The sequence below is a fragment of the Sceloporus occidentalis genome, unplaced genomic scaffold, assembly GCF_023333645.1.
Source record: "Sceloporus occidentalis isolate IW3139 unplaced genomic scaffold, rSceOcc1.0.p SCAF_162, whole genome shotgun sequence".
NCBI lineage: Eukaryota > Metazoa > Chordata > Lepidosauria > Squamata > Phrynosomatidae > Sceloporus > Sceloporus occidentalis.
Genome location: NW_028317142.1, coordinates 1,108,885 through 1,169,832, shown reverse-complemented (window position 1 = coordinate 1,169,832; position 60,948 = coordinate 1,108,885). Strand labels below are relative to the sequence as shown.

At 41.0% G+C, this 60,948-nt stretch overlaps 3 protein-coding genes and 1 pseudogene across 3 annotated transcripts in view; 2 read left to right on the top strand and 2 right to left on the bottom strand.

The window, feature by feature from the left end:
- Window positions 1-2,829: 2,829 nt before the first annotated feature.
- LOC149279551 (Ig-like V-type domain-containing protein FAM187A) lies at window positions 2,830-4,093 on the top strand (annotated as a pseudogene).
- Window positions 4,094-8,210: 4,117 nt separating this feature from the next.
- On the top strand, window positions 8,211-35,834 carry LOC149279550 (serine/threonine-protein phosphatase 4 regulatory subunit 1-like). The gene is made up of 20 exons (XM_089501057.1): window positions 8,211-8,217; window positions 10,073-10,117; window positions 12,714-12,849; window positions 13,490-13,596; window positions 13,911-14,053; window positions 14,397-14,543; window positions 15,015-15,122; window positions 21,353-21,418; window positions 21,722-21,880; window positions 22,933-23,069; window positions 23,810-24,315; window positions 26,455-26,630; window positions 27,289-27,384; window positions 27,471-27,656; window positions 28,554-28,715; window positions 28,945-29,045; window positions 30,174-30,294; window positions 30,419-30,553; window positions 34,525-34,666; window positions 35,671-35,834. The coding sequence occupies exons 1-20, from the start codon at window positions 8,211-8,213 to the stop codon at window positions 35,832-35,834; spliced, it is 2,844 nt and encodes a 947-aa protein (XP_089357183.1).
- A 9,139-nt stretch (window positions 35,835-44,973) lies between these two features.
- On the bottom strand, window positions 44,974-52,642 carry LOC149279549 (ralA-binding protein 1-A). Its single transcript, XM_089501045.1, has 9 exons — window positions 52,399-52,642; window positions 49,842-50,285; window positions 49,143-49,492; window positions 48,313-48,474; window positions 47,809-47,940; window positions 47,098-47,208; window positions 46,707-46,828; window positions 45,893-46,016; window positions 44,974-45,237 (listed from the first exon to the last, which is right to left on the bottom strand). The coding sequence occupies exons 1-9, from the start codon at window positions 52,640-52,642 to the stop codon at window positions 44,974-44,976; spliced, it is 1,953 nt and encodes a 650-aa protein (XP_089357171.1).
- A 7,461-nt stretch (window positions 52,643-60,103) lies between these two features.
- The window catches only part of LOC149279548 (twisted gastrulation protein homolog 1-B), a 12,199-nt gene continuing 11,354 nt past the window's right edge, over window positions 60,104-60,948 (bottom strand). Inside the window, exon 4 of the mRNA XM_089501066.1 lies at window positions 60,104-60,285. Within this exon, the coding sequence (XP_089357192.1) occupies window positions 60,104-60,285 (182 nt within the window). The remainder of the gene's footprint in view (window positions 60,286-60,948) is intronic.

Genomic DNA, 60,948 nt, shown 5'->3' with positions numbered 1-60,948 from the left:
TGGGCCTAGATCCTTTTCATCATGCCCCTTACTGGTATCATTGTTCCCAATGGCCGTCTCACCTGACCCATTACTTACAGGGAGGGGTACAGACTCTGCCGGAGTTTGTTCCCCAGCTGCAGAAACGTTCCCCCTTCTCCACAGCTCCCAGAACAAGGGGAAATCGCGGCCTAATATAACCGCATGCATAAGTCTTTTTACAACTCCGACTTCGTAGGTCACAGTTCCAGATGGGGTCACCAACTTAATGGGGGCCACAGGGTAAGCTACAATATCCCCGTGGATGCATAGCACTCTTATGTGCTTGTTCGGCACGTAGTCCATAGTCACAAGGCCGGCCCGAACCAACGTCACCAGGCTACCCGAGTCCAAAAGTGCCTTCACGGAGCAGTCACGTATCTTCACCATACAAAAATGCGGCTCAGTCTCTGATTCTGGAATGGCTGCACAAACAGGTTCTGCAAACAGGGACTGACGCCGACTAGCGTCACACACCATGGGCTCTGAGTTAAGAGGGCAATAGGCGGCTATGTGTCCCCACTCATGGCACCTCCAGCACTGGGGGGTCCCTGGCTTCCTTAGTAGGGAGCCCTTTCTAGGATTGTGGGGTCCCAGGGGTTCAGGATCAGTCTTTTGCCCTTGCCCAAACTCTAGAGCCCTGCTCTCTCTCACATTTTTCCATACACCTCCAGCTGGAACTCTCTTACCCACAGCTGTCGCGGGTCTGACAGTCTTGGAAGGTGTTGGTGCCGCAGGGACCTCACGGAGGAAGTCCTCGGTTGCTATGAACCTTTCCACCATGTTGACCAGCTGCTCGGCAGTTCTGGGGTCTCCATGCCCAACCCACCGTTGTAGCTCCGCCGGGAGGGCGCGGAGGTAGTGGTCCACTACCACCTTTTCCACAATCTGGGCTGGTGTGGTGGATTCTGGTTCCAGCCACTTACGTACAAGATGAATAAGGTCATACATCTGGGACCTGGCAGGCTTGTCCACGGTGTATTTCCAACAGTGGACTCTCTTGGCCCGAACAGCGGGCGTAACACCCAGGCGAGCAAGGATCTCCATTTTTAGTTTTGTAAAGTCCCGGACATCCTGCTCCCCGAGGTCATAGTAGGCCTTTTGCGGTTCACCAGTCAGGAAGGGTGCAATCACTTCTGCCCACTCTGCAACTGGCAGTCTCTCTCTCTCCGCCACTCTCTCAAATACGGTGAGGTAGGCCTCAACGTCGTCGTCGGGTGTCATTTTTTGTAAGCCCCGCTGAACGGCCCTCCTCACGTTAACAGTCTCAAGGGGGCTTGCCTCCACTTGTTGGGGCTGAGCCACAACAGTCTCTCTGAGCGCATCAATCTGCTCCATTAACAGGCGATTCGTTTCCTGTTGTTGGGCCATAGTCTGCTGTTGCGCATGTTGCTGGGCGTGAAAAGCCTCTGCATGAAACTTCCGTTGCTGTTCCAAGGCCTGCTCATGTCTCAGGTTGGCCTGTATCAGCTGCTTTATCACTTCCTCCATTGTGCCGGATGGGCCTTACAGTGCTGCAGCCTTCACTCAGGACATATGCTTCCGGCCCTTTACATGTCCACAAAATTCAGATGCTGTGTTTTGTCCCGCCGTTGTTCCTAGCACAACTGTGCCTGCATTCTCCACCAATTGTAGGGGACAGCTCACGCATGGGGCGGCAATGACAGTTTCACACAGGTTTCCAACGTAAATGCGTGTTTATTTAGATGTTGTAATCACAGAGCACCTTGTAAACAAAACAAACTATAAGCCTGTCCGGCTCTAACTAAACAGCAGGATACCTCTCTAGCAGCCTAAGGTCTGACGCAAAGCAAAGTAACCAGTTTTGTATGGTGTAAAGCTTCATACCTGGTGGGCTGCAGCGCTGGCTGTAGCTGCTCCTTCATTCAGTGTCTCCCTCCCTCTGAAAACCTAACAGCCCTTTCTTTTAAGGCCTCCTCCCCAGTAACGAGCTTAGGAAGCCTCACCTGAGAGCACCTGGGTTTGCTACCAGGCCTGGCTGAGGTAACCAGGTGAGACATATATCCTATCAACCACTCTCCCATACACTTTACCACAATATATATATATATACTATAGGTATATATACTATGTATATAGATATATGTAAATGCTCTTACAACACTTAAACAGAACAGCCACACATGGAAAACCATTGTGACATCATCATATACTTATGCAAACAATATATATATATATATATATATATGTACTGTACATATATATATTGTATATATATATATATATATATATATATATATATATATGCTATATATCTATATATATGTATATATATATATATTGTGTGTATATATATATATATATATATATATATATATATATATATATATATATACACTGTACATATATATTGTGTGTATATATATATATGCTATATATCTATATATGTATATATATTGTGTATATATATATATATATATATATATACTGTATATATATATATATATACACACTGTGTATATAGATATATGTAAATGCTGTTACAACACTTATAGAGTACAGCCATGCAGGGAAAACCATTGTGACACATCAGTGAAATTTTCAGTGTGCAGCTGTCTATTGTGACATCATAGAACCTTCAGCATCACAGTCCAAGAACAATCAGTGTCCACGCTCAGTTACTCTGCTGTAGCACCGGAGTGCACATCACCTGTGTTTCCCCGCTGCTGTTAGGAGTTTTTGTTGTATTGAGAATTGTATCGCGTTGCTTATATAGCAAACAAAAAGACACAGACATTGTGTGGACTTTAACTGGAAGCTACTGCTGCGTCCCAGTACTTTCCTAGGATAATGGCGCATGCCTCGCTGTGGACTTCTTCACCTTTATGGGTGGTGGCCATTTTCTGCATCTTGTCTCCAGCGCAGAACTTTGAAATTACAGAAAAGGAGGACATCTACAGCGTTGTTCCCTGCCCTGCTTTTCTACTTTTTGATTCTGTTGCGTACCTGGCTGACATGACCTTTGAACTACCCTGCAATTGCAAACCGGATAACGTACACTCCGTGGTGTGGTACTACCAAAGGAACTTAGGTGCAAAGGACACGCGCATTCTCACGAGAATTACGGCTACCGCCGTGGACAGCAAACGAGGACAGATTCAGTCCGTTGCCCATCTCTCGTACGATATAAAGATGTTCAACCTCATCGTCTTCCAGGCTCAGCCGGAAGAATCTGGACATTATATCTGCGGCACTCTAGACGGGCAGTTCTTCTACGGATACAACGTGGACATCCAGCCATCCAGGGATGCTCACATCACGTTTGCAGACAAGCATGCAAATCCACAGCCGGAGCTGAAGATGAACGACTTCACGGCATTCACTGCTTTGTGGGATTGGTCCAAGTGCGACCGCTGTGACGTGAGAGGAGAGCAGAGGAGATTGGGAATGTGCTACCTTCAAAGCCCGTACATTTTCCCAAGGTACCGGGTGAGTAAGGCTGATGTGGCCCCCTGTGGCTCCGGAGCTGTCCCAGCAAGATTCAAGCCCTACCTGGCCGGCAGGAAAACGGAAATATTGATTAGGAGCTGTGAGACTCCTTGCAAAAAAGGGCTTCTTCGGGAAGCTGCTAAGCCTGATGCACAGCCTCTACAAACTAAAGAAGCACATTCCCTTTATCCCTAAGGCACCCACGCAGGTACATACGCACGCTCTGGGGGAAAACCTAGTCCTTGCTTGTCCAGATGCCAAACCACATCATTCGGTAGCCTGGGACAAGGATAAAGAGCGGCTGTACCTTGCAGATTACCTGATTGGGCAAAAAGGGTCCATGCGGGTCTTTATTGACCATGGGAACCACCTGAACATTCATTCCGTCGAACGCGGTGACAAAGGAATATACTACTGCTGGCTGGACGGTAAACTGAAGGCTGGATTCCGCCTTAATGTGGTGAGAGACCCGCTGAAGCAACGTAAACTCACCGACCCGGACTCAATTTACGCCATGAAAACGATTGGCCTCACTGCCCTCGGCTGTCTTGCGCTCTTTGTGATCATTCACTGCCTGAAGTGCGTTTCATACAACTTCAGATGCATCCCTTTCATGAACGATTAATTGTCTGGGGATGGAGAGGAAGACGCCGCCTTTCAGGGACCTTCTACAAAATTGGGCCCTAGCTACATTTCTACTAATCATAATGTACATAGTTTAGACGGTTGATAAGTTTAGTAGATAAGTTAGCCTACAATAAAATATTTCGTTCTGTAATATTCAGCATCTGGTGCATTATATTCACATCATTGGGTGAGGCCAGGAGGATTGGAAATAGAGCTTAAGAGGTGATGAATTGAAAAATATGGGGAGGAGGAATAAATACTCAAACTTCAAATGGGAGTTTATTGTTTAATATTTTACAAGATAATAAAAATGTCCTTCCCTGAACTTATTTTATATTTAAAAATATTTCCCTTGCCTCCATCATGACCTCAGAACCGCGTATCCTATAGAAGATACATCGATGATACATTGTTGAGTATCTCACTCTTTTTCTTTACAGCTGGGGCATCCAGGTGACCTCAGAGTTCGATAATAATGATTCACTTGGATACGGTGATCTATGTAGAAGACTTAAGTATTAGAACAAGAACCGTTTTTAAAAAGGTAGATGTGAATAATTTTATTCTATATAATAGCGGCCGTTATAATTCATTGCTTAATTACAATGCTGAGCAACAACTTATGGAAACAAAAATAAATTGTACGGATAATATTATTTTTGAAGAACAGGCGAAGAAAATGAGCAGTGAATTCCTTTTTTTAAGGTTATCGTCAGGCACCGGTTCCCCGAGCTTTCGAGGAGACAGCTAAACTTAAAAAAGGAGATCTCTTAAACCCAACTGCAGAGATAATTAATTTAAGGAGATAGCGCCATTAATGCTCAAATATGATAAATGCCGCAGTGATCTAAAAAAACAATAATGAGGCCACATTGGCCAAAATTATCGAAACATAATGATTTCAAAACTAATTTCCGCACAAACCCCCCGGGGATAACTTTTGGAGGGTCGCCTAGTTTGGGCATCAATCTAAATTTGAGAAAAATAAACTATAATAGAGAGACATTCCTAAATTCTAACAAACGCTTCCATCAATGTGGCAAATGTACATCTTGCCAAATAAGAGGAAGAAACGTTACTGACACCAGTTTGTTTACATCAAATATCGCTAAGAAAGAGAGTAAGATGAAGACATTTGATACATTGTCATATAAAAAAGTGGGGGAATACAGGGAAGGAGAGACAGAGCCTAAAAGCTTAATCCCTGTGTTTCCTAAAGTGTAAATTAGTATAAAATACCTGCATCCTTAAAGGGTTAAACCTACACAAGTATAAATATATCACACACACACATATATATATATATTGTGTGTGTGTGTATGTATATATATATATATAAATAGATACTGTCAGTGGCGTCGCTACAGGGGGGCAATTGCCCCCCCTAGTTTATTCCTTGCCCCCCCTGTTGCCCCCCCGCCGAATTTGTAACCACCCAGGACAGTCCCAGTCAGGTGCTAACGACCTTGATGGAGGTCTGTGGAACTACACCACCTACCCCAGCGATCTGCCCCTCCTGATGAATTGTAAAGAAAGAATATCAAGTATTAAGTTAAAAAAATGAAAATGTAAAAAAATGGATTTGGGGGTCTCTAAAGGCAGATAAAAAAAGATCAAAATTGCCTAGAGACCCCCAAATTAAATTATTTAAACATAAAGTAGTTTAACTTTAAAAAAAAAAAAGTTTAAGTATTCTAGCTAAATGATCACTTTGGTAGCCAATGTTACCACAGTGATCATATAGCTATAAAAACTTATTTTTCTGTAAAAGTGATTTTTTTTTTCTCCCTTTACCATCATTTCTTTGGGATTGTAACGGGAAAGAATGGTGTGTGCTTCTGCGAGTGAATGGAGATATGAAAGGCATGTGAATGATCAGTAATTAGGGTTGAAGCCTTGACGTGGCATTACTGCTCACGTAGGAAGTTAAATTATGGCACAAAAAGTACACATTTGCAAAAATGACATCCCTTGGCGCATCAAATGAGGGGCTGTATGTGTTTCTAGTACAAACCTGGAGTGCGCAAGACACAAATGAACATGTCGCTATGGTTAGAAAAAACATATTTTCTAGCCAAAGCGACATATTCCTTTATTATTTGTGCACTCCACTTTTGTCCTAGAAAGACATGTAGCCCCTCATTTGAAGCTCCAAGGGGTGTAGTTTCTTAAAATGGATGAATTGCCTGAATGAGGGAGAACATGAGTTAATATGTGGATGAATTGTCTGAATGAGGGAGAGCATGAGTTAATGTGTTTGTGTGTATCATAGATGTATAATTGTGGAAGGGCAAAGATGGCACTAGCAGGATGTTTGAGCCTTGGGGACCAAGATGGCACAGGCAGGGTGTATATGGGACAAAGATGGCAAATCTTATGTGTGTTATCTGGGTGCTGGCCAGGTTCTATGTGGGCCGCGTGGTTGGGGTGTGCAACCTGTGATCTATCTAAAAACTTAGGGGTTTTAAATATACCTTTAATGCTGTGTTTTTATGTGAATTCCAATTGATCTGTACCTGCAAAGCTGGGTTTGTGTGTTCTTCTGTAGATCCATATCTGCTATGCTATGTTTCCATACATTATTTATGTATACCTGCAAATACAGGGTTTGTATGTCTTGTTCAGTTGATTAATACCTGCAATGCTGTTTCCATGTATTGATTTGATCTATACCTGCAATGCTACATTTCATATATTATTATTGTATACCTGCAAATACAGGATTTGTATGTCTGATTCAGTTTATTTGATATATACCTTCAGTGCTGAGATCACAAGTGAATTTCAATTGATCTATACATGCAAAGCTGGGTTTGTGTGTTAATGTGTTGATCTATACCTGCTATCGGCAGCAGGGTCTAATATTTATATATATATCGGCAGCAGGGACTAATATTAATATATATATTGGCAACTGGGGCTAATATTAATATATATGGGCAGCAGGGGCTAATATATATATATATATATATATATATATATATATATATATCAGCAGCAGGATCTAATATTAGGCCCTGAAATCATTTAGTGCAAAAGATAAGGTATTGTGTTGTTTAAAGGATTTCAAGGATTAGTCTTACTAAATTGTGGCTTCAGGCTTCCCATGTTGAATGATCAAGTATTGTATTGGCCAATAACAAAAGTATCATTCCATAGCAATTACTTTTGGCAATATATATATATGTGTATTTTTTCAGTGGTATGATTTAATGGTGGACATTATTAATGCCCCCCCAGTTTGACTGTGGTATCTTGTGTGCCCCCCCTATATATTGTTTCTAGAGTCGCCACTGGTTTTAAGTGATTGATTTTGCCAACTTATATTGTGACAATGGCTTTTGCTTTTATACAAAAAGTAACAAAAATCCACATAATAAAAAAGTGGCACACATGTCTAAAATGTTTCTGATAAACAGCAAAATTTACTACAACAGGAGGCTCAGCCGCACGCTACATTTTTATAGACCGGTCAAATCCAGCTACTAGCCACACGCTGCAGCCATTTGCCTAGTATGCCAGTCCGGGCCTGGTTATGGCACTGATTCGCGCAATGCATACACTTACACTTCATGCTGTGTGTGGAGCAGTCACCATGGAAACTGCTGTGGTATTCCTGCTCATGACCATATTTTACTGCTTTGCATTCCATGTGCCCTTTACAAAGATGGCGCTTTAATCACCCAAGTTTAAATTCGCTTTACATTCAGCGTATTACATGAATTCTTGGCGCTGTGCCCAATAAAGCCGCGGGGTTAAACGTTACGAGCGGTACACTAGGCAGCTGCACTGCTGCAGAAAGGCAGCAGAGAGCGGCAGCCCGCGCACAGGAAGTGGAGGCCCGCCGTGGATGCGCGCGTGTCACAAGGTCCGTGCTCAGGAAGGGGAGGCGCGGTACGTGTGCACAGGAAGAGGTGGTGCGGGGAGCCCGGATGAGCTGTGGGATGTGTGTGTGATCCGGGGCTGCAGCCTGAGAAGTGGAGCGGGAGGGCGGCATCTATTTGCGGGACGCGTTTTCTACCTGGCACGCATACACATAAGTTACACGGCTCCGGTGTGACGCTGGCACTGCTCGGGCTGCAGACTCCATGTAGCGGCGCGGCCCGGGGCACAAGATGGCGGGTGAGATACAGCGGCGAGAGTGTGTGTGTGTGTGTGTATGTGTGTGTGTGCGCACAGTGTTCGTCTGTCGTGATATCACGTTACTAATACACTATCGCTTCAGTGCGACACGCGCTCGTGTGCTGTCTACGTTGTGTAGTTGTGTACACTGCTTCACATCCCTCTTCCCCAGCCGAGGATACCGGGTCGGGTTGTATACGTGTTACCAGACGGCGGGGGACCGTGCGGGTTGGGATTAAAGTTTGTAACCCTCGTGGAATGCGCGTGTTTGTGGAAACTTGTGATTCAGTTTCACTATTAGTTGTGTACAGTTTACACAGACTATGTGTTATGACTTCTAAGCTGACATAAAGGCTTTCATATAGAAGTATATAGCCTTATATATTTATATATATATATATATATATATATCACTGCAGGGGTTTGCTGGTAACTCCATCTTTAATATTGGTGAGTTCTATGTGATGCATATACTTTGCACTCTACAGTGTGAAGTATAACAATGGGGAGGAATAATAAGTAATGTATCCCACAGACACTTTGAGGTACAATAGGTGTGAACGGGGTGGGACTGGCACTTTAAGGCCGGCCGCCGTCTGATGACTTAGATGTGGGTGACGGCTGGATTTCAGTAGCCGCACGCTGGGTTTTTATACTCAGCTGGTCCAGCAGATCAGGTGAGTATGCGGCCCTGATGGCTGGGTCGGGCCTGGGTACGAATACGTTGGATGTCAGTAGATCTGTAGCTAGCAAAAAGTTATGTTTATAGCAGATAAGTACAAGTACATGGCTGGCGCATGATTAATCACGTAAAGGAACAGCCCCACACATGGATAATGTATAAAAGTACTTTAATATGACTTCATTGAGCTAGAAGCTGCAGCGGCCCTTTGGTTCTGCGGTCTAATGACTTCTGCTGCTGATTGTGTTCCATCGAAATCGATCCGAGTGCATGCGCAGAGCTGGAGCTGACTGGCAGTAAGTATATCGTGAGCTAGTAGGTGCGTCCTGCAAAAGGGAGGCAATGGAAATTTAAAGGGACCGCTTGACTATCGGGTAAATTAAAGTGCATATGGTGGCCGAGGAGGATAGTAAGAGGTTGGGTGTGAAGTGTATAATGTTAGTGATTCCATGAGAGAATCTTCTGTCATGAAAAAGAAAGCTCTGTAGCTCTCCCAAGCCTGTGTTTGTAATGCAGAATCAGAGGACGTGCTCCCAGCGGGGAATGCCTGCGGACGCCCGGGACATGTATAAGCAAGCAGCAGCAGCTACGAGTGTTATGGCATTTCATATCGCCGCACCTGCTATACTTCTATGCGTTGTGTGCGTAACCACACTGTTACCTGGGGCTAAACCAGGAATTGTCTTAATGACGGCCTCATGTATTTCCCATCCTCTTCATAGGTCTGCAGCTTATAAAATAAGACTCACTTTTTTTGCTGCGGTATCAGAAATCTTTGGGCGCTTCCTTCTAAACGACATGTTATATTTTTGAAACGGGCCCTGCGTCATGATGCACAATCTTTCCGCACACAAAGGGTGGTTATCAGTGAGGTTGCACCGTCTTTCTGAGTCTAGTGCTTCTTCATTAAGGGACTGTCCTCTATTAATCAGGTGTAAATGTAACTTGTATCCACCGTCCTGCTTGGCTGTGGCTTCTGGGAGGCTTCTACGGCTCACAGCCTGAGTAAAACCCCATGTGTTGCATTACATTACACTTTTGCTTCCTACCTCCTCCTGATTCTTTCCAGTGTGTCTTCGTTCTATGAGTTAAACCCCGGCGCAGCCATCCAGTACCTGCAGTGTCTTTTCCTGAACGGCCCGTTATTAAACGTATGTCGTGTCTGTTTTGCAGATCTGTCGCTGTTGCAGGAGGATGTACAGGAAGAGATAGATGGATGTAAGTGAATCCCCTTTTCTAAATGCCTGTTATTCTACATGTTCTTCACGTTGGTAAAAACGTTAACTTTTTCACTCTAGGTGTAAGCTTTATCAGTGGCTTAGTTGCTCTCCGCTGCAGTATTTCAGGTTTTTGGTTCCCCCCCCCCATATCTATGCATTATGCAGGGCCAACCAGGCTTTTACTCCACGAATTGTAACGTTGGTCCCTGTATGTTGTATAGTTAATATGGTGCACTAATATTAATTGCTCTTCTACGATGCACTTTTTAGTGAATATACCCCTATGGTTTTACTTGTACTGCAGTGAGTGATGGATATTTACTTTACTCTGTAACCGGCTGACCACTCCAATCTGGCATAAAGAAAAATACGTCAGCGAGCTCTTTTGGTGCTTTATATATTGGGGATATGTCGATTCTGTTAACATTGTCTTGCGTGTTCCTTTAGCCTTCCCCCGTTCACTCTCTATGTAATGTTTGATGTGATGTTAATATAAAATAGTCATGTTAGTATAAAATGTTACTTGTTTGGTATTGCTGATGATTTAGAGTTCTTAGTCCGTTTCGCTTATGTCGGGCACCCTGCTGGTTCGCGTTCTTTACAAAGTATAATAATGCTTTGTGGAGCTGAGGAAAAGCAATGCCTTCCAATTAGGAAACGCGTGTCTTCCCAGCCTCAGCAAGCATCTGGCTCTCTGCCACAATTAAATAGTTATTTAGTTTGTCTTGGGGGAAACATTCCTTGTGGTGCTACATTTTACTTCACAAAATAGCAGTTGTAGTCGATGCTCCGGTATAAATAATAATGTTGTTGCTGGTTTTCCCATCACTACCTGACGCTCATCACTACCAGACACTCATCACTCCTTGGTGAGCTGTTGGTGTGATAGTAGCACAAACATTATGGTTCCATGGACTGTAGCTAGGCCCAGATATGGAGTTGGTAGAAATCCACTTTCTTTGGTAGCTGCAATGCTCCAGTAACCGCTACCCTATGTAGCTTCCAAGCAAGATTCTGGATATAAGGCACGCATAACAAAAGTGGGAAGTGTGGGGCGGAATAACTAGTCCTGTATATCCTGTTTATAGAACTGCCCTACTGTAGAGATGTAAACGGAGAGCTGGAAACCTACATCTTAAATATTTGTGTATTGATTTTTATTACCATGCATGGTAAAATGAAACCATTTAACTAGTATATTAGTTGTGTATACGTGTGTGCGGTAGAATAGGACATTTGCACGTGAGTGTATTATGCAAATAGGCGGGATACCAAGAGACACGTGTTTGTCTTGGATAGATGCTACCTTTACAGCACTACGATCTGTTTAGTTTTAGTGGTTAGGGATTCTGATCATCGCTGTCCCTAAACCTCCTCACCCGCTTTCCAATCAAATATTTGCTTTTGCAAGTTCAAAGACCGGGTCGCTCCTAGAATATACGTGTAGGAAAGAGTAATATTTAAACATGCATTGGACGTAATGTAGAAAAAAAACCCATTGCTTTTGTGAGTCTAAAACTACATATTGTACAGCAAACCTAAACCTCGGGATCTGTTCACAATGTAAATGTGTCCTAAATGCTAGAAGTATGATGGGCTTCTAAAAGAAACATGAGCGCATCATGTAGGGGGTTATTCAAGTGGTCATTATAGGAGATAAACCCTAAAGCGTTTGCGCTGCATAAAATATTTTCACAAACCCATTTATTAAATGGATGACTCGCTGTTTTTACTCAAGAGAAAGCAAACAGTTTTCTTTAAATTACAGCCCCTAGGTTTCAGCCGATTAAGTTCCCTGTTGAACAAAGAACAGTAGGTGTAAAATCATTGATTCTCCTCGGATCTACCCCACTTCACCCTTCCCGTGTCTCCTCTAATGCCCAATAGACCGGGTGCAGTGTCCTTAAGGAATAGTAAAGGAAGGCAGGCAAAAGAGCAGCTAAGGATTCAGATATAGTGTGTGTGTCTATTATAGCAGGATTCAGACATGTTAGAATTTGAACTTCCTTTAACACTTTTTACACCCCCCCCCCCGCACTAAATACTCCAGCATATCTCCTTAACCATTAGCAGCTGAACTTATGTCTGAATGTGTTGCAATCGCAAGTGTATCAGTATTGCAGTTGTGACAGTTTGTGGCACTCTTCGCGGCAGACATGTCTCGTTTGCAACACGTGCCAAAAATACATTCTAAAGTGTTATAAGTGTCGGTCAGGTTTTTGTGTTAATATAAATTGCCCTTGCTGAACTAACCACCACTATTGCATCCCCTTCAATCACCTGTGGAACTTGTATAAGTGAAGGCTGTTCGTTCAGTATATATTTGTGTGTGTGTGTATATATAATGTTTAACCACCGTCTACTTGAATGATTTCTCCATGTTTAATTAGGACAGGATTCTGACTTGTTCCCAGCTGATACATCTGCATTTTTCCTTTGTGGTGGAAACTGTTGCAGGTTGTTGTGGGTCCTCGGTGCACAGAAGATTTGCACTTGCAGACCTGAGCAGTAGTTCACCAGCCCCTCGTCGACAGGCGGCTTTTATAGTGTAATGAAATTTGATTTTCAAGTGATGTTTCTGATGTCTCTGATAGTTGGTGTGGATGACTACAGCTCAGAGTCTGATGTGATTATTATACCTTCAGCCTTGGACTTTGTCTCCCAAGATGAAATGTTGACACCTCTCGGAAGATTGGACAAGTACGCTGCAAGCGAAAACATATTTAACCGGTATGTTGATAAACAAGAGAACATCATTTGAAGGCCATTGCGTCTGGCAGCTGATCTACTAGGTGTTTAATCTACATGTGTATGTGTTAAATTTGAAGAGGTGCCTCCTACAGCTGTATCTGGAAGACCTGTTGTTTTCTTGTCACTTTCTGTAGCATCGATGAAGTTGATAATTATAATATGGCTTTCATGTAACTGTTGGTATAGAACCAGTTTCCATGTGCCTAGAAAATCATATTGGCTCCTAAACTTAGCTGCTGGTTTAGGGCCATGCTAGGCTAATCTAAGTTGTAGCTATGGGACTGTAAAGAAATTAGTTGCCTTGTTCAGTGCTTCACAAATTGGTATTTTGCTATCAGTAACTTCTAGCCCTTTTGGGTGTCTGTGTGTGTATATATATATATATATATATATATGTGTATATATATATATATATATGTGTGTATATATATATATATATATATATATATATATATATATATATATATATATATATATATATGTGTATGTATGTATGTATATAGGATCATATAGGTGGCAGCTGTTAGTAACTGATGGCTTAGGATATGGAACATTTTATTACTGTTACATAACACTGTGTGTGTGTTTGTATTCTTTTTTTCTTTTATGTATTATGAAGACAAATGGTTGCCCGAAGTCTGCTGGATACCTTAAAGGAAGTCAGCGATGATGAAAAGGATTGTATTTCTGTATTAGAGAGGGTTACAAGGCTATCAGAAGATTCAGGTAATTTCCTTTGTTAGAGTTTGAGACTAGAGAAATACGTGAGTTGCATATTGTAAATATCTTATAAACACCACTTGTTTTCTGTGACCGCCTCCTTCTCTGGTCCCTGTGCTCTGCAGTATAGTACGAGTGCACAGATAGATTATCTTTATACTACTGAGGCCTCTGAATGACTCTAATGAACGCACAAGTGCTTCATGTCATGAGAAGTTGTCCATGTTGAGCTTTTGTGTTCCTTTCCATTTCTGATTAGTTGTGCCACTTTACAATGGTGGGCAGACGTAATATTGACTAATGATCTTCTTTCCCCACAGAGCCAACCGTTCGAGCGGAACTTATGGAACAAGTGCCTCACCTTGCAATGTTCTGCCAAGAAAACAGGCCTTCTATCCCACATGCTTTCTCCAAATACCTTTTGCCTATTGTTGTGCGATACCTAGCTGACCAGAACAATCAGGTTAGAACAAATGTGTTTATTTGTTAATTTTGTTCTGTGAGCAATTGAGTAATGTTTTAAAAACCACAATAAAAACACCCTGCAAACTGGCTCAGAAGTTACATAGAGAACATAAAACCTTCTAGCCCCATTGAGGAGCTGATCTCGGTTGTTTTTGTTTTGCGTTTTATTCAGTGTTGTGATACTTTTTTCACACGGTCATATTTGACATTGTTTGCTAACCTCAATATTTTTCATGAAACTGTTTCTCTTCTTTTAAGGAAGAGCCACACCTTCATTATTTAATGGATTGCTATTCACAAGTATAAAGGTTGTGAACTATTATTTTAATGGTGTTTTCCAGGTCAGAAAGACCAGTCAGGCAGCATTGCTTGTCCTCCTGGAGCAGGAGCTCATAGAAAGGTCTGATGTGGAGAGTAGCGTGTGCCCGGTTCTGATAGAGCTCACGGCTCCGGACAGCAATGACGATGTCAAAACAGAAGCGGTGGCTGTAAGTTCCTTCGCTATTTCTTCTCTCTCTCTCCCCTCATTATGGTGGTCTACGCACTGATGCTTTTACCCATGTATTCTACTCGTGCAATATGTCAATGTTGTGGTAGAGCCCTCCAGTTTTAAATCCACCCCATTCACCTTCAGCTACCGTGAACCCTTACATGTACAGGCTCACAATGCATTGTCTTTAATGGGTTTAAGGACGACCTGTTTTTTGTTAATCGCTTTGATTACAAGCTACAAATTGTAGGCCCTCTCTTTTATTCTGATGTAATTTTCCAAACATACGATTCTTTCCATCACAAACAACGGGCTATATGTCTACTTACTGCTCTTTTTTTACTTAAACTATGAGTCCGTCTGCTTAGGGGATCTGAAGAAAATACAATGTCGGCTTCCGGTGTTCTGTTGGGGTTTAAAACGATACATAGTAATTTAGTTTTGTTTTTTCATTTTGCTTTCCTCCCAGATTATGTGCAAAATGGCCTCTATGGTGGGCAGAGATATCACGGAGAGGCTCATCTTGCCGCGGTTTTGTGAGATGTGCTGTGATTGCAGAATGTTTCATGTTCGCAAGGTTTGTCCCATCTCGCCTACTGTGTCTTTGTTTTTTTTATTTATAAATATGTTACTTTACTGCTCATTCAAAGTCACACCAGCATACAAGGAAGCTGCTGTTTGTCACTTTCAAAGATTTGGGGGCCTTGTTTTAAATGAATGCTGCGATGAAGTTCATAAGGCTAAAGGCATCGGCAATTAAATACTGTCTTATTGATAAGGGCTAGCGATGAAGTTCATCAGTAACATTTGTGCTGATTCGTCAGCCCAGTAGGGCTGTTGCAGTCTGCATCTCCTGCCTTCTTTCCAAAGTGTGACCGGGCTGGACGTTGGTACATTGGAAGTTGGGATCTGCGAGTAACTCACCCCTTCCTTTTTATATGACCTTATTTCACCTTCTTTTCCCAAATCTGAGTTTATCCTCATCTTTGCACAACCAGCCGCTCTCTGGTCCATTTTCAGCACCTTCTGTTTTATACAAGTCTTTGCTTCGGTCCCCTTGTCTCTATTTATTGTGTTAGTCGGTTTTCTCATTTGCGTGTCTTGTCGAGTTCATGTAACCTTTTACGTTTTGAAAGGCAGGATCCCACTTAGGATAGGTTCACTTGATGCCAAGAGCTTAGAACATATAACACAGATGTATTGATCACGATATAGGGAACTTTGTTCTACAGTTCTATTATTTTTCATTTATATAGCGCCAACAATTTCCGCAGCGCTTAATACAATATATATATATTTAAGGGATATGACAAGACTAGAATTGACAGAATAAGACAAACCGATGTTTTAGGTGGAGAGAGCCCGGCTAGATACTCTGTTGGAAATAAAGTTCAGTATTCTCTAAATAAAAGGTGCCGTTAGAATTGAGATTTTACTGGTTAGTTAATGGGGCTATTTATAACTTGTTTACAGATATTTAAGAATATTTTACCCTGTAAATGGTTTCAAACATAGTAGACTAGCTCTCAACTATGTGCAGTATCATTTTCCATTGTATTACTATATATCTCTCTCCAACTGGCCTCTGAATTGCGCAGTCAGTAGCCGTTTTCTTTCGCTTCCCAGGTGGTAGTATTTGTTTAAACGTATTTGTTTACAATGTACCTTGTAGAAGGAGCTCTTTAACCCCTTAACGTCCATTGCCGGGTCAGGCACGTCATGCAAAACGGTCACTTAACGACCTATGACGTGCCTGACACGTCATCAGACTTAAACAAGCTTAGAAAGTGATCAATGATCACTTTCTAAGCTTAAACGGTGTTGCTGTAATGCCTCTGGCTCCACTTTCCGGATTGAATACAGGTACTGCATTCAACCATACAAGTCAATGGAGGCCAGCTTTCTAATCACTATGTGATTAGTAAAATATTTAAAAAAAAAAGAAAAAAAATTAGAAAAAAAGAAAAAGCTTAAAAAAAACATGGTAACATTTAAAAATTATTATGCTTTAGAGGAACTATCCAGTTCCAGCAAAATGTAAAAAAAAAGTCCAAAAAGAGTAAAATAAAAAAATAAAGTTTATTATTATGAGCAAGTGCTAAAATTAGCGCTGTATCTTCCCAAAAATCCTGACGTGGAAAAATTTAAATAAAAGCATTTCAAATACCCAAGGGGTGTCTAATTTAAAAAAATGAATGGTTTGATGGGGTAAATTGGAGTGGCCGGGCTCAAAGATAGGGCATAGGCACAGACTGACCGAAATGGGGGGGAAAAAAAGCGCACTTCCAAAATGTGGCATTTTAACCTCAAACACCAGACAAACCCATACATGTGGGGTATGAATGAACTCGGGAGATGTTCCTGAACACATATTAGGGTGTTGTTTGATAGTGACGTATACCTGGAGCTATAAATTTATACCCAAAGTACAATTTGTGTGAAAAAAAAATAAAAAAAAAATACTACCACAAAGTGTGGCAAAGGCTGGTGGTAGAATCTGATGCATGGAAAGGGTTAAATACTACCATTTTAAGTACCTTGGGGTGTCTAGTTTTCAAAAATATATGGTTTTATGAGGTAAATTGTAGTGGCCATGCTCAAAGATAGGGCATAGGCACAGACTGACCAAAATAGGGGAAAAAAGCGCACTTCCCAAATGTGGCCTTTTAACCCCAAACAGCAGTCAAACCCATGCATGGGTGGTATCACTGTACTCGAGAGATGTTATTGAACACATATTAGGGTGTTGTTTGATAGTGACGTATACCTGGAGCTATAAATGTATACCCAAAGTACAATTTGTGTAAAAAAAAAAAATACCAAAAAAATACTAACACAAAGTGTGGCAAAGGCTGGTGGTAGAATCTCATGCATGGAAAGGGTTAAAATACTAGCATTTGAAATACCTTGGGGTGTCTAGTTTTCAAAAATATATGATTTGATGGGGTAAATTGCATTGGCCGGCTTCAAAGATACCCGAAATGGCACATGGGGGGAAGAATTACCAGATTTGGAAAAAATGGTTTTGAAATAGCAAAACGCTACCTGTACTTAATGCTCCATAACGTGCAGAAAAAAGCAAAAAAACATAAAAACATTGGGTATTTCTAAACTCAGGACAAATAGTAGAATATATTTAGTAGGTTTTTTCATTAGCTTTTTTGGATGAGTAAAAGATTTTTGGGGTAAAAGTCAGAAAATGTGGTGGTTTTTTTTTTACATTTTTCATCATATTTTATTATTTTTTTTATGGGAAATTAGATAATATGATTAAAACAATGGTATCTGAAGAAAGCCCTTCTTGTCCTGAAAAAAACAACATATAATTTGTGTGGGTTCACTAAATGAGTGAAGAGAAAATTACATCTAAACACGAACACCGCAAAAGTATTAAAACGGCCTCGGTCCCAATGGTACAATAGGTAAAACACAGCCTGGTCCTTAAGGGGTTAATAACTTGCAGATGTAATCTAATATGCCAAAGCCATGACAAACCCTGCTTTATGTACAGTGCTAGCTTCTTTTCCCCATGCCTTATTAACCCCTTAATGACAATTGCCGGTCCTGGCACGGCACGGAAAAGCATGTGCTTTACGACAATTGACGTGCCAGGACCGGCACGTCTTTAAACGGGTGCAGAAAGCGATCTACTATCGCTTTCTGCACCCAAAAAGCGTTGCTGAATGCCTCGACCTCGAGGCATTCAGCAACGCCGCGATCGGCACGAAGGGGCCATCTCTGGCCCCTCCACGGGGCGTCAACATCCGCCATACTTTGTATGGCGGCGGACGCCCGTTTTAAAAGCGTTTAAACTTAAATGGTGTCGCTGGAATGCCTCGATCAGGAGGCATCCAGCGACACCAAACACTAACCTTTTGATGGGCTGTGACCGCTCCGGAGAGCGGTCACAGCCGCAGCTGCCGGCAATCTTCGCCATCAAGGAAGATGGCCGCCGTCCTGTAACAGGAACCACAAATTTTAAAAGTTCGCTAGATAGTCCAGACCATCTAGAGAACTTTGGCTCCACTTGCAGGTTGAATACAGGTACTGCATTCACCATGCAAGTCAATGGAGCCCAGCTTTCTAATCACAGTGTGATTAGTAAAAATAAATAAAAAAATAAAATAAAATTAATAATAATTAGAAAAAAATAGTAAAAAAACAGTAAAATGTAAAAATCATTTCCCACTGATGTCACTATCAGGGGAACCTCCAAGTTGAAAAAAAATGTTAAATTTTTAAAAAAAAAAAATAAAAAAAAATATATATATATATATATATATATATATATATATATAAAAAATATATTTTTGTGAGCAAGTCCTAAAATTAGCATATTAGCTTAAAACAATTCTCGCATGGAAAGAGTTAAAATACTGGCATATTAAATGCCCGTGGGGTGTCTACTTTTAAAAAATGTATGATTTGATGGGGTAAATTGAATGGGCCAGGTTCAACAACGTCCCAATTAACACGGGGGGGAGGATGGCCACACATCTAATTTCCAATTAGAAAAATGCACACGTACCAAATGTGGCCTTTTAGTTCCCCCCAAAAATGACACACCATGCATGTGGGGTATCACTGCACTCAGGAGATGTTGCTGAACACATTATGGGGTGTCGTGTGACAGCGGCATATACCAGGAGCTGTAAATTCATACATAAAGTAGGTGTGTGGGGGAAAAATACACACACAAAAATATTACTGCAAACTTTAAAAAAATGCTGGTGGTAAAATATGTGCATGCAAAGAGTTAAAATACCAGCATTTAAAATACCCTGTGGTGTCTAGTTTTGAAAAATATATGGTTTTGTTGGGCACACTGAAATGGCCCGGCTCAAAGATGTACCAAATAGGGCATGGGCAGTGGATCCCAAATGCCAAAGTTCAACATTGAAAAAAGCGCATGCCCCAAATGTGGCCCTTTTGCCCCGAAACAGCCAGGCAAAATCATTCATGTGAGGTATCGCTGTACTCAGGAGATGTTGCTGAACACATATTGGGGTGTTTTGTGATAGTGACAAATACGAGAACATTTTAATTCATACCTGAATTAAAATGTGTGTGGAAAACCAAATGCAAAAAAATGACTACCACAAAGTTTGACAAAGACTGGTGGTAGATATGGTGCATGGAAAGAGTTAAAATACTAGCATTTGAAATACCCTGGGGTGTCTAGTTTTCAAAAATATATGGGTTTATTGGGCACACTGAAATGGCCCGGCTCAAAGATGTACCAAATAGGGCATGGGCAGTGGATCCCCAAATGCCAAAGTTCAACATTGAAAAATGCGCATGCCCCAAATGTGGCCCTTTTGCCCCCAAACAGCCAGGCAAAATCATTCATGTGGGGTATCGCTGCGCTCAGGAGATGTTGCTGAACACATATTGGGGTGTTTTGTGATAGTGACATAAACTAGAACATTTTAATTCATACCTGAAGTAAAATGTGTATGACAAAACAAATGCAAAAAAATGACTACCATAAAGTTTGACAAAGACTGGTGGTAGATATGGTGCATGGAAAGAGTTAAAATACTAGCATTTGGAATACCCTGGGCTGTCTAGTTTTCAAAAATATATGACTTGATGGGGTAAATTGCATTGGCCGGGTTCAAAGATACCCGAAATGGCACATGGGGGGAAGAATTACCAGATTTGGAAAAAATGGCTTTGAAATAGCAAAACGCTACCTGTACTTATTGCCCCATAATGGGTAGAAAAAAGCAAAAAAACATAAAAACATTGGGTATTTCTAAACTCAGGACAAATAGTAGAATCTATTTAGCAGGTTTTTTCATTACCTTTTATAGATGAGTAAAAGATTTTTCAACTAAAAGTTAGAAACAGTCATTTTTTTCTAAATTTTTCACCATATTTTATAATTTTTTTAATAGTAAATAATATGATACAATCAAAACAATGTCATCTAAAGAAAGCCCTTCTTGTCCTGAAAAAAACAATATCTAATGTGTGTGGGTTCAGTAAACGGGAAAGAAGAAAATTACAGCTAAACACAAGCAGCGCAGAAATGTTAAAAAGGCCATTGTCACAAAGGGTACAAAAAGTAAAATCAGCCTTTGTCTCGAAGGGGTTAAAGGTCCCTATCCAAGGGTGGGGGTGGGTTGTGCCTTCCTGTATGCATGTAAAGTATATTATAAAGAACTAATATTTTAATAGTATACATATAATAAGCATACAATCATAAGTGAAGGCGGTACCCATGAGATCTTTAACTGAAGCTGAGGAAAACCTTGGCTCAATGGGCTTTGCAGCTTCCCCAGACTTTGCATGGATTTACGATACAATAAAAGGAGTTTATGAACGAGGTCTCTTGGAATTGGTCGTAACTCTGGTAAGTGTAGTTCTTCTTATCCAAGGTTTTCTTCAGCTTCACGTTGTGTTTTCCCGGGTTGGGAACGCTGTGAGTACTAAGCTGCTGACCACTCACACTACAAACAGGAAGGGTGAGCCCAGGTTTATTTCACTTATTATACTCTGGTCTACTCCATTATTTCTCCCCAGGAGATCTTTACCTGACATTACGATGATTAACGCTTTTGTCAACAGAATAAAAGATGTGATTCTTTACGATATACTTTGTTTGCCTGCATTGTTGTGCGTTCCTGTGCTACTTATTATATCTCTATTGTTTTAAGCAAGTCTGAAGAAGTAATCGCTTCAAAACATAGGCTTATACGAAAATGCCGAGTCTTTTAATGTTTGCTTTTGTGTTGCATGACAAATGTTGCCAGCAAAAACTAAGGATGGTTTGTGTGTTCTCATCTTTTATTTACATTCTAGGTCTGTGCGGCCAACTTTGGTGATATTTGCAGCGTCGTGGGACAGGAAGCAACCGAGAGAATGTTGGTGAGTAGTTGGAATCTGTAGCAGTACAGAGAACGTGCGTCCGATACCCTTAATATTTACCAATATCTTTTTGCTTAACTTTGGCAAACCTTGCCAACAACCTTAATACTCTTCATGACAAAAATAATCCGTAATTTCATTCATTATAGCAAAGCACCAACCAATGTGACCGTTCCCCCTTTAATTTTAACATCACGCAACATTTGCGACCACAATCACGTCTATCGCTTGTTGTGTTAGCATCTTGTGCAATGTTTGTTTTTATTGTGATTAATTTTTTTTCCCTGCCCTTTTTATTTTCAGTTGCCGCGTTTTTACCAGTTATGTTCAGATAATGTTTGGGGTGTCCGGAAAGCATGTGCTGAATGTTTTATGGCCGTGTCCTGTGCAACGTCTCAAGAACTACGCCGCACCAAGCTCTCTGCTCTTTTTATCAATCTAATCAGTGACCCTTCTCGATGGGTACGTTCGGTTGGCACGTAGTGCTGTGAATTTGTCTACGCATGAACACTTAATTTGATTTAGTTTTGAATCGTTGATTCTCAGGACGTTTCACAAACACATTACATGGTGGGAGAAATTGCTAATGGTTGGCTGGTTATAGTAAACTAAAATTGTGTTTACTTGTCCTGGTGGAAACGTCCTTGATATCTGTAGAACTCCCTCCATAAACATTGTATTGTAGACCGTGACCCACTGATCTGTGAATGTTTTGATTGAGAAATACAGGATTGCAGGATTACCTTGAGCAAAAAGCCCAATAATTTGGGTTGCCAGGAAAAATCCGTTTTTGAAATGTAGAAACCACTCACCGTCCTAGCCTCAATTCAGAAAAGTTCCTCTTTATTAGTAATCGGTAAAAATATGACTGTCAAGGTAAACCAAACGTCCCAATTACAGCAATTGACGGTCCTGTGCGGACGAAACGCATCAGCTGTGCCGATGACCGTTTGCTGGAATGGAGTTTAATTTGGTTTACTTTTGACACCGTGACTTTTTCGCCTGCCGCGTCTAATGTGAAATGCTGCGCTGGCTGCAGGGTTGTCTCCCATGATGTTGCATATGGCTGTAGACCGCTTTTGGGCTCAAGGACCGGTCCAGAAATACATTTGCTGTGTAAAGTTGCCTTACTCCCTAGCCAGTCTTGTTTAACACACAATGGCACTTGCCATGGAACACTTCATGTAAATATCAGGGTGCATATTCCTAGTCATCTCCTCCTGTATAGTTACACCTGTGAACGAAGTGTCATGGAGCTCATATGTATACTGGGTCCCGTTAATGCGTCTGCCCTATTGCTTGAACCATGTCAGTGACCGTTTACATGGGTTTTCTCTACTGCGGGTTTATGCTTTGTCTTATAAAGTTGGTTCTCAACTATCCGCCAACACCTAAATTAGTCTGTTTTTGCTCAATGTGTAAAGTCTGTTCAAATGGTAAGAATCCTCATATTGTGTCTGTTACATGTGCAGATTTACTTTACTCTTAATTGTCATTTCTGTATGTTCCATTAGGTTCGCCAAGCTGCCTTTCAGTCCCTGGGGCCTTTTATATCCACTTTTGCTAACCCATCAAGTTCCGGTCAGTGTTTCGAAGAAGAAGAAGAATGTAAAAGCGTAAAAGATGACAAACAAAGTGAAGACAGCAATAGGTATTTCAGGCAGAATGTTTTGTTTGTTTTTTCCTCCTTACTTATATTCCACTGACATTTTACAGCTCTTAGAACTGTTGCACACTTGTTATGGAAATAGTATTGGGTGGTTTATGTTTGTTGTGGTGTTGGGTGTTTACATTGAAATGCAGATGGTGTTCACCAAAAAAAAAAAGCCTTTGCGGATTGTTTAATTGAGGGCTTTTGTAACAAAAACATATTCTTAAAAATATATAATAGTGGTACCTCAAGGCAACAATAAACATCACTAAGACTGCTCCCTTTATAACGCATAGTCAGTGATTGATAATATATCGTAACCTTTGGACCTGTAACAACCACCCCAAGGCTTCAGCTGAATAAAGGCGATAGTGCTGTGGTCCAAATTAATGTTTATACATATTCATGAATTGCAAATTAACTAGAAAGCTGAAACTCATTTTATGTGGCTACGGTTAGCTCCCGTTTTTGACTCTGTTGTTCTTATTGATCGGTCCAGGCTAAAGTGCTAAATGTGGCTTCCGTTTGCCACCGAATTGGGACTTGATAAATATCTTGCTTTGCGTTAATTGGGCATACTGGCAAATGGTCACATCTTAAACTACACCTAAAAGGTGCAATCTACTTTATTACAAAAATCCAAACCGCTTAAACTATTCTTGCCAATATCTAACAGCAGACCTTTATGCAATGATTTTCCCTGACCAGAGATTGTACTTAAATCGTATTGTCTTTAACAGGAATCCAGATGTTATGACGGAAGAAAATGCCGTTTCAGTGGGAGATGATACATCACCAGATGTTTGCACAGGCGGCAGTGTTAACTTTACTGTGACGTTAGAATCCAACTTGGAAGATGAAGCAGATGAAAATTCCAGGGACGCTAATCACCATCTTGACTTATTTTCACATTGCACTTTGCTTTCACAATCCGCTGACTCCGGCGATCCAGAACAGATCTCTCCTGAATCAAATCCCCATGGCGTGCTGGAGTTGGCGTCGCCAGAGGGTCCGGTCACTGAGCAAGAGCAGTTCAACTCATTCCATTACTGGCGGACTCCCATCCCTGAGATCAACATTGATCTGGAACTCCAGCAAACCCAAGAGAGAGCGCGTAGCTCTCAAAGTAGACATGTCGAGAAGGCTTCGTCCCCTGGCTCTCCCAATATCACCATGGCTACGAGGAAGGAGCTGGAAGAGATGCTAGAAAATCTGGAGCCTCATATAGATGATCCTGATGTTAAAGGTACCAGAAGATGGAATGTTTGCTTTGGTGTTTTGGGGCTGGCATGGCTCTCTGTGAATTATTGTTTAGTGAGTGTTGTACGTATAATTATATTACAAAAAAGAGTGTGTGTAGGGGCTCAAAATGTGACAACGTTCTTTGCATATATATATATAAATTGTTAGCTTTTTGGTGACGCTAGATACATCTTCAGTTGGTATGTTGTAAACTGTGCTGCTGTCACAATGTCCCTCTTGCATTTCCCCTTCTCTTGTCACATCCCTTCTCCTTTCCACCAAGCTGTACATATTAAGGTTGGTTTGTGCTTCTTTTGTTAAATCACTGATTATATATAATTGTTTTGTATTGTTGGAAGGTGAACCATTAGTTGTATAATTCTTTAGGGGGTTGGTGGCACATGGAGCACACTCTGTGTTACCATATACTTTACATACACTCCCTCTCCACTAACTCCAAGTTCGCCCCTGATACCATAGGGCGACGCGCGCACACACACGCTCTATAGACCATACATTTTTACCTCTTTCTCTTCTTCCCCTCATCTTCCTCTCACTTGAGTTCTCTGCTCCCTCGGTTGTCATATATACATGGTAATACTGTTACATTTGGGTACAATATTTCCAAGCCCATATGTTTTACTTTTATATCATTACATTTTGGAATGCTAAAGTAGTAGGAAACTGGGACACTAGAAGATTGGTCTTGCTGATTCATTGCAAGGAACACCAACACAGGGTTAAAGGGTGATAATCCAAAGCAGCCGCTACTCCCCGGGGGACCTATAGTTGTGTTGAACGGACCCAAGAATTCCATAGTCCTCAAAGTAAAAGCCACTTGGAAGCAGTGTATATAAAGTGCCTCCAGTGTGAGTTTTGAGCATCTTCACCATAGCAACTAATGGAAACATGTGAGCGGTTGGGCCTTTCCATTTGTCGCTCTGGCGATAAAAACATTTTTCGGACGATACAGAGAAACTTTTTATCCATAACCCATAGTGCGTTTAGGTCTCCTTTAAAGCAATGTGACATTTGATGTGCGAACAAATGAAGTGACTTGTAATACAACATCTATTTTGTGTGTGTTTGTGGGGGGTTAATTGCGTTGCTTTAAGGATAAATTGGGTGGTAAACATTAATGGTGTGCTCCAAGTTTTTAATTTGGGTTACCTCTGTAAATTGACTCTTTTCGCTTTAACTAGGTTGTGTAGCTGTAGGGGATCCTATTAACCCCTTAAGGACAAAGGCATCATTTAACTTGTCGTTGAAATATAATTTCCATCTTATTTAGTGTACCTACACAGTAGGGCTTTCTGTATAAACAGTGTTCATCTATATAATCCACCATTTCGTCTGAAAAGTATATGAAAATAGTGTTCTGAGCCTTTAACTTTGTCGTTCTTGACAACTCTTTTCAAATGCATTTCGGACATATCCTGAACAAGAAATTCAAAGCAGCGTTACAAACAAACACCAATTTGTCTTCAGCAATGTTCCACATGCATAGGTTTTGTGTTTTGGGGAAACAAAATGTAAAAAAAAAAAGATATATATTTTGTGCTACTCTAGAAGTCCCAAATGTAGGGTCTTCTGACAGCCTGATCTCCCGTAAACCCGTATGGATTTAGTCCTGATGGTTGTTAGTGGTAGTTTTTGCTGGGACCACGTTCTGCTGAAATTCTGTGACTTAGTACTACATGCTTTGTTGCGAAGGGGTTAGTCGGAGAACGGTTTATCTTTTTTTTTTTTTTTATATAGAGCGCTTCTTACAGTACATACATTGAGAGGGTCTGACAGAGTAATGGATACATGAGACGAGGAGTACTCTGCTTACAATCCTGCGGTTGTTCCCCGGTTTAGCCGCAGGCAGGATTCACGCGCTCGCTTCATACACAGCATTTCTTTAAAGCTGTTTACGGTTTAAATGTTCCATTACTGTTTGTATAAGCGGGTGACTATTTCTCCAATTCTGTCTTCCCTCATGTCTCCCGTTTCCTCCTCTTTATCTCTGTGTACGTTTTTGTTTCCGACTCTCTCTTGATTTAATCTTGTGGTTGCGTGTTGGTGTTTTCTTTGGTTAGGACTGACCTTTAAAATGAGGGGGTTCCCCGAGTCACCCCTGTCTCTATTGTCTGTCTTATAGCACAAGTGGATGTACTCACTGCAGCCCTAAAAGCGTCCAGTCTAGGAACTCGGGAAGATACGGCATCCTCTAACTCGAACAGAGAATTTTACCGCAGCGACCGCTCGGAAGCAGGAAGAACAAACTGCATGATTTCACGTGAGGATTCTGTCCCTCTGATCAGTGATTCTGTAGAGGTAAAAAAATAAATGCGCCAGAGATGAATATCGGAGAAGTTCCACTTTGAATTATAAACTACCTTGTGGGGGGAAATTATTGCGTGCAACACATTTTTATTAAGCTCCAGGTTAAAGTATGGTCTTTATAAGGTCTGTCACTTTCCCAAATCCTAATGTTAACATACCAGGTGTGGTTAGTTATTTCAAACAATCTAAGTAAATTAATAACTCTCTTCGTGTGCAGTAAGCCACCCTGGGGTCTATTTATTAAAGGGAGAGTTGGTTTTTCACTTATTTTTAAAATATGTGCACGGGACAGCTCGAAACAAGCAGTTGTGTATATCGTTCTTTAACCAAAGAACCTATACACCGCAGGTCAGCGGCATACCATTTGTCTCATTAAATCGTTCGCCCTCTGTGCTAATGAAGGTTTGTTGGTTATTATAGGACAATCGTGAATATACAATATTATGGAGATTTTGTGTTGCTTACACTGCACAATAAAGCAAAAGGGAGAATTTTATATAAACTAGTATGATATTTAAAATGCTTGGTCCAGACCCAGTGCTTGTGACCTGTTTACAGTCCATAACCAGATGTAAGCGTATAGACTTATAATATCCATCGTTTTGCCGCAGTAACTTGTTCAGCTAACCAGACTTGTTTTGCCTCTTAGTGTATGCAGTCCACACTGCGCTACATTCACGATGATTCTGACTTGAGCCCCAATAGTAGCTTTGGCCACGAAGACGAGAAAAAATCCAAATTGCAGGTACCTGTCATGAACCAATATCCTTTACTGCGACTGCAGAGTTACAAACCTAGGTGTGAATAACCTTGCCGTGTGTCTCCCCTCAGGATGTTGTACCTCAGGCCTTACTGGATCAGTATTTATCTATGACTGATCCATCTCGTGCACAGACTGTTGACACAGAGATTGCTAAGCACTGTGCCTATAGCATCCCAGGAGTGGCTCTCACGCTGGGCAGACAGAACTGGCACTGTCTCAGGGATACTTACGAAACACTGGCAGCCGACATGCAGGTACAGACATAGTGCTTGGAATACCATCAGCTTTCTGGTTAATGTCTTCATCTTGTTTTGGGAATTGAAATAGGCACAGTTTGGGCAAACTTTGGCTTTCAGTCCTAAATGCGTGTGTAATATCTGCGAGTGCTTTATTGTTCATTCCATGACCTCTTTCTGCTTCTGAAAGGTAGGAATTTGGTCAATGAGCTAGATTAAATTTTATAGAAAGAAGAACTGTCCATCCCCAGGAAGGTTTCTGGTTTAGGTTGAAAATGCAGTTTCACTGCTGGCCATTTTATTTGGTAAGGTCCCGATTTTTTTTAAATAGGAAACCAGTTTCACATTTTGTTCCTTTAACCATAGAAGCTGACTCTCCTAAAAATGTTTAAAATTGTGCTGAAGGTTATCCTCCATATTTGGAATTTATTTGTTAAAAAAATAAATCTGTAAAATATTATACTGAGATTTTCCAAAGTCCCCCCCCTAAGCTGCCCTGTCAGTCCAAGAAACATTATTAGCATGCAATATAACAACTTGACACATCCATTAAAGACTTAATTCTAATGAACAAAATGCCCTACTCCTCCGTGGCCGACCATTTCTTGCAATAGGAATAAATGGTAGGACTTGCCATGCGTGCCAAAGCTAGGGATGAGTAGTGCTAAGTATATCACCTATGTGGACATGTTTGACCAAACTTGTCTCTTGATCAGTGGTGGTGCTATGAACGTTAACAGGACCGGTCTGCTACCATGTGCTTGCGGTGGCTGGAGTGTCCCTTTAAACCCCACGTTTATAGATTATCAGTGAACCTGGGACAGATTGAATGTGGAATCTCTGGTGTGGATGCTTTTTAAAGTGCTGTGAAAAATCCCATCATTGTCCCATTATTTCTGTGCTATTGTTTTCCAGTGGAAAGTGCGGAGGACATTGGCCTTTTCAATCCACGAGCTGGCATTGATCCTTGGCGATTCCCTGACTGCTGCTGATTTGCTGCCTATCTTTAACGGCTTTCTGAAAGATCTCGATGAGGTCAGAATAGGAGTGCTGAAGCATCTCTATGACTTTCTAAAGGTACGTTGGGTGTCTACTCTTTTTATAAGCATACAGACTGTAGAGCCCAGGAATTTTCAGAGCCCTCTAACAGCCTATGGTACGCCAAAATTTAGATGCATAGAAAAACTGTGTGTATAGGTATAATAAACATATTTCACAGCCATAAATATAGAATAGCACATTTGATTGAAATAAATCATAGATAAGGGTACAATACTTGATTTTTTTGTTTGTTTCTTGTGTCCAGCTTCTCCAGCAAGACAAACGAAGAGAATATCTTTATCAGCTGCAAGAGTTTCTTGTGACGGATAACTGCAGGAATTGGCGCTTCAGGGCAGAGCTAGCAGAGTATGACATTTAGTACAAACTTTTTATTATTCTTTATTTTATTCTATAGTTGTGTTAAAATGTAAGTAAACAAGTATTTTCTGTTGAGAGATATTTTTTATATATATATATATATATACCGTATTGGCTCGAATATAGGCTGCACTTTTTCCACCACTTTAAGTCTTTAAAGTGGGGGTGCGGCCTATATTCGGGGTCTAGCGCCCGACGCCCGGGACATGCAGGCACGGGAGGTTGTCTAAGCGCATCGTGCGGACAGTCACCGGCTGCGGAGGTTGCGTTTTACCTCTGCCCCCAAGACTTACCAGAGCAGACTCCCGGGTGTCTTGCGGGGGACATCTACGCAATATGCGTATACAACTTCCGGTGTCGCCACGCTGGGGGGGGGGGGGGGCAGAGTGGCAGCATATCTCGGGGGGGGGGGAGTGGCAGCATATCTCGGGGGGGGGGTGGAGAGTGGCAGCATGTTTTTTTGGTGCTTTTTTTAAAGAAAAAAACTTTCTTTAAAAAAGCACCAAACTTTTAGGGTGCGGCCTATATCCGAGCCAATACGGTGTGTGTGTGTGTGTGTGTGTGTATATGTATGTATATGTGTGTGTGTGTATATATATATATATATATATATATATATAATATACACACATCATGTATATATGATTTCAATTATTAAGCTTTCAAAATGTATTATGTTTAGCTGAGTCATTGATGTGTGTGTGTGTATATATACCTGATTTTACAGACCTGGAAGTTCATAATTTTTATTTTTCCTTGTTGTGTGTCATTGGTATTCAAATGACTTCTATAGGTTAAGTAGACTCAAGATCAAGTTGTTTCTAGCAAAAGTGGTACAGATGTAGGCACCGGATTAATTTACAGATTAGTATAAATGTAAATTTAGAATAACTGCCGGGGGCTCTAGTGCTGGAATTGCTGCACCATAATGCTCTGCTAGTCTCCTTGAAGAAAGTCTTCCTTGACATCAGTGAATTTGGAGTTGGAAGACTTGTCAGTGACACCTAAAAGGCATTTGTTTCAGCGCTGCTCTAAATAACAAAAGGGTTAACTGTTCTATATATACACCATAAACTTGGTTTCATTATGTTTTTGGGTTTTTTCTTTTTTCAATAGGCAATTAATTCTCCTCCTTGAGCTGTACAGTGCCAGAGACATTTATGACTACTTACTGCCAATCGCCCTAAATCTCTGTGGGGACAAAGTGTCTTCTGTTCGCTGGATTTCCTACAAGTTGGTAAGTGTTCTCCTGCTATGTTGCGCATGACCAGGTTCCGACACTGTATATCTATTAATGCCATTGCCAATGAGCCTCTGTTCCTGCACTTACCACATATTTTGCAAACCCCTTTACTCTGCAGGTGAGTGAGATGGTGAAGAAGTTATACTTGGCACCCAACCCAGCATTAGTTTTGAACCTTATAAATAAGCTAGTGGAAGAGTTTTGTCAAAGCGCCAAGTGGTCTGGGCGGCAAACTTTTGTTTTCATTTGTCAGGTAAGTCCATAATGTTCTTCCAAAGGTCTGTGACCGGAGTGTTTAAATCCATCACAATTTAATGTACACTTTTTTTTTTTTCTTTTCTTAAATCTCATGTAATATGAGTTGTCGAGCAAGACTGGTACAATGGAGAATTGGGGACGCTGGCTTCTAATGATGCTAGAACATTGCAGCTACTTACAGTTTTTGGCTTCGTTGTGCAGTATTGAGTAATAGGATAATGATTCACTATTCAGTACTTGGCTTGTATTCCAGTGGCATTTCAGGTTTTTGTTTTTTTTCTTTTTAACCCCTTCGAGACAAAGGCTGATTTTACTTTTTCTACCCTTTGTGACAATGGCCTTTTTAACATTTCTGCGCTGCTTGTGTTTAGCATTTTCTTCTTTCCCGTTTACTGAACCCACACACATTAGATATTGTTTTTTCCAGGACAAGAAGGGCTTTCTTTAGATGACATTGTTTTGATTGTATCATATTATTTACTATTAAAAAAATTATAAAATATGGTGAAAAATTTAGAAAAAAATGACTGTTTCTAACTTTTAGTTGAAAAATCTTTTACTCATCTATAAAAGGTAATGAAAAAACCTGCTAAATAGATTCTACTATTTGTCCTGAGTTTAGAAATACCCAATGTTTTTATGTTTTTTTGCTTTTTTCTACCCATTATGGGGCAATAAGTACAGGTAGCGTTTTGCTATTTCAAAGCCATTTTTTCCAAATCTGGTAATTCTTCCCCCCATGTGCCATTTCGGGTATCTTTGAACCCGGCCAATGCAATTTACCCCATCAAGTCATATATTTTTGAAAACTAGACAGCCCAGGGTATTCCAAATGCTAGTATTTTAACTCTTTCCATGCACCATATCTACCACCAGTCTTTGTCAAACTTTGTGGTAGTAATTTTTTTGCATTTGGTTTTCCACACACATTTTAATTCAGGTATGAATTAAAATGTTCTCGTATATGTCACTATCACAAAACACCCCAATATGTGTTCAGCAACATCTCCTGAGTACAGCGATACCTCACATGAATGATTTTGCCTGGCTGTTTTGGGGCAAAAGGGCCACATTTGGGGCATGCGCTTTTTTCAATGTTGAACTTTGGCATTTGGGATCCACTGCCCATGCCCTATTTGGTACATCTTTGAGCCAGGCCATTTCAGTGTGCCCAACAAAACCATATATTTTTCAAAACTAGACACCACAGGGTATTTTAAATGCTGGTATTTTAACTCTTTGCATGCACATATTTTACCACCAGCATTTTTTCTAAGTTTGCAGTAATATTTTTGTGTGTGTATTTTTCCCACACACACCTACTTTATGTATGAATTTACAGCTCCTGGTATATGCCGCTGTCACACGACACCCCATAATGTGTTCAGCAACATCTCCTGAGTGCAGTGATACCCCACATGCATGGGTTTATCATTTTTGGGGGGAACTAAAAGGCCACATTTGGTACGTGTGCATTTTTCTAATTGGAAATTAGATGTGTGGCCATCCTTCCCCCCCGTGTTAATTGGGACGTTGTTGAACCTGGCCCATTCAATTTACCCCATCAAATCATACATTTTTTAAAAGTAGACACCCCACGGGCATTTAATATGCCAGTATTTTAACTCTTTCCATGCGAGAATTGTTTTAAGCTAATATGCTAATTTTAGGACTTGCTCACAAAAATATATTTTTTATATATATATATTTATTTATTTATTTATTTATTTATTTTTAAATTTAACATTTTTTTTCAACTTGGAGGTTCCCCTGATAGTGACATCAGTGGGAAATGATTTTTACATTTTACTGTTTTTTTACTATTTTTTTCTAATTATTATTAATTTTATTTTATTTTTTTATTTATTTTTACTAATCACACTGTGATTAGAAAGCTGGGCTTCATTGACTTGCATGGTGAATGCAGTACCTGTATTCAACCTGCAAGTGGAGCCAAAGTTCTCTAGATGGTCTGGACCATCTAGCGAACTTTTAAAATTTGTGGTTCCTGTTACAGGACGGCGGCCATCTTCCTTGATGGCGAAGATTGCCGGCAGCTGCGGCTGTGACCGCTCTCCGGAGCGGTCACAGCCCATCAAAAGGTTAGTGTTTGGTGTCGCTGGATGCCTCCTGATCGAGGCATTCCAGCGACACCATTTAAGTTTAAACGCTTTTAAAACGGGCGTCCGCCGCCATACAAAGTATGGCGGATGTTGACGCCCCGTGGAGGGGCCAGAGATGGCCCCTTCGTGCCGATCGCGGCGTTGCTGAATGCCTCGAGGTCGAGGCATTCAGCAACGCTTTTTGGGTGCAGAAAGCGATAGTAGATCGCTTTCTGCACCCGTTTAAAGACGTGCCGGTCCTGGCACGTCAATTGTCGTAAAGCACATGCTTTTCCGTGCCGTGCCAGGACCGGCAATTGTCATTAAGGGGTTAAACATGTAGAGTATCTTAAGAGTAAGGCTGTATTCATGCTTATTCTATATCGGGGCTCGACAAATCCCAGGCGCCAGGTCGCCATGGCGACTCAGAATTTTGTCCTGGCGCCTAGGAGTTTGTCAGCCTCTTACATCCAAAAAAAAAAATGCCCCCGCGTCACCAGGAGTCTGGGCAGACAACACAGCCACTCAGAGCCCGCCCCTGAGCCTGAGATCACTCCCACGGAGTGATCCTGTAGGCTGAAACCGCGATTGCAGGAAAACCTGCAATAGCGTTTTCAGCTGTCACAGGCAGCTTCAGGAAAGGGGGTTCAGTGTTGATTGGGTCCCCACACAAGTGTGGGGACCTGACACAACATCCCCCTGCTGCCTGATCGCTCCATGAGAGCGACAGAGCAGCGTTAACCCCTTCAATGCCGCGATTGCGGCATTTAGGGGTTAATTCCCGTTTTGTAAGGGGCTTTGCTGCTGGTGGTCTGCCAGGCAGACCAGCAACAGCAAAAACCAGCCCCCACAAGCCCTTTGACTCCTGTAGGCATGGAAGCCTACAGCAGTCATCAGAGACTCCCCCCTGCAATGGCTGGTCTATAGACCAGCAATTGCGTCCCAGCTGCCAGAGGCAGCTTCAGGGACAGGGGGAGAGGGTTCTTTGGTCTCCACATGTGTGGAGACCAGCCCCAACACCCCCCTGCTGCCTGATCGCTCCATGAGAGCGACAGCGTATTCCTACTTCCCTTCAATTCCACAATTGTCTAACACATTTGTGGCATTGCAGGGGTTAACATTTGTCCCCACAAGCTTGTGGGGACTAAATATCAGTCAATGCTGTGCTCCAATGGAACATCAGCATTGAAAGCGTTAAAAAAAAAATAAAAAAAAAAAAATATATATATATATATATATATATATATATATATATATATATATATATATATATATATATATATATATAATTAAAAAAAAAAAACACTGACCTAAAAGTCCAGGGTGCTTCCAGGTCAAATGCTGTGAGTTTAGTAAGTGGGCTGATGATGATCCGATCACTCCTAACCAACAATTAGTGTAAAAAAAAATTCCTGGCGCCTAGATTTACAACAAATTTGTCAAGCCCTGTTCTATATAAATCACATATCACATAATTTCACCTAACTACATTAATTAGCGTTGCTCATATTTTGATGCATCTTGGTTATAGGTGCCTTGTCTTGTTCTGGTACAATATTATTCCATGGGGGGAAACTTATTTATGTGCAGTTAGTTTCTTGTGTTTTTGCTGGTCAGGAACTTATATTTTTTTGTATATAGCAAAAAAAACCCACAAATTGCACAAATGAAGAGGCACTTTGCAGTCTTAATACAAAATGAAAGCATTCATTTATTCTGACATACAAAAGGTAGCGGTCAGCGTATCGGCGAACCCATTTCAGTCTTTATCGAGTTTCTTTGCCGGTCTACATATTTCTGTGTGTGCTTTATTGGCATACTAGTAGAAGCTCAGTTTGTATTCCTACTTTTTCCCCTGTGTCAGGCTCTCATTGAAGATGACTGCTTACCCATGGAACAATTTGCCATTCACTTGATGCCTCATCTACTTCAGCTGGCATCTGACAGGGTCCCAAATGTGAGAGTCCTCCTGGCAAAGACTCTGAAGCAGACGCTGCTGGAGAAAGGTGAGCGTTACAGCTTTTCAGTCTCTCGTAAGATTGCATAGGTGCAGGATTGATACCGGGCACCTTTTCTCCCCTAAATATATCATTGTGAATACTGTGAAGGCAAAACTGTAAAGTACAGATAAATACCCAAACCGCAATACAATGTCTCGCTCCACACACAGCGATGCTGTTCGCAATATGTAGGTAGATGCATGTCATGACAGCAGGTGGTGGTAAGCTTCCTGCCAATAGGAACTACATTCTAAATTTCTTTTCCTTCTAATATATGTATTCTAAATCAGGCAGATGGTGAATCATTCTTTTTTGTTAGGTCGAAAACAAACTTTTTTTTTAAAATTAAATCCATAAAATAACCTGGTCAAAAAAATAAATTAGGTTAGTGTGACAGGATATTCCTGTAGTAAACATGTGCTGTTTGATCATGCAAGCCATTTACTTCCAAATATTTAAACAATCCCATCCTTTACCGTGGCTTCCATTCATTTGCCAGCTACTGATGTAAGGCTTACTGGTCTGCAGTTGGCCGAGTCTTCCCTGCTTCCTTTTTTGTGGGGTGGTACCACAGTAGCCAACTTCCAGTCTTCTGCAGCTGCTCCTGTCATTAGTGACTGGTTAAATAGATCTGCTAGCAGTTTTGCTGGGACATGTCGAAGTTTGGTTTTTTTTTTTTATGTCCCATACATTAGCCTTTTTTTTTTCTTTTTTTCTTCATTAGTTTCTGTAAATTTTTCTGGTGTATAACCTGTGAGTTGTCATTCTATAGTACTGTACACCGAGATCAAGAATTCATAAACTAATTGGGAATTCACAATACACTCATTGTTTACCCAGAAATGAGCTTGCAATGTAAAAGAAAAATCACTAAAAAGGAATCCTGACCAGATTAAATGACAGTGGATCATTAAGTAATGCCACCCCCTTGATTTTTAAGATGCTGGGAGTCCATGTTTAGAGACTGCCGAGCCTTGTTTGGGTTTCACATTTCTTTTTCCCTCTTTCAGAGTACTTCTTGACATCTACAAACTCTCACCAAGAAGCAGTGGAGCAAACCATCATGGCTCTGCAAATGGATTATGACAGCGACGTCAAATACTTTGCCAGTATTCATCCTGCTAGCACCAAACTTGCCGACGATGCCATGAGCACTGCCTCCTCCACCTACTAACCAGCATCCCTTTCCGGGAAAGTCCTCCTTGAACTCAGACCGAAGACGGCGCGGCCGCTGTCCTATCGCCTCCTTTTCTCCTACTTGGCACTAGCAGAGAACTCTGAGGATTGCCACCAAAGCCTTAAATCTTCTGTCTTCCTGAGATATCGAGAAACTTGAATTGAGCGTAAATTTTAAGCCTATCGGGGAATGGCATCTCCTACGTGCATTCCCTCTAATTCCATGCTTTCTAAATCATTAAATATACCGTGTCTGGTAGCTGTGGACACACACACACACAAACACACACACACACAGCGTTATATTTATTAAACAGTTCTATGCTATAAAACTGCAGATTTCGTGTGCAGCATTTTATTGTTTAATAACCAAGAGACACGACCTGTGCTGAATGTTCCAAGGCCATTCAGTATTTGTTGCAATAGGGTTTTATTCGAAATGGCGTTGCCCATGAATTTCTTAATGTGTGAATAGTTTTCTGTTTTGGGATTTGTGTAAACGGAGAGACTAGGCAGTAGACCATTTTTTCCTTTCTAAAGGGCTCAGTGCTAACACTACACTAGAAACTGATTTTAATCCTTTAATGCAGCATATTGCTGTACATTTAGTCAGGCAACATTGCTGTAAAGTACCTCTGTTCTAATTTGTTTCATGCTGGTCGTGACCTGAAGGAAATCTATTAGTTCATGTACTTCATGCCCGGTTCTGTGTTTCCTTTTTAAACTTTATCATGATCGGCTTCATTGGGTGCATCCCTTCTGGTCTACATGTACATATCTGTCTGTACTCCCTGGAGTGCCACAGTCTTTAATCATGCTGTTTAAAGCTTTGTTGTAATACAAGTTTCTCTGCTTGTCAAATAAAATTTAATACGTTTCAGTACATTTCTTATGTTTGTTTATGCGTATTGAAATACCGCTTCTTCTGTCGTTTCAGTTCAGAGTGTGTGTGCGCGTTAGTTACATAGTTATATATATACCGTATTGGCTCGGATATAGGCCGCCCCCGTATATAGGCCGCATCCTAAAAGTTTGGTGCTTTTTTTAAAGAATTTTTTTCTTTAAAAAAGCACCAAAAAAACATGCTGACACTGCCCCCCCCCCCCGAGATATGCTGCCACTGTCCTCCTCCCTCCCCCCGAGATATGCTGCCACTCTGTCCTCCCTCCCCGAGATATGCTACCACTGTCCTCCTCCCTGCCCGAGATATGCTACCACTGTCCTCCTCACTTACCGGAGCAGACTCCCGGGTGTCTTGCGGGGCCGCCGGGGGACATCTACGCAATACAACTTTCAGTGCCGGCTTTTGAAATCTACAGAGTAGACATGGACATGCTAATAATCATGAGGCTCCATGCTTCAATAGGTTTTCTGGCATGTTTTCATCACTGCATGGAACTGTCGGGAAGGTTTCAAGGGGTTAATGGGGAACACCTGTGTGTGTGTATATACCGTATTTGCTCGATTATAAGACGACCCCGATTATAAGACGACCCCCCAAAATCTAAATATTAATTTAGGAAAAAAACAAAGCCTGAATTTAAGACTACCCTATAGGGAAAAAAGTTTTACTAGTAAATATTAATTCACGTAAACAATATTTTGATATTTAACCCCTTGATGACAATTGCCGGTCCGGGCATGTCACGGAAAAACATGTCGTTAACGACAAATGACATGCCAGGACCGTCATTTGTTAAAACGGGTAAAAAAATCGATCCGTGATTTTTTTTTATTTATTTTTTTTACCCAAACGGCGTTGCTGTAATGCCTCGACCTCGAGGCATTCAGCAACGCCATGATCGGAATCAGGGGCCATGTCTGGCCCCTCCCTGGGGCGTCAACATCCGCCATACAATACATATGGCGGCGGACGCCCGTTTTAAAAGCGTTTAGGAGGTGATCAACGATCACCTCCTAAACTTAAATGGTGTCGCTGGAATGCCTCTTGATGGACTGTTCCGGAGAGCGGTCACAGCCGCAGCTGCCGGTGATCTTCGCCATCAGCAAGATGGCGGCGGCCCGGGAAAAAAAAAAATAAAGATGAAAAGGTTCGCTAGACGGTCTCCTGACCCTCTAGAGAACTCTGGCTCCACTTGCAGGTTGATTACAGGTACTGCATTCAACCATGCAAGTCAATGGAGCCCAGCTTTCTAATCACAGTGTGATTAGAAAAAATAAATATAAAATAAAATTAATAATAATTAGAAAAAAAATAGTAAAAAAACAGTAAAATGTAAAAATAATTTCCCTCTGATGTCACTATCAGGGGAACCTTCAAGTTGAAAAAAAATGTTAATGTTTTAAAAAAGGCAAAAAAAAATTTAAATATATATATAAAAAATATATTTTTGTGAGCAAGTCCTAAAATTAGCACATTAGCTTAAAACAATTCTCGCATTGAAAGCGTTAAAATACTGGCATATTAAATGCCCATGGGGTGTCTACTTTATGATTGTATGATGTATGATTTGATGGGGTAAATTGAATTGGCCGGGTTCAACAAGGTCCCAATTAACACGGGGGGAAGGATGGCCACACATCTAATTTCCAATTAGAAAAATGCACACGTACCAAATGTGGCCTTTTAGTTCCCCCCAAAAATGACAAACCCATGCATGTGGGGTATCACTGTTCTCAGGAGATGTTGCTGAACACATATTGGGGTGTCGTGTGACAGCGGCATATACCAGGAGCTGTAAATTCATACATAAAGTAGGTGTGTGTGGGAAAAATACACACACAAAAATACTACTGCAAACTTTGAAAAAATGCTGGTGGTAAAATGTTTGCATGCAAAGAGTTAAAATACCAGCATTTAAAATACCCTGGGGTGTCTAGTTTTCAAAAATATATGGTTTTGTTGGGCACAATGAAATGGCCCGGCTCAAAGATGTACCAAATAGGGCATGGGCAGTGGATCCCCAAATGCCAAAGTTCAACATTGAAAAATGTGCATGCCCCAAATGTGGCCCTTTTGCTCCCAAACAGCCAGGCAAAATCATTCATGTGGGGTATCACTGTGCTCATGAGATGTTGCTGAACACATATTGGGGTGTTTTGTGATAGTGACATACGAGAACTTTTTAATTCATACCTGAAGTAAAATGTGTATGACAAAACAAATGCAAAAAAATGACTACCACAAAGTTTGACAAAGACTGGTGGTAGATATGGTGCATGGAAAGAGTTAAAATACTAGCATTTGAATCTAGTTTTCAAAAATATATGGCTTTATTGGGCATGCTGAAATGGCCCAGCTCAAAGATGTACCAAATAGGGCATGGGCAGTGGATCCCCAAATGCCAAAGTTCAACATTGAAAATGCGCATGCCCCAAATGTGGCCCTTTTGCCCCCAAACAGCCAGGCAAAATCATTCATGTGAGGTATGGCTGTACTCAGGATATGTTGCTAAACACATATTGGGGTGTTTTATGATAGTGACATATACCAGAACCTGTTTATTCATACCTGAAGTAAAATGTATGTGAAAAAACAAATGCAAAAAAAATGACTACCATAAAGTTTGACAAAGGCTGATGGTAGAATTAGTGCTTGGAAAGGGTTAAAATACTAGCATTTGGAATACCCTGGGCTGTCTAGTTTTCAAAAATATATGACTTGATGGGGTAAATTGCATTGGCCGGCTTCAAAGATACCTGAAATGGCACATGGGGGGAAGAATTACCAGATTTGGAAAAAATGGCTTTGAAATAGCAAAACGCTACCTGTACTTTTTGCCCCATAATGTGTAGAAAAAAGCAAAAAAACATAAAAACATTGGGTATTTCTAAACTCAGGACAAATAGTAGAATCTATTTAGCAGGTTTTTTCATTACCTTTTATAGATGAGTAAAAGATTTTTCAACTAAAATTTAGAAACTAAATTTTTTCTAAATTTTTCACCATATTTTATACTTTTTTTAATAGTAAATAATATGATACAATCAAAACAATGTCATCTAAAGAAAGCCCTTCTTGTCCTGAAAAAAACAATATATAATGTGTGTGGGTTCAGTAAACGGGAAAAAAAGAAAATTACAGCTAAACACGAGCAGCGCAGAAATGTTAAAACGGCCATTGTCACGAAGGGTACAAAAAGTAAAATCAGCCTTTGTCACCAAGGGGTTAATAAAAACTATGATTGAGAAAAATATATTTTTTTAATTTCCTTTTATTTGCCAACCTGCCCCCCCAGTTATGCACATCTGCCCCCAGGGTTGCCATTCTGCCCCCAGAAATGCCTTATACCCCCTATTTGCCACTCTGCCCCATGATGTGCCTTTTAACCCTCTATATGCCACTCTGCCTCCAGAAATGTCTTATACCCTCCTATATGCCACTCTGCCTCCAGAAATGTCTTATACCCTCCTATATGCCACTCTGCCCCATGATATGCCTTTTAATCCCCTATATACCAGAGTGGTTAAAAGGCATTTCTGGAGGTATGTATATATATATATATATATATATATATATATATATATATATATATATACTGCTAACGGCAATCACACTCCTATCAAGCCAAGGCAGCCAGTACATGCTGGAACCTGGGGATGATAGGACTGTGAGTACAGCCTCCCTATGCCATGCTACCACCACCACCCCCCTTAAACATCCATACTAACACACACTCATTCACAAACATTTAAATACTCATTCATTCCATTAATCACACATACTCAGAAACCCTCCCCCACCCCCTTACCTGAACTGCAGATCTCCCACTCGAAGACTTCTGCAGGGGCCCGGCTGTGCGAGCAACTTCTCTGGCCCCGCCCCCAGAGGAAGGAGGGGGGAGGCAGAGTTATGTGACACTCTTCTAGCTTCCTGTTCTCCTGCTGCTCGCTACCAAAGCCCGGTAAGCTGCATGGCCCCAGCGGACATTTTGAGGTGTGTGTGTGTGTGTATATATAGATATATATATATATGTGTGTGTATACAGGGCCGGCCTTTGGGGTGTGCGACCTGTGCAGCGGCAGGGGGGGGCGCCCGGCACCCCTCCAGAGACGGACAGTAATGTCCGCCGCTGGAGGAGCAGGCTCGCAAGGGAGCGGTATCGGAGGTCTTTAACTTATACTGTCCAGAATTCGTTTCGGTGCATCCCTACTGCTAAGCCAGACAATTAAGTGGTAGGCCTAGACCACATCAATGTTTGGAGTAGTATATGGTGATTGGGGTTTTGTTACAAGTTTTTATTCCTTTCTTTTTTTGGGATGGGGGGGCGCCAGAGGAGTAGTCCGCACAGGGCGCCAGAGCACCTAAGGCCAGCTCTGTGTGTATATAATTTGTACCAGAAAGGAATATTAAAGTTTCGTTTTAAGATCTTCATGTGGCTACTACACACCTACCCATGATCCTCTTTTTGTAAGTTGGTTCTCATGATCTGGAAGCCTCTTGGCCATCGGAACAGAGCATAGATTGTATGATCTGTGACACAGCATGCAGGGGAATCTCAAAGATTTATGCTGCAGATGGTGTTACACAATCTGTAAATGCATCTATTAGTGACTCTAAATTTTTTTTACCATGATTCTGACATCAGCTCAGGCTCGTACCAGTCAGTGCCTAAAGTCAAGCTAGGGCTAGTCTTTCGCTGGCTTTTGTGTATGTAAAATATACTGGAATAAAAGTAACTAAGGGAGAGTACATTTTCCTGCTCTTCTGTCTCAATTAACAAAAACCTGTTTGGCAGACTGCTACGTACCCTGCTAACATAGATATGCTGCATATAGGGGAAACAATGGTGGCTGCATCACTTTCTTATGTAATGATGATCCATGAAGCTACTACAGAGAAGACTGAATAGAAACGTGACAAAGGATAGCTGGTAGGAGCAGGAGGAAAATAGTGCTGCAGCAAATGGGAGAAGCACTGTGACACTCCTGGTTGTTTCTTGGTGAAGGACTTTGAGGTGTATTCTAAACTGGGATTTAAAGATAAGTTAGCTTGATTCCATGACTTTACTATGAAAGGCCAGCCTCGGCTTATTCTGCAAGAAGGGTGAGTTCAGGGCTTCATGTAGAAGGATAATGATCATCCGCTTCTAGCTTTGTAAATAAAGATGGCGGATCACTGTGGTAAAAGGAGTGTTAGAACCCATGATCCACTCAGTATGATGACAGCAGCGAAAAAGCGGCAATAAAACTAAATGCCAGAACCTATTTCTGATTATTAATTAATTCTGCTCTAACGTGACAGCTATTCCCAACAGGGTTGCTTATATCCAAGACCGTGCCAAGGTCCTTGATTACAGTGTTCTCACAGCCAACAACCCTTTCGCTCAGAGCAGGGAAGACCCCTTTGGTACTTTGATTTGAAGATTTGGGGCCACTGTCTGAAGTCCTTTTTTGTGTGTTGACTTGCAGTTTCCTCAACATCTCCACGCACATTGAATTATGCAGGGTCAGCTCATCCTCTTGCTAGATCAACTTGCCAGTGGTTGCCCTTAATGAACAGTGACAGGAGACTGCAAGACTATTGTGGTTTTAACTAAGGCTCCCATAAGTTGTTAAACCGCTTAAGCTTTCCAGCGCTTCCTTTACGGTAGGCAGCTGCTCCCAAGAGTAAAGAGACAGAGAAGATACCTCACTCCACTCACTCATAACACACAAGTTTAAAATGAATGTTTTATTTGCACTGTTGAAAGATGCCTTAACAAATAGTAATCAAAGGACCTACAGAAAGATAGGATGCATAAAACAGTCATGTGACCGGGTCAATAGCAAATTTGTGATTTACAAGCAAGCAGTCCAAATTTGGCAAAAAAAAAAAATAAGACGGGGTGTAACAGACGGCAAACATTATAACACTGAATCAATTACAAAACAAATCAAAAGCAGGAGAATGACAAATTCAGAACCCACATTTGTGCGCATTGAAAATGAATCTTTGAACTGTGTTCCAGTTACAGCATCACTTCTTTCTGTTTTGAGCAAAATGGATCATTAGCCGATGTTTCAGCAAGTGCTTCAGAGGCAGTTTTAAGAACTACCCCAGATCCACAGCAAGGGCTATTCACAGAGCAATTTACCATTGCATGACCATTATCAATAAGGAGAGACAAGTCTCACTAAGGAGGGTAATTACTCAACGAGAGACAACCATCCTTCTAATTGCCTTCATTGTAATGCAACCCTGTTTACCAAAATTGGGCTAGGAGTGTGCTTTTTTAATGCACCTATTGTGCCTGTTGCAGCCCACAGTATATTGCTGGGATTTCACTAAACATTTCACATACATGATATATATAAAATAGCTTCACAGCTCTGTTACATGCCAGACAAGCATTTAGACACACAAAAATGGAACAAAGCTGGCAGGCCCTCCGCGTGTGCCAATTTACATGAAATCAAGGCAAAGCATTCTTTTTCGATATGCATTAAAGACGCATTTCCCTGAAATAACATGTGGGTGTATAAAACCTTTCTAACTAACCTTAGCATGGTGTGTCCATAGGATATAGCCCAACAACAAAGGTAACTGTAGTGATGCAAACCCAGAAAAGTATTGCCATCAGAAGGTGCAAACATTACCAAGAATGGCAGCTGCCTTATTACCAGCTATCTACAACTACTTCGGCAATCAGATTTTCTTTTTCACATACAGAATCACGTGTGTCCACACCATTTAAAGACCTATTGCCGTCATCGGTGACATCTAGGCTCGCAGTAGGTCATCGAGTAGACGGCCTTATCTCTAGATGACCGCATTCACCTTATGAAGGGATATAGTGCCTCATTAGTCGTTTCACTTTAGCATACTGAAACGCGACATTAAGAGATGATTTTACACAACCAAAATTAGCTTGAAAAAAGAAAGCATAAAAGGCACAAATATTCACCAAAACATTGCCCGTGATTGGACTTGTGCAAAATTTTAAGGGAATCAATCTTGCAACTAAACAATTCGGCTTTCCAGGGGAAGAAATGCACAGTTTTTCGTTTGTTTTCTTTTAAATAATTGACTTGACCCTATAGTTAATCTTACTGGGCACCTTTTCACTTGCTGGAGAGCTGGAGCTATGCCCTCCACCTTCTTTATTATACATTAGGATGGGGGCAACCCCTCGTCAACCAGAAGAGCAATGTTGGCATAATGCATATTTAAATCTCCGCAGACTTACACGGTCTCTAGTTATGACGCGGCAAATCAAGCAACCATTAAAGATTCCCTTTGCCACTCACTGATTTATCTCTGCATTACACAGACCCAACAGCTAATGTCTCATCTCAGCTGGAACGGTTGGTTTTGTGTATGACCTACACAAAATGCTCAATAAAGACGTAAACGGGGGGCAGAAGATGGAAAACACATACAGTGTTCTAGAAAGCTATTTCATTTAGCAGTATTAACATTTCATTCCCCCGTGAATTATTGACATTTGTCCTGTTAGAATGATCTACAAAACTATCCATGGCTTAACGAACGTAATCATAATGTGCATAGTAAATATCTGATTTTCATTGTGTGGCTATACAGTACAGCGGAACAAGAGGTTCATGTTGAGACAGTGGCTGGGATCACCATTTTATGGACCGCAACACCCATGATTGCTTAGTGCGTGTCACGGGAGCAGACGTTCCAAAACCGTTGGCTGACTGACCAAACTTAGGAAAGAGAAAATGTTGAAAGAGCACCAAGTTGGAAGCCTGTACACCAAAAAATGTTGGCGGAAATATAAGAAATTAGTAGTCGTCATCTTAAAATGGGTGCATTCACAGCTATAAAGTCCCTAATTTAATCACGGATAAATTCAAATCAAAATACGTTTGTTACAAAAAAAAAAATCTGCACAAAGGCAAATATCCAAGAATAAATAGGCGGCCTAGTGAGCTTGGTTACAAAGGCCTATTCTGACCAGCTAACAGTACTAAAAAATTTCGTTTCCATCCCATTTTTTGCCCAGGAGCATTGCCAGGCAAAGCAGTAGATTTCCCATTCTTCTTCCCCTACTAGTTTTATAAAACAAATGTTACATATTTCATTTAGCGACCATGTTAAACCAGAACCACCAAAGGAGTGAACTGTGGGAAGTGCGAGACACTCCCCGTCAGGAGGGCATACGTTGCAAAGCACAGTAATGGACTAAAAAGTTAGTAGGATGAAGTGCCTCTACGTGGGGTTTTCATTCTCAGATGAGCGTTTCTTTCCAGTCTTTGATTGGCGACGGTCTCACTTGCTCCTTTAATGGCTTTGGCTGCTCTTTTGCTGCCTTTGTCTCCGCAGAAGCGTCTTTCTGCAGCTGTGGTCGGGCGCCCGGCTTCCCCGGCTCCTCTTCCTCCTGCAGCTGCTCCGATTTCACGCGCTGCATCTGTAATAGCCGAAGCTGCACACGCAGCTCAATGATGGCCTCTCTCTCCTCGTGAATTGCCTGGTTCAAATGGTTGTTCTTGATCTGACAAAAAGGAACGCAGCCAAAACAGAGAGGGGGGGAAAAAAGTTAATCACCAGGTGCAGTAATAAAGAAGCAATGTTCCCAACAATCAGATGCCCAGAATACTTACTGGATCCAACTCTCCACAATGCCTTATTTACAATCATATACGAGAACAAATTAGGAGGATAAGGGTTTAGGCTGGTGTGTTGGTTTTGTTGCTTGCTGGCTTTACACATTGACAAAGGGGGTTCCTGCATTTGACTTTCCTTTTTGGATTGCCTAGGTCATTTTCCACCGAGAGGGGACAGCGGTGGACTTTGTCTGTAGCAGCACTCGCAGAAAATATTTCCCATTTCTAAAAAAGCACAGCTGAACGGCACAGCTTTAGCAGACTTTGGCACCAGGTTATATCCATCCAGTAGTTCAGGCTACACTATCTCACAAAAAAAGAAGTACACATACGGCAGACCACTCTACGAACCCAAGTCTATTTAACCCATTAATGTCAAATTGTGTATGTGTGTTTAAAAAATAAAAAATAAACGGAAGAAGTTTTCACTAGAATTGTTGGCGCTTCAAAACAGAAGACTGGCCATATCAGACACTAATTGGATTGAAAGCCATACACAAAGCCAACAAAAAATGGTTTAAAGATCTTTTATAAAAGGGTCACCTCCAGCTCCTCATTCTGCCTCTGCAGGTCTTCTAAAATAATTTGCAGCTCCTCTTCATCCTCACTTTCACTCTCACTGTCTGAGGAATACTCTTCAGTTTCACTCCGGCCGTGCTGCTGGCGGCTGCAACACATTTCAAGAACATTACATCCAGAGGACCAAAATGAACAGACACACAATGTCTTTTCAAATGCTACTGGATTTTAAGAAAAGGAAAAATTTTTCCACAACATACATTGGGATGATTTGCTCACGGGTGTCCAGCTTATTACTAACTCATACTAAATTAATTTTATTATGACCCTTTCAAACAGGAAAAATACAGGCAGACTAGATGGGTCGAATGGGTACTATGTACAGGGTATCCAATTGCAAAGAACAGAGGCTCAAGATCAACACCCGACTCAGCCCAGCATATCAATTGATGCATGTGAGTAACATCCAAGCCAGCTCGGGCTTCTCTTCCCCTAGAATATTTTGTTTCCGACACTCGTCCATTTAGCAGACGTTCCTGGCTTGGCTCCACCATGCATCCCCATCAGCCAATTCGCTATATTTATTTCTGGGAGCCAAGTAGTCATATGAGAAATCAGTTGTTATCGGTTAAGAAACTCAAATGCCTAATTTGACTGCACAATTTATTCTGTATTAACCGAGAACATCAGCACAGTTACGGCTAGCCCCACACAAATGGATTATTCTTACGGTTGGCATTGTACAACAGAATAACCAAAATAAGCACATGAAGTACGGGCCAGATACATAAACCACAACACACAGAAATTCAAACAATGAAGGCGGAAACATTTTTACCTTTGTATTTCAGAAATTTCTGCTCTAAGACGGTCTATTTCTTCCTTCTCTGTAGCAATTTGCCGCCTAAGAAATTGCTCCATCGCTACAAGTTCTTCCTGTTCTGTTAGGATCTCATTTTCCTGAGAAATAACATGCAAATACCATTTTAATGATAATAAAAGTAACATAATTCAATTAGTAAGAAACCTGAACCCTGTCTGTTAACTCAATTGAATGATTTGAACCGAAACACTTTGCGGAACAGACACACAACACCGAGTACATCCGAAACTTCCCAGAATTAAAATGGCCTCATTTTTATTTACAATAAAGAAGAAATTACATTTCTGCTAGCCTCCAAAAAACAAGCTAGGTCATATAGCGTAGCGACATTATAAAGCCGATGTACCTGGGCGAGTAGTATATTAAGAACCTCTTCTTCATTTTCAGTCATTTCTTCTTTGGAAACGTCTTCCTTGGAAAGACTGGCAATTTCTTGAGCAATCTTAGTTTCACAGTCCTGTAAAGAGAAACCATAATATTTAATACAAGCGTTCTTACTTCCCTGGCAGCGCATACTAAATGAATTCATCAAACGCCCCGGAAACAATGACCACAGACCCTGGATATAGTTACATTTCAGTCCCTCTGTAGCATAGCAGAGGCACCTATCCGCAGCTCCCCATTAATCGTAACGGACAGTTATACATCTACCCCGTGCCGAATGTCCAAGATGCAAGAAGGGCCTAGGTTCTAGAGCTGGATGTTTGACAGTGTGCAGGTCAGAGAAGGAACACTATAGAAAAAGAGGGACGGGAGTAGGGAGAAGGGAGAGTAGATGTATGCAACCAGATTAATAAACTCCGAAGAACTGTACCTCTAATTTAATCTCTCTCTAGAAATCAAACTTTACACAGATAAAGGAAGAAACTGCACACAGGATGAAAGGAAGTACGCCAGCGTGTGAAAGGCCTGCAGCTGCGATGGAGCGAGAAGCTGCCCAGTAATTCACAGGACACACGTGTTCAGCACACTGGTCGTCGGCCAAGACCCACACAAGGAGGATCGTTGTTCTCCTAGCTCTATTATGTGACAGGCTGGACCTTTGAGTACCACACACCTGCCTTTTAGCTTCTCTCAGTTTCCTTTTAAGTGCCGTCAGAATCCTTTGAACTTCCCACAGCCGCTCTTCTTTGGACAGATCCTTTATTCCCGCCTGAAGGTCTCGATGCAAACAATTCAGAAGGAATTCCTGTACAATTTAAAATGAAATGCAAGTTAAAGGGGGCATCACTCGGTTTTATTCTTTTAATGACTGTTGGTAGAAGGTAGATATTAGGGCGCAGTTTATCAAGTAATGAAATCCATTTTATGCCACAAAACCAACAGTGATCAGGCAAATCACTTGGGTATGAAAGAAAATTCATAACACTCAACTCCATGCAAAGAGGTGATAACTTAGGAGGCCCACAAAGACAGAAGCGCATGCAGCTGGCAAAGGGCTTCTTCCAAGTGAGCCAACATGAGATGTCAACATTTTAGCAGCTTCACATAAGCAGAACAGGATCATGTTGCCTCATCAATAGTAATGTTTTGTAAAGCGAATGTGAAAATAATCACAGACCTGCCGTCGAATCTCCTCTTTTATGGTTTCTTGGGTGTCTGGTAGTGCAGGCATCGTGGCCATGTTAGACCAGCGCAGAGGTTTTATAACTCTTTTTATAAGGACCCCTCCAAAGAGCTCTTGGACGTGCGTAAAGAACACATACAGGACACGGTTACTGATCTGAAGAAAGAAGTTAAGAAAGAAAGTAGTTTTATTTTTGTGTTTGCGATATGCTGTTTTATAAACTATCAAGGCACTTTGACATAGGATTTCTTTCACAAGCTAGGGGTCACCGCTGGGAGAGAAAAGACCCAAAAACCATTTATCTTCAGCAATAACACATACAGTCTTTAAGTTTTGGAAGGAAATAAATCTCCCTTACATTCTACATAACACATTCTATTATAAAGTTTAGAACTCAGATTAGGCCAGCATGCTTTTTTTTTTATTTTACTTTATTTACTTGAGATCGCTTTCGGGTCTTTATAAACCTTACGTATCTCTCTTGTAAACTTTTATAATGTCTTTGTGACACGCTATGTCAGGGGCGTCCAACATGCGGCCCTCCAGCTGCTGCAGAACTACATCCCCCATCCTCCTCACCAATCCCCTTAGCTGAAAGAGTATTATGGGAGATGTAGTCCTGCAGCAGCTGGAGGGCCGCAGTTGGACGCCCCTGCGCTATGTATTCATTTTTACATTTATTTTAGAAATAGATCTCAACTAACATAAGAAAAAAAAAAAAATCAAAAAAAAATAATCAATGGAGGCACAAAAAAAAAAAAAAAAGTACAAAATAATAAAGTTATCAATATGAGGCAGTTGCCGGGAACGAGCACATGCTGTACCTGTACGGTAGGGCTGAGAACAATAGAAATATTCTGGATATTCATTTTGGTTTCAAGTTCTTTCTCAATAACATGGTCCATGTGTACTATTAGCCAGGAGATCAGGTTGAAGTTGCATTCTGGCAGCTCCTTCATGAGGCGCTGACACTCCGCAATCCTTTCTGCTTCCGTGCTCTTGCCACAGGCCTCTTCAAATCGTGGCATCAGATCTTTGGTAAGGACATTCTCTGGCAGCTCTCGTAAGTATTGCTTCAGTAGACTGGCAACTGTGTAAGGTTCATAGTCTTCGAGGTTTGGAGACTCCTCACGGTCATATGATGCTTTCAACTCGTCCACCTTTGACTTTATTCCTGAGATGAAATACACAAAACTGTATTATAACATGTAAACCGTTTTATTTTCTTCATGTTGTCACCTTTTTTAAAACACAATTACTGATCCAGTTCTGTTTTGGAATTAGGGAACTAGTACAAGTTCTGGCACTAAACCACTGAATATTTCTCTGAATCCCGTGGAAGTTCTGCCACCGTGGATGGTCTCTGTCAGTTTTCAAGTCATATAAGTGTGTATGACATTGCAGGGGTCAACACGGAAAGTAAAATAATTGTCTATTACTAAGCTTAAATGAACGTTCACCAGCTTGACAATTATGTCAAGAATCATGTAAAATATTGGGATACAGTGGGATACAAGCACTACCTGACACCCTGTAGATGCCTTCACACTTCATTCCATGGTACTCTATGTAGTCAATACATTCTCTGAACACTGCGGGGAGTCGAATCCCATCACTCATCATGGTCCTTTCAGCAGCAGCAGCCAGAGGGATACCAAACACCGGCCTCAGCTTGGGGACATCCACTGGTGGAAGCTCCGGCTCAGGAGTGGGTTTCTTTTTTTTCTTCTTTTCCTTCCATTGTTTGACAACATCTGCAGCAGTCAGGTCCTTTGACTTCTTTTCCTTGTGCTTGTCTTCCTTGTGCTTTTCTTCTTTTGGTTTCTCTTTGATTTTGAAGTCTTTCTCCTTCTTCTTGGAAAAACTAGGCTTCTTAAACACGTGGATTCCCTTGGACCTCTTCATTTTGGACGGGCTTTCAGCTTCATCGCCAGAACTGTCCTCCTGGAAGGCAGCATATCCTTCAGCTGGGGAAGAAACACAAAACAGAGTTAATATGCATGGAATACGGACCAAAATAGAACTAATGGTTGGTTTATTAAGTACACATAATTTGGATTTCATATTCCTAAATGTGAATGAATATGAAGACGATTCAGTAAATGACCTCGAGGAGGGTGCTTTATATGGCAAAAACCTTAGATTTTAGGCAAGGTTAGTTAGAGTTTAGGCAACTCTCTTTGGATCAAATTCAGTAAAACAAACTGTCCACTGACAAAACAGAATGCTAAAATAAAGCATTTTATAAAAAAAAAAATCAATTCTTTATCACTGGCCCCCAAAAGAAAAAACAAGTTGATATCAGCTTTGATGTTTTATCCAGGATTCGTATCAAAGCACTTATTCTCAGTTAACAAAATGAGAGTCCATCTAAAGCTTTGTGCGGTCTTTAAGGCACGTGAACGGAACCTACACAGAAATGAATGCTTCCAATAACCGGAAGACGCCCGGCATACGGATGTGATTGCTGTAAAAGGTCTGGACAAGTATCCCAGTAATTAATGTACTCTTTTGAACACTTTTCCATCCATCAGTGATATTCTAATAAATTAAGATGTCAACAGGATAGAATCCGCATAAAGAATAGATTGAAATAACACACAAACGTAACGGTAATTCATACAACTGGCAGGAAGGCATCAGTCATTCCAAAAAACGGAAAGGTCATTAACATTAATACCTGCAAACGTGTAAATTCTGAACAGTTAGCCTTTCACACAACATCCCTCTTATTATTTCATCTGCTGGAAAGGCTCCTTTATTTAATGCACCCAGGCCTGCATCCACTCTGCTCTGTCAAAGTGACAGGCATCACAAAAGAACACTTTTCCCCCCCAAACATTTCCAGTTACCACATGCAGCGTTCACAGGATCTGCATGGGGGAGACCATTAGTCATCCAGTTGTTTGCGCCCTTCCAGAGAAAGCATTTTCTTAAACAATTCAAGTTCTCTGAAGACACAGATCTTCTTTGCAGCATAAGAAAATCTACCTTGTGCTTGGGGGAAATAATTTCCACGATGTATCATCATATATACACCGTACCAAAGAAACAACAGAATCTCAATCTCTTTTGCGCTTGATGTTGACTCGGGGAACACCGCAGACAGTGGTCTATTCAGACCCCTATGGGCATGTGGGGAGAGTGCGCCCATTTATTTCAATGGGGGCACTTTCCTGCCACTGATTGGCTGCCTCAACTAGCCAATCGGTGGTAATCATCGTTACACCATGATGCAAAATTGTATCACGTGCCATTCTGCCAATCACTTCCCGCTGCCCCTCTTTCACTCTCGGGCAGTATAGGTACCCTATCCATCGTATTCTCACTTCCAACAGCAAGGATCCAAAAGTTTTATACTCAAATGCTTAGGATAGTGATTATCCAAACCTTGCTTTTCATATAAGGAATGTTTGCTTAATTGTATTCTTACGGCTGAAAAATGAAATCCAGTCAATATTACTAGATTTAAAAAACGTATTTCTCTTTATTAAAGTAAACCAGATTTAGTTACACAGTGGTGTAGATTAGAAGATAAGAGTATTTACAATGAGAATTTTCTCGGGAAGAAAAAAGGGTGTAGAGGAAGGATCTGATACCCATGATAATTCACAAGGCACAATAATGCATTTCTACTGATTTATTACTAAGTGGAGGTGCCTGTAGCCATGAAACACAGACACGTTCTTGTGTCTTGTTTATCATCTAAATGTTACCAACATTATTGTAGTTTGTGGAATAATATTTAATATTGAAATCCACTGTTTAGCACTGGGGGGGCAGTTACTATGGGTCACTGAGATCCAATGTTCCTACAACTTAAGTGTAGTATGAGCTTTACTATTAAAATCAATAGCAAAACAAATTGTATTCATAATAACGAACACATATTAGAGATACCAGCAGAGCCAAAAACAATCCCAAGAGTAAACCATCGGCTTCTGTCTGTCATGTTACTCTACCGCTACACATGCTCTTGAATGAGCAGCTGAATGATAGTTATTATATACATATTAAAATGTTCTATAGCTCGTAATACATTACTAATATTTGTGATATACGAATGTACATTAAACTCACTTCTCTTCTCCTTTTTCTTAAACTTTCCTTTCTTTTTGCCATGGTCCTTCTCATCATCAGATACTATATCGGGGGGTTCGTGAAGGATATCATGAGGAGGAGATGGCTCCCCAGTGCGGTAGAGTCCTGGGAATTTGGTAGGGCTTATCTCCTCAGAGCTGGGGGTGCGTGCCAGGACCCCACCATGCTCAGCCCGCCGATGCTCACTTGGGCTGCTGGTGGGAGGGAGAAAGCACTCCGTCATTTTGCTGCCCACAACGTTCTCCACAAACTGAACTCTGGAGTCTGTTACCTGTCCATGGTACCTGTGATAAAAAAACAGAGACGCAATCAATACAAGGGGTTATCGGTTTCAATACACTGCCATCGGGGGCAAAAACATACACGGCATTTCTGCCAGATACACTATACAGACCCCAGCTCTTCTCCTCTGACACCCAGATGTTTTCCAAATGCATGATCATCACACAAAAGCATTCAGTGCCTCATGTTTCAAATGTAATGTGTTGTGTTACTCTATTATCTATAAATCTAACCAAATGTGCCTGACATTTATTAAGACAAACTTGAAAGGTTGCATTTCCATGTGCTGGCAATTTAACAGACCGATCATGACCAATGCTATAGTAATTACTGTACTTATCAAAAATGCTTTTTGTTATAGTTTGTTTCTTTTACTCCAAACAGTGCTGTATTTCAGAAATGGAAAAAATATTTTTTTGGAAAACAAATGCCATAAAAGTCAGTGAGTCTGGTTGTGTGTCAGGGCAAGGGGAGTCAGTGAGTCTGGTTGTGTGTCAGTTGGGGCGAGGGGAGTCAGTGTGTCTGGTTGTGTGTCAGGGCGAGGGGAGTCAGTGAGTCTGGTTGTGTGTCAGGGCGAGGGGAGTCAGTGAGTCTGGTTGTGTGTCAGGGCAAGGGGAGTCAGTGAGTCTGGTTGTGTGTCAGGGCGAGGGGGTCAGTGAGTTTGGTTGTGTGTCAGTTGGGGCGAGGGGAGTCAGTGAGTTTGGTTGTGTGTCAGGGCGAGGGGAGTCAGTGAGTTTGGTTGTGTGTCAGGGCGAGGGGAGTCAGTGAGTCTGGTTGTGTGTCAGTTGGGACGAGGGGAGTCAGTGTGTCTGGTTGTGTGTCAGGGCGAGGGGAGTCAGTGAGTTTGGTTGTGTGTCAGTTGGGGCGAGGGGAGTCAGTGAGTTTGGTTGTGTGTCAGGGCGAGGGGAGTCAGTGAGTCTGGTTGTGTGTCAGGGTGAGGGGAGTCAGTGAGTTTGGTTGTGTGTCAGGGCGAGGGGAGTCAGTGTGTTTGGTTGTGTGTCAGTTGGGGCGAGGAGAGTCAGTGAGTCTGGTTGTGTGTCAATTGGGGCGAGGGGAGTCAGTGTGTCTGGTTGTGTGTCAGGGCGAGGGGAGTCAGTGAGTCTGGTTGTGTGTCAGTTGGGGCGAGGGGAGTCAGTGTGTCTGGTTGTGTGTCAGGGCGAGGGGAGTCAGTGAGTTTGGTTGTGTGTCAGTTGGGGCGAGGAGAGTCAGTGAGTCTGGTTGTGTGTCAATTGGGGCGAGGGGAGTCAGTGAGTCTGGTTGTGTGTCAGGGCGAGGGGAGTCAGTGAGTCTGGTTGTGTGTCAGGGCGAGGGGAGTCAGTGAGTTTGGTTGTGTGTCAGTTGGGGCGAGGGGAGTCAGTGAGTTTGGTTGTGTGTCAGTTGGGGCGAGGGGAGTCAGTGTGTTAGGTTGTGCGTCAGTTTTGGTGTGGGTGCATTAGTATGCTGGCTGAGAGTGATCAGTGGGTATAACTGTGCATTAGCGGATCAGTCTCATAACATGGTTTCCCCCTTGGAAAAAAATAGTCACAAGAGGGGAATTTTACCCTGTAAAAGAAAGTGAATTCTAGGGCAAAAGACGTTAGTTATTTAATTAGCTTTTTTGAGGATTCTGAGGATGCCTTCCAAATACGTACATCATTATAAAAAGTATTGACAAAACGTAACATGATCCCATCAAACTATTCAGCAATGACATGCCTGGCGGAGAACATTCCAAGCTTTATATATTAGATAACAATCTCAATAGCTGTCCTGGCTTTAATCCTACATGCCTACTACGTTTCCCCCCCTTCGCAGCGCCTCATTTATTTCTTGTAAAACAGGTTCTAATATTATACGTATGACCTCATTCACCGTGCCAACATGATAAGTGTAAGCAGAGCTTTATCCTGTCTTCATTCCAAATGAAGAAGCAACGTCCAGGGTCCCAAAAGCATATGCGGCTTTACATTTTCTGTGTTTGCTCAATAAAAAGGTATGACCTAACACTAAGCCTCCAACTGCTTAGACCAACATGGCAATATATATATATATATATATATATATATATATATATATATATATCTCAACTATATCATCTACAGTAATGTTTGGTTAATATATTGACCCAACACACAACAGAACATTGTTTTGGTCACAAAATAGCATGCCGGTTAAACGCGGTTCCAGGAGATAAAAGCATACGAATGTCGAACTGACGTACCCAGCGTTGCATGATCGTAATTAGAGGTACGCAGGCATAAAACAGGTTGCGTCTTGTTTCCAGCCACCGAACACACACACAAACTCTCTTGTATTACTGTGAGGTCCGTCTGTCAGAACACTATTGCTGTATTATTATTTATTGTTATATATAGCGCCATCAAATTCCGTAGTGCCGTACAAAGGGTAGACAGGACATCATGTAGTATATAACATAACAATTTGACTTACAGAAACAACAGGTGGGGCGGGCCCTGTTCAAAGAGCTTACAATCTGTCTTATTATCCTGCTATCCTTTGCCTATTACCAAAAGCAAGACACTGATCTTCTTTCCAAACAATGTAATAACACCCGATTTATGTGCTTTATTTTAGCGTAATGTTCTAATTAAAACAATGAACATTATCTTACTGCTATCTCACTTTAGGAATATTACAGGAAAGGCAGACAAAGGAAGATGTATGAAGACAATAGTTCATAGCGCTCACGCTGGCGTTATGTGATATCCTGTTTGGGGGAAAAGGCACGTAAATGATCCTGAATTGTTACATTTGCTGGCCCTAAGAAAAGGCTCACTATCCCCAGTTGAAGCCATCACAAGAACTGACCCTGCAAATGTTATAAAGGCCCACTAGAGACTAATGATAAAATAATTGGCTGCCATTAAATTTAAGAGCACCAGACCTATGAGCTCACACTATTACGTGTATATATTGTAAATCCTTGCAGTATGTGTATGCGCCATCAGCACTACATAAGTAGAGATATCCAATTTGCCTACACTGAGCAATGCGCATTATTTCTCTGTGAAGCAGGGATTCACTGCCTACAACACAAAGTGAGCCTTTCTGGGGATGACATGGCTGCAACGCGTAATACGTAGCGAATGTGTAAGATACTGAATACTTCATCCATAGGAGAGTGTAAGAAGTAGTAGTAGTAGTAATAGTAGTATTATTACTGAGACAGACATACCCCCGCCTCGCTCTGTCAATATGCGCCCTCTTCCTCTTCCTCCTGCTCCCAGTGCTGAGCAGGAAGCGATACAGCGCCTCAGATCTTGGACGGCAACGTCACGATTACGTCAGACGGAGCGGCCATGTTTTGATTGGCACGTCGCCATCCGCAATTTCCTGGTTGCCTGGAAAGCTCTGTGAAGAGGAGCGAATCTGCGACTCACACAACTACGATTCCCGGCATGCCTTGCGGTGTAAGAGCAGCCCTTTTATGCCTAAATAGATAGTAGATAGGGGATAGCGAGGCGCTGCATGATGTGAGGACTGCGGTTTTTTTCTTCAGACTAATGAAAAATTAAATGGAAAGTTGGGATGACTAATCCCTTAAAACTACTAGCCTATGGGGTCTATTCACTAAAGGCAGAGTAAGCAGGGGAGTTTTTAACTCTTTCACTTCACTATTCATTTATTCATTAGTGACTTTGGGCTGACCAGACCTAAGGTCGCAGGTCTAGGGGCAGCAGCCCTTCTGACACATAGCCATGAGCCAATTGCTCTGTTGGACAATCAGGCGTACGGCAGTACTCTTACCCAACTGGCCCATTAATGTAATGGTGGACTGCGCTGAAAAAATGTCTATTAGGTTTTTTTTTGTAATGGGTCATATGATTAAATCTTACTGGTAAAACACATCAGGGAAGTTGATTATTCTTCAACTTGGTCTGTGTACTCTTTAATCGTAGAATAAAAGTAATCGTTCAACTTGATGGCTCCTGAAGGATTGAGTTGATCTATTGAGCCGATGGTAATATTTGTCCCAGAGTAATACATCTTTGGATTCACATGTCCTTGCGTGACTTTAAATCACTCTTACTGCTTATTCTATTTTATACTTGGTTAAAGAAGAATGGTTGCTGTCTGAAAGCTTCCACACATTAGGAGAGGAGATCTGTGTCTCTCTAGCGTGCCACTAAACCCCAGGGTGTGATGTCCCGACACACACATATATATATATTATATATACACACACACACACATATATATATATTATATACACACACACACACACACTGCAGAGAGTAATCCAGCCCTGATCTGGAGTGGCCCAGGTCTCTGCAGAGAGGCTCGGCGGGTAGCCAGAAGCTACTCTTGGTCATGGCTAGAATAGAAAAGCTTAGCTGCACAGTCAACTGTAAATAATACAATATTTATTGCATTTTAGTTCATCTCGCAGGATTTTCTTCTGTTACGACGACCTAAAATGCCTTGATGAACACGCGCTGGGGTCAAAACAGCGATAGAGTGTAAGCGTGTGTACTTCTGTATCAGTAGTAACTGAACCTAGACATTAAAATAACAGTCAGTGTATTGCTGGATAACCATACCTGGCTTGGAAAAAAACAATTGTGATAAATGAAAATTCTTTGATATCATAAGAATACAAGAAGCCTAAAAAATATTTTGGCCCACCTCTAGATTGTAAGCTTACGAGCAGGACCCTCTAACTAATGTAATGTATCGGTTTGTCCTAGCCTGTCAATTCTAGTTTGGTCATACACTTTGAATGCGTGTACTGTAAGAACTGTGCTTGGTGCTATACAAGTAAAAGATCATATTTGATGAGATTAAACCCTTTGCGGAAACACGATCAGACACGATCAATTGAATTTCAGGTACAATATACACTTCCTTACAGAAGGAATACACAAGTATAACATCGCAATGTGAAAATGCATCATGAATCATGCCACATAATACGCCCTAGGACAACCCAAGCCAGGGGCACTCGCCCCCCAAAGACAGTTATCCACACAAGTGGGCCACGTAGAAAAAAAAATATTTGGAGATAAGGTGTAGAGAAGATAAAAAGAGAAAGAGAAGAAAAACGGGGAGATATTAACGTGTCTATGCTACGAATAAAAAGAAAATGCATTGCCGACGTATATATTATACACATGTATATGTTTCGTATAAAACGTATAATATAAAAGTTTATTAAAAGCATAAGATTATGCATTTTGCTGTATAAAGCAATATTGTTACATAGTCATAGAAACAGTATATAAAAACACATTTTGATACAAAATCCTTGAAATCATCTGAAATTGGTACATCTAAATTACAAACAAAATATTCTATCGCAATTTTTTTCAAATGTCCAGTAAACAAAGGGGGGGGGCAATATATTTTTTTTAATTAATCAGGCAATTTTTAGTATGTATTGTGTGATCCCACAAATTCAAGAATATGATTGGCTCACCAGATCTATAAGTTTGTTTGATTCTGAGACAAATAGATGTGCATTCTAGTAACACTTTGTCTAAAAAGAAGGACCATAATGGATGCCTCACACCGCAAGCCATATTCTCAGAGCAATGGGTTAAAACTACTCGGCTAATAGAAAAAGCAACCCAGGTCAATTAAAACTAAGGCATTTATTTAATAAACTGGATCGGCTGACCCTGTATAATGACCGCATAGTTTAATCAATGGGGCAACTTTTAAAAGAAATCTCACATACTGAAATATCCTTTATACTGAATCATCCAAGGCGGGTTGATCCTTCAGAATACAAAGTTAAGCCTTTAAGATGGAAACTCCTTTTTCCTCTGCAAGAAGGGCTGAGCTACATAGTCTATAGTAAATCAGTGAGAGGACCTATACAGAATATTGTGGAGCTAAATTTTGCGCAACACATTAACAAACGTGTAGCAAACCCCTAGATAAAACGGGCAAGAAAACAAATTTGGTTATTTTGTAAAAATGTCCTTTATCCCTGAATTTGGTAAAGTGATTAAACACTAGATAATTTTAGTTTTAAATGTTTATAATACATAAAAAAAAGGGAATTTAAAAAAAATATATATACCGGTGCTTTTGAAAGTAAGGATTTCTCTTTATCTAAATTCAGATTTGGTCACGAGCTTTTGTGAAAAGATCTGGTGTGCTTAGGACTTTTGGATAGCCATCTGCCTTGATAACTAGCCAAGAGGCAACCAGGAGTACGGTGCAGAGACAGTTTTCTTTAACATGCTTCTGCTTCCTTCGTTTCAACATATCTTCATCAACATCTTGAAACAATATTTAACCCATAAAAAATAGTCAAAAGCTCAGGATGAAAACATTGTTTTACCAGGGTTGGTCAGTCTTGTACTGCAAAAAAAAATGGTTTTAACAATATTTACATTACATTTTTATTTACACGCTTGTAGGGGAAGCTCCACAAAAAACAAACAAAAAAAAAACAACCTAATCCTCTAAAACTTGGCAAAAAACAATCTGTACCTTTTATTCCGTATAATTAAGCTATTAAATAAAAAAATATATAAATGGGCCTTTTTATGATAAAGAAAATAAATATTTTACGTTACAGTTCTACATAACATAGGCTCGAAATATGAAGCTATAAAATCAGTGGTGTAATAGAATAGAAATCACAGGGGATTTCTGGTTTCTTGAACAAAAATCGCTTGGAGATCTCATCTGTCTCATGGCCAAGAGTTAGACAACCGTAATAAGCAAATGGGGTAAGCCCTAAACCAAAAGTAATATTATATATCCTTTTGGTGTCATTTATTTTGTGGACACTCTAAAAGGATACTTGAAATATTTGTTCTACATGTAAATATTCACTTCCTATTAATATTATAAAAACTATATATATAAAAATAGGTGAGTATTGTGTTACTACAGAGACGATATAAGGACAAACCCAATGAAGTTAGATTTCCAAGTAATGCCACATATACAACATAAAAATGTATTATGAAAATAAAATGCTACTTTGTTCTTTCCCCAGCATAAAAGCGTTGACCAGCAAGGGTAATCAGCAAATGCTATTACCAGTAACACCATCGCCATATTATGGTCACTTTAAGGTTTCTTCCTTTACACTTTAGAATTCGTCTGCTATAGTAGACAGTCCTAAACCTTTTAAACAATAATGTAAGGGAATTACCAAAATATATGGAACATGTTACATTCTCTATAAAACATACATATTGTGAAACAAAGCACAGAGAAGAAGAAAAATGTAGTGTTTATACATCTAATTCTTAGTGATCTTTCCGCAAATTGAGTTGGCATGCAACTATTATATTGTTTCTCCATTATTGTTTATATATTGTTTCTCCATCACCTTCACTGCCAAAGAGATAACAATGTGGTATTTTGTTACATGTAGTAGACCTCTTCAGAAGAGGCAATATAAAATATGGTTACAAGAACGTGTCCAAGGAGAGGACCCTCAAAACATACAGTTGATACACTTGACAGTCTTGCTGCCATAGTCGATACACTCTGGTCCCACACATTCACAGCAGGCGTTGTGAAACCACCGGTACTTCGATGCTCCCATGGACTCGCAGGAAACCTTACATTGATGGATCGACATGCAGTCATCAAAATAAGCCACAGTGCACATGTGCTCTAGGAGGAAGAAATTAAGCAGGTTAGCATGGGTTGGAACATAGGTCAACAACAGACTCGTTTGAAGAGTTGGTCTTCAACAGCACCTGAATGTCAGATCTTTTAGAGATTATTTATACCTATGAACAAGATCTTGAAAATACACATGGGCCAACACTTGTCAATACCCAACTAAATCAAGCAAACACCTAAAACACATCAGACATTAAAAGGAGTACGGACATAAAAAAAATACTACCTTATGAAAAGTGAGTACGTGTGAATGTCAGACATGTACATACATGTTCTGTTTTTGTTGATGTAGGGAACTGCAGAGACTTATGTACTGAACATAGATGGAAATAATACTAATAAAAGTGTTCCCCTCCCAACTAATGTGTTAACGTTTGTTCAGAACCCAATATGGAAGATACCTAGGCAAAACCTGAAGCAAGGGCTACAGTATGATTTTTTTGAGGTATCCTGCATCTGTTAGGTACTGTGTTAAAATTGGGTCCACAGTGCCTGTGCCCAGGGCCGCCATGAAGTCAGTGCTGCCAGTACTGCTATAAGGAGCCCAGTCTCTGCAGGGACACTGAGGACCCCAGTCCCCTCCTCCAGTATACCCCCTTAACATGCCTTCCCTAAATATCTGTACTTGAAAGCCATATATCTTGATTTTGG

Excerpts from the sequence above, each read along its gene's own strand:
- LOC149279550 (XM_089501057.1), top strand. Across the intron at positions 15,123-21,352 it reads GAATGTTTCATGTTCGCAAG|GTCTGTGCGGCCAACTTTGG; the intron begins GTTTGTCCCATC and ends TTTACATTCTAG. Across the intron at positions 28,716-28,944 it reads ATCTCTATGACTTTCTAAAG|CTTCTCCAGCAAGACAAACG; the intron begins GTACGTTGGGTG and ends TCTTGTGTCCAG.
- LOC149279549 (XM_089501045.1), bottom strand. The coding sequence starts at position 52,642 with ATGACGGAGTGCTTTCTCCCTCCCACCAGCAGCCCAAGTGAGCATCGG. Across the intron at positions 47,209-47,808 it reads TGAGAGAAGCTAAAAGGCAG|GACTGTGAAACTAAGATTGC; the intron begins GTGTGTGGTACT and ends TTCTCTTTACAG. Across the intron at positions 46,829-47,097 it reads TTAATATACTACTCGCCCAG|GAAAATGAGATCCTAACAGA; the intron begins GTACATCGGCTT and ends GTTATTTCTCAG.